The 72089-nt window shown below is 36.7% G+C and overlaps 3 protein-coding genes across 5 annotated transcripts; all 3 read left to right on the plus strand.

The window, feature by feature from the left end:
* The first annotated feature begins 12966 nt into the window (after positions 1-12966).
* Positions 12967-13743, plus strand: LOC132616670 (secreted RxLR effector protein 161-like). Its single transcript, XM_060331242.1, has one exon. The coding sequence runs from the start codon at positions 12967-12969 to the stop codon at positions 13741-13743; it is 777 nt and encodes a 258-aa protein (XP_060187225.1).
* A 3782-nt stretch (positions 13744-17525) lies between these two features.
* LOC132645399 (polyadenylate-binding protein-interacting protein 4-like) lies at positions 17526-35490 on the plus strand. Of its 2 annotated transcripts, none has more exons than XM_060362375.1 (15): positions 17526-17750; positions 21176-21364; positions 21435-21581; positions 21709-21842; positions 22072-22262; positions 24012-24189; positions 24295-24528; positions 24951-25069; positions 25166-25235; positions 25342-25375; positions 32762-33081; positions 33251-33391; positions 34363-34455; positions 34561-34623; positions 35064-35490. In XM_060362375.1, exons 2-15 carry the CDS (start codon positions 21238-21240, stop codon positions 35091-35093), a joined length of 1881 nt encoding a protein of 626 aa, XP_060218358.1. In that variant the 5' UTR covers positions 17526-17750; positions 21176-21237; the 3' UTR covers positions 35094-35490. The 2 variants fall into 2 exon arrangements, with proteins under 2 accessions (XP_060218358.1, XP_060218350.1); XM_060362367.1 differs by having other exon boundaries at positions 17528-17750; positions 21176-21370.
* A 3618-nt stretch (positions 35491-39108) lies between these two features.
* On the plus strand, positions 39109-44827 carry LOC132645414 (PHD finger protein ALFIN-LIKE 3-like). 2 transcript variants are annotated; one of them, XM_060362385.1, is made up of 5 exons: positions 39109-39364; positions 40086-40118; positions 42576-42804; positions 43851-43980; positions 44291-44827. In XM_060362385.1, the coding sequence occupies exons 1-5, from the start codon at positions 39265-39267 to the stop codon at positions 44564-44566; spliced, it is 768 nt and encodes a 255-aa protein (XP_060218368.1). In that variant the 5' UTR covers positions 39109-39264; the 3' UTR covers positions 44567-44827. The 2 variants fall into 2 exon arrangements, with proteins under 2 accessions (XP_060218368.1, XP_060218377.1); XM_060362394.1 differs by having other exon boundaries at positions 39111-39364; positions 44294-44827.
* The last annotated feature ends 27262 nt before the right edge of the window (positions 44828-72089 follow it).

The raw sequence follows: 72089 nt of genomic DNA on the forward strand, positions 1-72089 counted from the left end.
ATCTCGGATGCTCTGTTCAAGAACAATAGAAACCTTGGTCCGTTTCATTATCGGCCCCCGAGGGACGTCAATACCCCCAACTATCATGTTGATTGTATGCTGGGGTTCGACCGGCTCGGCCCTTCGATGAGCTTCCCTTTCCTTGTAATGACTTTTGGCTCGCTCGCTCAGCAGATCTCGGAGATGACCGTTCTTCAATAACAGGGTTACCTCTTCCCTCAACTGGCGACAATCCTCGGTTCTATGGCCATGGGTTCCGTGATATTCACACACCATGCTCGGATCCCGTTGACCCGGATCCAACCTTAGAGGTTTCGGCCATCTTACATCCGGGACGCGACCGATGGCCGAGACGAGGCCCGAATTACTAACGTTGAAGTTGTACTCCGAAATCTTTGGCGGACCCTTATTACCGGCAGAACTTCCGGTATCGCTCCTGAATGAGAGACCCCGGCTGTTTGTCGGGCATTCGCCCAGCTTGCTGCCCCGACCTGAGAAATGGCTTGGGCTCTCCCTTGACTTTTCCGACCTAAAATTTTGCCTCTCCGAATGGGAGTATGGCCGGTACCTTTCCTTCGATGATTCGGCCTTTGTTTCATAACCCTTCCTTGGTTTCTCAAAACTTCTATTTATTTTTACCGGGCCCGGGGGGAGCTCGAATTGATCATCCTCCACCTGAATCTTCGACTCATACCGATTATGGACATCGGCCCATGTCACAGCCTCATATTCCAGCAAACTTTCTTTTAATTTGAACGAAGCCGTTGAATTTAGAACGTTGAGCCCCTTTGTGAAAGCTTGCGCGGCCCATTCCTCTGGAACCGGGGGGAGTTCCATCCGTTCCTTCTGGAACCGGTTGACGAACTCACGTAGTAACTCATCGTCCCTTTGGGTTATTCGGATGATATCGGCCTTGCGGGCCTGTACTTTTTTGGCACCGGCATAAGCCTTTACGAAGGCGTCGGCGAGCATTTCGAAAGAAGTGATCGAATGCTCGGGCAGGTGGTCGTACCACGTCAACGCTCCCTTCGACAGAGTCTCCCCAAATTTTTTCAACAACACTCACTCAATCTCATCTTCCTCCATATCATTGCCTTTTATGGCACAGGTGTATGAGGTCACGTGCTCGTGCGGATCCGTTGTGCCGTCATATTTCTGTATATCGGGCATTTTGAACCTCTTTGGGATCAGTTTTGGGGCTGCGCTCGAAGGAAAAGGCCTTCGGATGTACCTCTTCGAATTCGGCCCCTTCAGCAAAGGCGGAGCCCCCGGGATCTGATCCACCCAATAATTGTATGTCTCGACCCTCTTTTCGGTTGAGTCTACCCGTTTTGCCAAAGTTTCGAGCATCTTTAGAACCTCGGTAGAAGAACCGGCTCCGGTGTCGTTGCTCTCAACCATTCGTGCCTCATTTCTTTCGGTTTCGGCAACACCCTTTGTCTTCTCCGGCTCTGCTTCATCTTTTCCGCTCTGCAACCGGGCAATCGCGATTCCTTGCTCGGCGATTGCCGCTCTTTGTTCCTATAACATTTCGAAAATTAAACGTAAGTTAACATTGTCGTTTGGTGCATCCGGTTCTTTCCGGCCCTGGGTCCGGGACAATGTAACGAAATTGTGAGTATTTAGAGGATCAGTGGCCGGTAGGGCGGCATTCTCCTGGTCCACGGTGTTTTGCCGGTTGAGGCCCTCCCTCGAATCGGCGAGGTTCGGGTCAGCAGGATTTGGCAATCCCCGTAGTCCGTTGCCTTCATTTTCCGCCACAATCTCGGTGTTGTTGACATGACCAGATTGTTCGATGTCAGCCATTTAGTCAGTTTTTGCAGAGACGGGCAGGAGATGTTTTTTATTTTGGTAAATATGATAGAAATCAAGACCAAAGACCACTATTATCCTAGCCCCATGATGGACGCCAAACTGTTTACCCCGAATTTAGATAATCAATTGAATTTATAAGTGGGTATAGGATATGTGTTTGAATCTCAATATGTGTCGTAGCGAATAGGGTGTATGGACGTTGTGTAGCAAAGCAATTGATGAATAGTATTAATGCTTGTTAAATGACATGCAATACTTGTTTGAAGAAATACAATGAAAACGAAAATAATTGTTGTGGACCGAGTCAGCTATTTGAGAGAGATTGCATATATGTTTTTTTATTACAAGTGTTCTTGGAAAAGTGAAGAAGTCAACCCCCTCCAAGGAGGGGGGGTGAGCTCTATTTATAGTGTTGCCTCCATGGGCCTCCTACAATACAAATCATTGAAATAATAATAATAAGGACAACTCTGAACGGATTTGGTGGGATTAGGTTGGTCGTACAGTCTGACACAAGCATGGTTGGTTGTTGACCATGGCAGGACGCTACTGACGCGTGGCTTGTGTGCAACGGCTGTACCGGACCAACGGCACGGATACCCGGGGTAACGACCTCGACCAACTAGGTGATGAAGGAAACAGACCAAATGGTCCCCCCGATTAGCTCTGGACAAGCATTCCTCTGGTTCAGAATGAGAGTCTTCATGTATGTTCTTGTTCCCTTCTCCCTTCGGTTTCTCGTTTCACCGGTTCGACTCACATCCGGTTTTTACCGTATACAGTATTACATTTCAATTTTCCTGTTAACTCATGTAAAAAGATTGAGCCACCAACAAAGGCAATGAGATCTAGGTAAAAAGTAATTAGTTAAACAAACAGAAATTACCAATATTACTATTTCTTGATTCATAAGATATATTTTTTTTCCCCTTCAAATTGCTTTAAAATTAATATTTCCATGGAGGAAAAACAAAGAACGCTTTGTGCCATGATATCCTTTAACTATAAAATCATTTGAAAATATAAAGTGAAAGCAACAAATGTATAATTAATTTAATTTAATTTTCATTGTTGAAGATTCGAAATAATATCAAATTATCTTAAATTTAAATAATAGGTCTACATTCAAGTAAAATATATCATTTTTATGTAAATTTAATATCAGGAAATATACGTGCAACACACGTATATAAAATCTAGCTACATCTATATTATTATAGAAGCATGAATATAAATATTGGTTGACCAAATTGCTATTCAATTATTGAACGGCTTTTATACCTTTTTAAGTTGAAATTTTCTCTAAAAGATAATTTCATATTTGATAAAATTTTATATTAATTTTCCTTTCCTAATATCTAGGACTTCGAATTCAACCGAAAACTAAAATCCTAAACCATCGTAACCAAATATAAACCAACGTGGCCGACGTGCTCCCTTGCTTCAATTTCTTTTTAAATTCCAGTTAGTAAGAGACAAGTATCCCTACTTACTTGGACATTATTAGGTATTTGATTTCAACCAATTTTTTTTTTTTTTTAATTTTATTAAATCAGCAAGTTCGAGCAAAATAAAACTAACACAAAAGTTTTTCCCTGCTATATGATCTATTACTGCGTGTCTTTTTTAGTTCCTCTAAATTTTTGACTTGACAATGTCTTGTTTCAATGAAAACTTAAATATAATAACTGAGATCAAGACCACATTGGAATGAAAATAATTTAAAATTTAATTTCTTGACATTATTCTTCATTATTACTATTACTTTTTCATTTTCATGATCCTATATTCTTGTTGGTTATGGTGGTTTCATACAATTTTTAGCTTACACGAAATAAGTTGAAAGATATAGAAATGTATTAGTGGATAAATTTGAAAAACCGTAACCAAGAAATACCAAGTATTTAGTACCTTTAACTGATAATTTTTTTTAAATTTGTTTTTAATAATAATTTTCAGCATATGATAACAATAAATACAATATATGATCACTAGCTCAGTTCCTAATGTTGTATTATTTTAGTCCTAACATATTTTTCCTTATATTCGAAAACATAAGAGATATATATACCAAAAAATAATATCTTAATGGGAAGTATTAAGTGGATACGATTAAATAATATTTTTGTACTCATAAAATAGATATTATATAATTTTAAATAACATTATCTAACATTTATTATGATTGATAGGGGATAACGTGCAAGTCACATTCGTAGAGACTAGTTATTTTAAAAGCACGAATATAAATGTTGGTTGACCAAAATATCCTTCAAATATTTAATGACTTTCATACCCTTAATAAACTGTAATCCTATTTTTTTTTCAACATATACTTCTTATGCCTAAAAACCTAAAAACAAATATATAAATGTTGATTATTAGGAAGAAGAGTTGATGAAGGATTTCCTATAAAACGTGTATTGGAATTGGATAAGGAATTTAATATGACCAAATTCCTTTAGAGTATACCGTTACAAGTGAATAAAGAACTTAATAATTAATTGGTCATGTAGGAAATTTGGGTCCACCCATAAGGGGTGCTTAAGGCCCATTAGGGTAATTAAACTTAGCCTAATATTTTCTATATAATAACACTTATGATGTAAAATAAAATACACTTCTGCAGTATTTTTCTGCTCTTCTCTTCTCTACAATATATTAGGGTTTAGACTGTGATTTAGGGGGTTGCTCCAATATATCGTGACAACCACCATCGGCCAGTAATTCCAGCCGCGCTTCGACTTCCGCTTCCGCTACACGAAGAACACGTAAGTTCTCCTTTTATGGTTTACGCGCTATCTAATTAATTTAGATTAGTGTGTTATGTGAAACCTACATTGGTATCAGAGCCATAGGGTTGGTTTTCTGGTCCGACAAATAATTATAGATCTGTTCTGATTTACTGTGTGTATCTAGAACTGAGTATTTATTTTTTTGCACTATGCAATTGGAAAGAATAAAACTTTGTAGTATACTGATCTGGATATATTTCGACTCAGAATCTTTATCATTTTTTTTCTACTGATATGAACTAAAGTTTTAAAATTTGTTAAATATTTAGATTTTAACCAATAATAGATTCTGAAATCAGTTTTCAGAAGAAAAAAAAAGTTTTTTTGGGTTGTTTTCTCAATCAGTACCCGCTTTGTCACCGACCGCCTGAGATCGCTGCCTACCACTGTCAAACGGACGGTGGCTGTGCCGGAGATAAGAAGGTAAAAAATGCAATGACTTCTTCCTTCCCTCTTCTCTAATGGCAGAAGCAAAATAAAAAAATAAAAAACGGAGCTTTGTGCTCTAACATGGCGGCATTAAACAAAGAGAAAGAAAAGATCAAGTCTTTTTTCTCTCTTTCTGTCTTAAAAAATAAAAATAGAGGAGTAGAGGCTTCAATTTTTTTCGAGCCACAAGGACTAAGAAGAGAAGAGAGAAGCAAAGGTTTCCCTTCTCTGATAGCTGAACTGATATGAAGCTTGGTGCTCCATCGGCGGCGGGGAAGCATAGAGAAGAAAAGATGAAAATTATGTTTTTTTTGTAAAGTGCCCAGCAGCAACAAATAATGAGAAAGCAAAGAAACTTGTTTCTCTAACCCTAGCTTCATATGTTTTAAAGAAAAGATATTTTTTAATGGGTTTGAGTAGTTTTTTTTTTCTTGGTAGCATTAGAAGACTTGGGCTTAGAGCCCATATCAATTTTTTTTTTTTTTTCGTTTTTGCTACAGAACTAGTGAATGGGCTAAAGGCCCAGTTTATACATTGCTGCATTTATTTGGGCTAATGGCCTGATTTAAAAGGTTTTGATTTTATAATTTAAATTCAGATTAAGAAAATTGACTATATGGACTTAATTTTCAGAATATAAATTTAGTATTTATCTTTTTTAATGAAATTAATTATTATCCCAATTTAAAAAAAAATGTTAATTAGTTTGTCAAATATGTTTAACATGAGATTTATTTGCTAATTTGTTTAGCAAGTTTAAAATGTTAATTAGTTTGACATTAGATTTATTTGATTGTTTTGTTTAGCATGCTTAAAATGTTAATTTGTTTAACATTAGTTTTTTTGTTGATGTGCTCAACATGCTTGAAATACTAATTAGCTTGACAATAAAGTTATTTGTTATTTTTTTTATGCTTGGAAATGTTAATTAGTTTAACGTTAATTTCACGTTAATTTGTTTGATGTGTGCTAAATGATAATTAGTTTAACATCAATGGTAAAGTCTATGTTAACATTTTTAGCATGTATAATCTGTTAATTAGTTTAACACATTTTATGTTAATTTAGCATGAAATATATGTTACTTGGTTTAACATTAATCTTGCTTGTTAATTTGTTTAACATGTGTACTATGTTAATTAGTTTGACATTAAAATTTAATGTGAATTTATTAGCATGCGTATAAAAGTTAATTTGTTTAACTGATAATCCATATGGGATTATAAAATCATGATAGACAATTATGTTGCCTAAATATGATTAAGATGCTAAGCTAGGTAATTGACTAGGCTAATTTTCATGATATTTTAATTTCTGGATGATGATTGGGAACATAGTGAACTCTCGACTCCATGATTAATATATGTGTTTATTACCTTAGTCAATTGATGCTTAGTTTCATAATGTGTATGTGTGTTGAACATAGTGCCTTGCGTTTTATTATTTTAATGGTTCTCATTATTATTTTTGTGTGTTAAAGAATGACTACTGCTTCGAAAAACATTGTTACTGAGCTTAATAAAGGGTTGAAACTCAATGGTGACAACTATGAAACTTGGAGTTTGAAAGTTCAATATGTGCTGGAAGAGCAAGAGGCTCTGGAGGCCATTAACAATGTCATGAATGAGCCTGAGGATGGCAACACGGTTCAACATAGGCGTGACCGTGAAGCGTATTATGCTTGGAGGAAAAAGGACTCCACTGCTCGCATTACGTTGCTAAGCACCTTGGATGATGACATCCTAAGGGAGTTCAAGGATCAACAAAGGGCTATGGAACTTTGGATTGCTTTGAAGAATAGGTTTGGTACCTGTTCTACTGCAAGGCTAAGATCCTTGACGATCAAGTTTGACTCATACAAGAAACGCCCAGAGCATTCAATGAAAACGCATCTAAGGCAAATGACAAACATGATCGGGGAGTTAAAAGATATTGGTCATGTGTTGACCGATGAACAACAAATTCAAGCTGTCATACGCTATTTGCCTAGTTCGTGGGATCATATGAAGATGCACTTGACTCATAATGAAAGAATCACAACTCTGGAAGATGTTCGGAGGCATCTTGAGTTAGAGGAGGAACGACTTGAGGCTGCAAAGCCAATAGCTGAGTTGCACATGGCAACAACCTCCAAAAACAAAGGTGATCCAAAGCGAAAGAACTGGGGAAAGAAGAGAGGGCCACCTCAAACTCAGCTAGCTCAGCCTGCTAAACGAGCAAAGACTGAAAAAGGAAAGAATAGACGTCCCAAACGTGTCAATGTTGCTAAAGTGAAGTGCTATAATTGTGACAAGAAGGGTCACTGTCATACCCCTTTTTAACCCGGGTTAAATTAGAAGTACGACATATTGGGGATTCCTATTTTTTGTTTGTGTTTGTTTTAAGGAGTCGCCACCTAATTATTTATGGTGAATTAGGACACCTAAAGTTTATTAAAGTTATGTTTAAAGTTAACTCTGTTTAAGGTCTGCGAAACTTAAAATTCTGGATAAGGGTTCAATTAGTCTAAAGGGAAGGTATTAGGCATCCTTTAAGACCCATTAACAATGGTTGACCGACCAGACTTATGAATAGTTAGGCTAAGTGTAAATATAGTATTATAGGAAAGGAAATAGCTTTGTAAATATGACTAAAGTTGTAGATAACCATGTGAGAATGCTATTTAAAATAGAACTTGTATAAAAATAATAATTTGTATAAAAAAAAGTATTTCCAATGCTGTTTTGAAAACACGACTTATCAATGTCGTTAAGGTTTTTAAACGGAAGTGTAATAGTGTTGTTTAAAATAATACTTGTAGAAAACATAATAATTTGCGTAAAAGAAGATTCTAAATGTTAAATGAGACTTAAAGATATTGCTAAGGCCTCAAATGAAAAATATAGTAATGTTATTCAAAAAATAAGATTTGTAGAAAATAGGATGATTTGCCTATGAACAATAGTCTTTTAAAATATAATGTGACAAATGTGATCTTTAGTATACGAATATGATGGTATGAAAATGCCTGGACTTATGTTCTTAAATATGATGAAAAGGCCATGAATTTCTTTCTATTTTTTTTTTACTCTTTATTTAACCAATTTCGGCTAAAAATATGTATAATTGACTAAATCTTGATAATGCTTATAAAATACAATTAGATTCATATTTTGTGTGTTAGTGACATTTTGAAATTCCTAAGATGGTAATAATGAGAAAAGATTCCTTTAACCCAAAAGTATGTAGGCATACTTATTTGAAAATTAATTACTCAAATAAATATTATAGATACTACAAATAGTTTAGAAAATAGAAGTGAATGTAATTTGTGGAATTAACTACCCATTACTAAACTAAAACCCTTAATGTCACTAAGGTTTATCTAAATTAACAAGCAAGAAAAAAAAACGTTAGTCATACAATACACATTAAATGCACACAAAAATAAAAAATAGAGGGATAGATATAATGTAAATGGGCTTGGCCCATTTGGATTGTTGTGATCTGTTTGCAGCTGGGCTTCAGCCCAGTAACAGTTTGTTATATGTGTTGCTGCTGTTGTCACGCCTATTGGGCTTCGGCCCAGATTTTTATTTTTTCTGTTTGGCTGCGGATTGGCTGCTACTGTATGGGACTGATTCGAGAGAAGTTGTGTTGGGCCTTTTAGCCCAACGCCAAGTGCGGGAGAAGATGACGAGTCGCTTGGACTCATATGCGAGATATCATGCATAAAAAAATGAAAAGAAAAGGATTAGTATCTACTCAACGAATAAGATTAAACATGTAAAATATAAGTCGAAAAAAAAACAAATCAGTAGATTAAAACTTTCTAATAATGTATTAATTGTGAGTATACTTATGGGAATATACAGTCATGTGCCTAACTGCCTTAACCAATATACAGTCATGTGCAACATGGATCAAGTAAAGTATTATGGGACTGATTAAGCAAGAAAAAGTAGAAGCACAACATACTTTTAACATGAATGACCAATTATATCAACCTAGTGGCACATTATTTAACCAATGATATGGCAAAGATGCTCTGTACTTAGTATCATTAAGCATATCATACTGATGAACGAACCAAGTAAACATCGATATTTTTCCAATTTACAAACATCATGCTTTGTTATGAATAGCGATACCTGCATTACCTTTTTTTCACAAAGTGGAATGTTAATAATTATGCAATTAAACGAATAAGGTTCAGATGATCAGCCTTAGATTCAGATGGCTTATGAAAACTCTTAGGACTCTTAGGTTTCTATATCAGTTAGTTTCAGGCAAGTAAGACTAACACGATGCCTTTCAAAGATTCAGGGTATGCGTAGACTATAACACCTAGGTTACACGCTTAAGCATGGTTGAAATTTAACAGGATCAGTAGTATATCTTTCTGTTTTAAGAAAAGATTTCAGCACACCTAATAAGTTAACAAATTAAGACGAAAACACTGCTTAAACTAAATAAATAAGTATAGTGGAACCTGCTACATTGTCAAGTATTTTAGACTGATAACAGGACCAGTTTCAACAGCACATAAAGATTACTAAGCTGGTCATGCTCAACAGACTGAGATAGCAGTAATTTTCAGCTAACCATGCACTCATAGAACCAACAGGCCATATCATGCCAATAGCAAGTTAAGACTGCATGAAAAATACTTAAACAATCCCATAAATTAAGGCTACAGCATCATTGTCCTAGTTAAACAAACCATGGAGCATATACTATCACATAAACAGCCTACCAAACAACATAGAGAATAAAGGAAACAAAACAACGCAATAAATTAAAGTAACAACATTATTTAACATAACTATATAGACTACTCGTTTTAGAAGGCATACTCACACTCAAACTGGACAGAACCTGTTTGACACACTATTGCATAATTGTGACTGGGCAGGAATAATTTTTGGGCTGGGTAGGGAAATAATGTGGGCTGAATTGTTTTGGGTAGGGAATAATGTGGGTTGGTTGAATTAATTAGAGTATGGGCTGATAATTTGGGCCATTTATTTGGCTGAAATTGTTGACCCTTCATCCTCTATTTTAATTATTCGTGGGCTTCTAATTTAACAACTAGTACAATATATACTATATGAAGACAATTAATAACTAATATGTAAAAAATAAGGATTTAACAAAGTGTTGTTCTGTAATTAATTTAACGAGTCCAAACCTGAAACAAATGAAATGATGACGAATCATTTAAAATTTGTGGTAAAGTAATGCTCGTAATGTTGAAAATAACAGTAGCGAAAATAATAGTAGTGAAAATAAAGTATTTAGCTCGTCAATAAATTTAGACGCCCGAGTGAATAAAATTAAATAAAGGAGGGACAAAATTGGGTGTCAACAGTCACTATGCTAAGGATTGCTCTAAGCCTCCTAGAAAGGTATTTCATAAAATTCGAATTAGTGAACTTTGTGCTTCTAGTTCTGTTTTACTAATTGAATCTAATCCTTTATGGATTGTAGACTCGGGAGCAACGGACCACATAGCTTGGGAGCGCAATGCTTTTGTTGAATTTCGGCGAGTTTCACGTGGAGCAAAGTGGATATATGTGGGAAACAACAATAAAGTTGTTGTTGAAGGGATCGGTACATGCAAGTTAGTCCTGTGTGGCGGTCGAGACCTAATTCTACATGATGTCCTCTATGCACCAACAATTCGTCGGAATGTTATTTCAGTCTCTGTTTTGCTTAGGCTAGGATTTAGCTTGTTTTTTCATGACACTTATCTCAAGTTGACTTATGATTCAACATTAGTTGGTTTTGGTCATGTGACTGGAGGTTTATTTATTATGGATTTGGATTATGGTTCATTCAATAATAATGCTAGTTTTTCTATGTTTGCTTCTACAAATAAATATGATAGTGATGTAAACATATGGCATGCTAGACTTGGTCATATTGGCCAACAAAGAATGCAAAGGCTAGCGAAACAAGGTTTGCTTGCCGGCATTGAACATGTGGAATTGTCCACTTGTGAAAATTGTCTAGCGGGAAAATCTGCACGAAAACCTTTCGGTAAAGCGACTAGAGCTGAATATCCTTTGCAATTAGTCCATTCTGATATCTGTGGGCCTATGAATATTAGAGATAGGCATGGAGCAAGTTATTTCATTACATTTATTGATGATTTTACCCGTTTCAGTTATGTCTATTTAATTTCCCACTAATCTGAAGCAATAAGTTGTTTCAAACGCTATATGAGCTTAGTGGAAAATCAATTAGACAAGAAGATAAAAGCTCTTCGAACTGATCGTGGCCGGGAATACTTATCGACTCTATTTAATGGGTTATGTGATGAAAAGGGAATAGTTCATCAGTTGACTATCCCAAATACTCCACAACAAAATGGTGTTACGGAGAGAAGAAACGGAATGCTCTTAGAAATGGTTAGGTCAATGATGGCACAAGCCAACCTCCCAATTAATTTTTGGGGTGATGCTTTGCTTACTGCCACCTATGTACTTAACCGAGTGCCTCCAAAATCAGTTGCAACCACTCCATATGAGTTATGGACTGGAAGACATCCTGACCTGAGTGTATTAAGACCTCGGGGTTGTGCTGCATATACACATGATTCCTCTCACAAATATGGCAAATTGGGCCCGAGAGGAAAGAAAAGTATCTTTATAAGGTACTCTAAAACCTCAAAGGGTTATATGTTTATAGGTCAGCAAAACAGTGGAAGTGTAACTGAATTTGAACTACGAGATGTCACATTTTTAGAGAATGAGCTTCCTAAGAAGGGAGAGGTAGGTCAAGACCTATCATTGTTTGAGCTAGGGGATCAAGACGTACAAGGATCTCTTCATTTGAGCGGGAGTATTTTAGCAGATGATAAATTAGTCTCTCATCAACAACCTCTTCCATCATCAGGTGCGAATGAAAGTAATCCTTCTACACTTAATGAAAGTGACCAAATGGATCTTGTTCCAAGTGGGAGCGAGATGGTCATCGATCTTGTTTCGAGTGGGAGCAGGTTAAGTGTTCTTGATCCGAGTGGGAGCAACGTTGATCCAAATGGGAATAATGATGAATCACAAACTAGACATGGTTCTCGTAAAAAGACTCCCCGCCGACGATTTGACATTGAAGGCGGTGAATTATTTATGATGCTCCTGCAAGATGAAAATGAGCCTAAAAATGTAAAAGAGGCTCTCTCATGCCCTTCTAAGGACAAATGGACAAATGCAATGAAAGATGAGTTGGAGTCTATGAGAGTCAACAAAGTTTGGGAACTAGTTGACCTCCCTCAGGGACGCAAAACTATGGGAGCAAATGGGTTCTCAAAATAAAGCTCAAGGCTGATGGCACAATTGAAAGATATAAGGCTCGACTAGTGGCAAAAGGGTATACACAACAGAAAGGAATAGACTACGACGAGACTTTCTCGCCTGCTGTTAGGTTTACCTCTGTTCGTCTTGTTCTACCTATAGTTGCAAGCTTGGATCTTGAGTTACATCAAATGGATGTAAAGACTGCCTTTCTCAATGGAGAATTAGATGAAGAAATTTATCTGGAGCAACCTGAATGTTTCATTGAAAAGGGCCACGAACAAAAGGTTTGTAGACTTTTGAAGTCTATTTATGGCCTCAAACAATCTTCAAGGCAGTGGTATATACGTTTTCAGAATGTTGTCGTATCCAATGGTTTTACCATGATGGATGAAGACCATTGCATTTATACCAAAAGATCAAGAAACAAGTTTGTGATTTTAACATTGTATGTAGATGACATACTTATAGCTGGAAATGATAAGGAGTTCATTACTGAGATAAAGTCATGGTTATCATCCCAATTTGAGATGAAAGATATGGGTGAAGCTGCATATATTCTTGGAGTTAAGATTTCAAGAGATCGTCCGAAGAAACTATTATATCTCTCCCAAGAGAATTAAATTAAAAAAGTTCTTGAACGATTCAATATGCAAAATAGTAGCCCTGTTGATACTCCTATCAGTAAAGGCCATGCCTTGGGTAGTCAAATGTGTCCTAAGACTCTTGAAGAGAAAGAAAAAATGAGCCGAGTTCCTTATAGGAGCTCAGTCGGAAGTCTAATGTATGCTATGGTGTGTACCAGACCTGATATCTGTCAAGAAGTTGGCTTGGTAAGTAGATATCAAACCGACCCAGGTTTAGCACATTGGCAAGCAGTAAAGAGAATCATGAGATATCTGAAGGGAACTGCTGATTATGCACTTTGTTACCAAGGCGACAAAGATCTGCGATTAGTTGGATACAGTGATGTTGATCATGGAGGAGATCTAGACGAGAGGAAGTCTACCTCAGGATATGTTTTCTTACTCAGTGATGGTGCCATATCATGGAGTAGTAAGAAACAATCATGTATATCACTATCTACTATGGAAGCTGAATATGTGGCTCTCGCATCAGCAGCACAAGAAGCTGTTTGGTTGAAAAGGTTCTTGGAACACTTATTGGATATCACAGAAGATGCTGAACCAGTGTTAGTCTACTATGACAGTGAGGCTGCAATTTCCTCTACCAAGGACCCTAAGTTTCATTGCAAAACCAAATACATAGATATCAAGTATAACTATGCGAGAGACATGGTTAAACGCAAGGTAGTGAACGTGAAGTATGTGTCTACAAAAGATATGTTAGCAGATCCATTGACCAAGCCTTTGTCTAGAGATGCATTTGTGAGACACACTAGGTCTCAAGGCTTGCGTAGATTCTAAGGTACTTCATTTTGTTTAATTTCCCCATGTTCACAAGACGGATGTTCTTTAATTATCAATAAAGTTGATTTACATACATACATATTTTACATGTTGAATGTCATGTGCATTCGTTACTTATTTGTTTTTTTTTTTAAGTATGTCGGGTAGACAAGAGGTTGACCTTCTCACACAGGTAACCGCCTCCTTATCTTAGTGATGAGTGGAGATGAGACTGGATTTTAAGAAAAAATATCAAATGGATAATTTGAGAGCTTTCAACTTAAAATCATGAACGTCGCATAAATAATGACATAAGGTCGTTAAGGTGAAAAACGTTCACCTAGTCTACTTACTGAGCCAGATGTGAGTTAAAAATGATATAGTAGATAAGAAACTCAAATTTAGATACTTATGGTGTTTAAATATCATCTGTACAACATTCTTTACGAGATAAAAACATACGCTCCCTGGGAAAGGAGAAAATGCTGTAGCATGTGTTTCATACCATGTGTGCTAATGTCGACCAATTGGGTTAACATAAGTCCATTCTCAACTTATTGTTGTGGGAGACCCAGAGCCTTTATGGTGGCTCAAGATTTGTACCCTTTGTGACTCGGATCAGATACTTGAGACTTAGTTTGATGTTAACTATCTTAGTGTGCTTCCAAAAGACCATGCATACAGATTCGGTTTGGCAGAGTATATCTAGAAAAGCAGTTAACCTAATGTTAAGAGGATCGTGAGAAGAGGAAGATCATTGATGGAATCTCATTAATTTGTATCCACTAGTGCACCAATTATAACTTATGAGTTACAATTGTGAATACAAGAAATAATGATGTATGAGATTTTGGAGATTATATCAAATGTGATTCATATGATCTGCATACTTTATGATCTACTTGCAGATTTGCACTCAACGAGAGGCTATATACTCCTAACAGATGTATAGCACTTAGCTCTCACAGTATGCTGGTCGCACGGTCTACTTCCCTGTATGAATGATTGCGGAGATGAGTCGAGAAAATGTTGCTCAAATTATATGAGCACTCCCATTATGTGTGAGTGGGAGATGTAGGAAATTTGGGTCCACCCATAAGGGGTGCTTAAGGCCCATTAGGGTAATTAAACTTAGCCTAATATTTCCTATATAATAACACTTACGGTGTAAAATAAAATACACTTCTGCAGTATTTTTCTGCTCTTCTCTTCTCTACAATATATTAGGGTTTAGACTGTGATTTAGGGGGTTGCTCCAATATATCGTGACAACCACCATCGGCCAGTAATTCCAGCCGCGCTTCGACTTCCGCTCCCGCTACACGAAGAACACGTAAGTTCTCCTTTTATGGTTTATGAGCTATCTAATTAATTTAGATTAATGTGTTATGTGTAAACCTACAGGTCAGGACCACTTAATATTAACAAACAGAATATTGAGATTTAATTCCGTTAATAAATTATATCAAAAGTAAAATATTATAACTAAGTAATAAATTTTTATGATAAATGAGAAGCGAATGCATTAAAGGACGAAATATAAGAATTGAAGTAAGATTTGTCTTTAGTTGATTTGACCAAAGTTGGATAGACTTTTATGTAACAAAAAATTGAAAAGTAATTTTTGTGTTATAAACTTTAAGTTGGATGACTTTTATGTAATAAATAACAGAAAAGTGACTTTTGTGGATAAACTCAAAATTGAATGATCATTGGTTAGGATATTTTTGTGTAATTAATATGGATATACTTAAATAAAATAGGACGATGAGAAAAAACAAGAATAGCTAGCGTAAATTTTATTGATTATCTTTTGCAGGTTGGTAAGTATAAATTTCCTATGTTGAAGGAAAATGAAATAGTTGAAATGGTTTCTTCGTATAACATTCCTTCATGAAAATTACTATGAAGCCAGAAAATTTTACGGCGAGGGGAGGACTTGATTTTTTAAGAAAAGTATTATATTTTACTTTATCAACTGAAATTTATTTAAATAAATAATAAATATTCTTAAAACTGAAAGATATTCTTATAATTAATTTTGTTTATCAATTATTTTTAACATTTTTATATTTATAAATGACAATAAATAAACATAGTCCTTAATATTAGATTATCTTAGTCGTAACATGATTCCCTATATGGAAGAAAGAAGAAAAAATATATGCTGAGAACAAAATTTTCAAAGATTTTAAGTGAATATAATCGTATACTATAGTAACATATGTAATTATAAACAATATTACCTAATAATTCTTGTGATGATTGTGGTTGATAGGAAATAACGTGAAAACACATTTATTAGAAACGCATTTCATAGTATTTGACGCAAGATATCTTCGTGCAAAGCACGAACATAGAGACTAGTGTAAATAAAAAGTATAGAATGCATAATTTATATAAATGTTTACTTTAAAATAATTTTAAAAAGTATATAGTATTTGTTTACTACTATATAAGTGCTAGTTTTTCTCATTTTTAGTTGAATCTTAGTAGTACTTATAAATGTATCCTTAGTGGGCGTTTGCCCATGCGATATGAAATCATAATTTCATAATTTAATTTTAAATCAGCGTTTGTTTATGCAGTTTGCACAAAATTTCAACTTCATATCATAATTGTAAATCTCAAATTCTCCAAAAAGGCATGGTTTGGGATTCCAAATTATTTTAAATATAAAACTTGACCCATAAGTTTATATTTTTTTAAAAGACCCATAATTTGGTAGATATATTTACGAACCATGTTTACAACCATTTATATCAAATATGCTAAGTTGGTAGTATATTTATAATAAATTTACTCTTATCAACCATTTACCAACTGCGTTTACTTATACAACTCACGTTTAATTTTCCCTTCTATTGAACTAAAGTTCGATCACTTGATGTTGTATTTTTTAGAAAGGTCTTCTAGTAGCGTATTCATTTTATTATGAACCATGATTTGCTAATTTTGTAAGATTGTAAAAACTTGGAAAATTTCTGATAGTTTTCACAACTTGTGAGTTTTTATGTCTATGAGAAAAAATACAACTTAAGAAATTTAAATTCCATGTCCAAACAATACCTCAACTTCAAATCATCGTATTTCATATCATATCCAAACGGCTCCTTACTTTCAAGTTTTATTTAGATACTATATAATTTTTTGCATAGCTTACAAGAATATTATTTTAGTTATAGAAGTAAAACAATCAAACAATGTTAATGCATTAACAATGAGATAAGGGTAAAAACACACACCTAAACTATCATTTTTTTTTGTGTTTCATACCTGAACTATCCGAAGTGAGCAAAACACACCTGAACTATCACTATATAGTTAGCAAAACTTCTTCTCTTCATTTTCTTCTTCTGTAAGGGCTAATAAGATTTTCTCCTCCTTTGTGTTTCCCTTCATCTTCTTGGGGGAAATTGGAGCTTAATGGGGGAAAGCCACGACTGAGACGAGACTACTAAGACAATTTTCGGTAAGAATTTTACAAATGGTGAAACCCATTAAATTTTTACAATGACCATATTCTCTAATTTTACCCAAATATATTATCCCTTTAACTTTTAACCTTTATTTATCCATGTGGAATTAACTTCTGCCAAGGTGGAATTATTTATCCACGTGAAGTACCCATGACACTATTTTTTAACAGAAAAAGAGAGTGCAGTACACACACTATTATATATAAGTTCAGGTGTGTTTTACTCACTTCGGATAGTTCAAGTATGAAAAAAAAAAAAAAAAAAAAAGATAGTTTAGGTGTTATTTTTTTGACCCGCATCTCTTGTTCACAATACTTGTAAATTTATTTGAATTAGTAGATACAGACAAGATCTTTAAACGACATCATAATAGACTCTGCGTAAGAAGCCATTTTACAGCATTCGGGGCAATTTCAGTTTCTCGGTGCCGCAGTTTTCTATCCGTTGACATAAAAACGGTGTCGTTTCATATCAAATTCACTTTCTCTTTGCTAGGATCCCAACATCTCTCTCTCTCTCTCTCTCTCTCTCTCTCTCTCTCTCTTTGTAAGTCTCTTCTTACTTATCTACATTTGTATTAATGGATCACCTTGTTTGTATCGCACAAAAATATGGGTCTAGGGTTTTGAATCTAGCTCAGGATTTTTTTTGTTTTAAAGCTTGGATTTCAATGGGTTATTTGTGAAAAGCTATACTTGTTAATCGAGTAGGTGATTTTGGATTAGCTGGAAAGTTAGGTGCTTTACAGAAGATCCTTTTTTATGGAGAATGCAGTTTATTCTTGAATTATATGTGTGCTTGTTGTGCCAAAGTGTTTATTTTTGCTGGCTTCAAGTTGTTGAGTTTGTAATTTTTTTGAAATGGACCTAAATACAGCGAATGGATATAAAGGGGTTGCTGACCCAACTAATTTTGAATCGAGTTGCCTTTTTTCGCTTTAAAGTTGGGATTTCAATCCATTACTTGTGATTTCATAAGGCAGCTATAAAAGTTATGCTTGTCAATCGAGTAGATGATTTTTGATTAGCTCCTACTGTGTAGATTGTCTTGTCTGGAAAGTTGGGTGCTTTAGAAAGATCCTTTATATGAAAATTATTACTTGATCAAAAAAATAAAATAAAAATGAAAGATCCTTTTTATGAATAATGCAGTTTATTCTTGATTATATGTGCCTGTTAAGCCAAAGCTTTGTTTTTTCTGGCTTCTTGCTGCTTCAAGTTGTTGAGTTTTAAAAAATTATGAAATGGACCTAAAATATAGCGGAATGTGGATATAAAGGTTGCTGAACCAACTAACTTAGGATGGGAGTTGTTGGTTGATACAGTTGTTGTATGCTAACTCTGAGAAGATAGTTAAATTGGGAGAAAATGTGTAGAGAGAGAAAGAAGAGATTTGTATCATCTTGAATGAATGAATGAATTACAATTACAGAATTGGCTATATAGCCTAGGTGGAAATTGCTGAAAGAATTACATGAATTGATGCTACAGTGCTAACTGAACACTGACAGCCATTACTGTTTTTTTGATAATGGGTGGCGGTGAGATTCGATCCTAAGACCTTTGCCTGCCATTACTGTCTAACTAACTTTAACTAACTCCACCAATTCAGCCACGTCAGCTCAATCGAACTAGATCCCATCTACTTGTACCAAACTCACAATGGTGAATGTACCTGTAATCTCCATTTATCACTTGGTATGATTACATATAGTATAGACAAAGAAAGAAAGAGAAAAATAATATCAATTGCATGTTGGACAGAAGACTTTGAACTTAAGTTTCCAATGAAGGGAAAATAGATTCATTGCATGTTGTTTCTTGGTTACAGTTAGTTAGTTTGTCAAGATTCTGGTAGTCAGGCTTCCCTTTTTGGGGAAGGTGTTCTAAGGATTGCATCTTCATCTTCGTTCCTTTATACACATTATAGCTTTATATATTTCAGTATGTGATCATTTAAAAGGTTAAAAGCAGCCGAGGGGTTTTAGCTAGTTCATATTTGTTCCTTCATCAAATCTCTGATCTTGGGCTTATCAATCGAAACCTTACATGATTAAAGGAAAATAACACTCTGATCTTGATCTTAAAATCATTTTGCCTTTCTTTTCCCAGACCCCCGCCAATAAAACGATTTTTAAAAGCTCACTTCATGGGACACAAATTTTAAAAAGCAGTTACTTAAGTATTTAACTCTAGACTTTTGCCGGTATACCGGGGTCTGGGGGTTCCTATGACAAATGGTACAATTGGGTAGAGAGAAAAAGAAACTCCGTAAGGCGGTTGACAATCAGCAGACGCATGCCAAAAGATGATTGGTGCATCGGAAGGATCTGGGAACATATTCAGGATATTGGATCAGTCAGTCCAACTCTATGAGTATTCAGTAGCTCAGAATTTTAATTTTCATGAAAGATTTGTGGCTATCAAAACAGAAGCAACATTATCATCCTGGAACTTTCCTACGACACACGCTGGGTCAATGTAACTCAAAAAATACAAAAACTTATAGAGAGCCAGATTACAAAAAGGGAAGCAACCACAGAACTATGCAGAGGCTGTGAAAACTCAAGAGATGGTCTGAAAGTGACATGGGGCTGAAAGATAGGAACTAGCTGTAGCCTAAAATCTCTGTTGGATAACAAAATCATTGAACAAAAGAAGGAGTCCCTTCAAACCTGCATGTTGGGGAGATTCGAGGGTGTTCACCAAGATTTCCTGACAGGCTCAGAAATGAGAAGATGGGTTCACAACATTTGGAAGGTTTTCGGGGGGTGGGGGCACAGGTCCTCGAAATGAAAGGCTTTAATTTCATCTTCGAACTACCATCGAATGAGGAATCTCGGTGAATCAAAAGAATATGGAGATGGAAAAACGCGGAACTTAGGCTGGACTGGTGGTCACCAGCGATGGGATTCGTCTCAGACAACAATATACCAAGATGGTGTTGGATTAGATTGTTGGGCATGCTTCTACACCTATGGAATCAGGATACTTTCAGAGAAATTGGTGAATAATGTGTGGTTGATGGAAATAGAGGAATAATGTGCGGCTGATGGAAATAACTTTTTTGAAGAGGTTACCTACAATGGGCTTGGATTTACGTCAAAAGCCTCGTAATTGTATTCCAACGACCATCTCAGTGGATTCTGGAGAGTTCGAGTACAATAGACCCATTTGGTTTTAAAGCACTACAACTTGTTGTCTCAAAGCCTCACTGTCTGGGATGGAAATTGTCGCCGGAATTCTTGGTGGAAAAATGGACCTATGTTCTCTATTTATAGTCAAGAACCATTGGGTAATAGGGGTTTGGGTTACTTAGGTCCCGGGGATATTGAACATCAGGTGGAAAAAAAAAAGGTGAAAGGGTTGAATGATTTGCTGGCAAAGTTGATATGTATGCCTGTAGTTTTCCATTCACCCCCATGTTTCTACGTAAAATTATATGTGAAAAGTTAAGACTATAACAAGTCACATTGCAGTAACACACTTTCATGTAGTTCTTTCTCGATTGGACAAATTATAGTTGGTGCTAGCTAGCCATACTTCATGACTCGTGATACTTCTGCCATTTGGGGTTGTTTTCTTGGATTTTAGCCTAAATTAGGCAGTTTGACTTTTGATTAATATGGATATTAAGGATTCATGACTTCGCAGTTTGCACGGTACACCTATCAATTTGGCATCATCTCAATATGAAGTCTACCCAAGACAAATTACTTTGTATCTTGTTAATCGCAGTCCAGTAAAGTGGATTAATGCCTAGTTAATGTTCAAAAGATGCATTATTATTCGTATTATATAGTTCTTCTTCCTGGTTTCTTTATAACAGCTAGTGGAAGATCCAGGTCTTAGTTGTCGCCTTGGTGTACTGTGCAGTTTGGTACTTTGCCATGCTTGAAAAAAGATGCTTCATTCAAATTTCAATCTTTAGCAGTTAGGGTTATTTGTTTATTGGAGTGTTGTCTTCTGCAGTGTATAGACTGAACCCGAGCTGAACTGCATCTCGCCTATAAATTAACACATCTTTGAGGACGATGCAGCAACCAGTGCAGCCAAGGCTTTCTGCCAATGGATATGGCCGTCGTAAAGTTGATAGAGAAATGGGTACTAGGTTGGAGAATAAAGTGCAATCTGGAAAAAATACTTCCCATCAATTTACAGGTGCAGGTGAGAGCCACTGTCTTAGGATTATCTATGAATTCTTCACTAATTCTAACTCCTAGTGTTCCAGGTAAAGGGGGAGCATATCAAAGCCTGTCACGTGATCGACTAGTTTATTTAAGTAATAGTCTTGTTGGACATCAAGTGGAAGTACAAGTGATTGACGGATCAGTGTTTTCAGGGATACTTCATGCGACAAATGCTGACAAAGATTTTGGTATGTTAGAAAAGTTAACTTAGACTGCAGGTTTTTTGGGTATTAATTGAAGGCTCTAAACATTGTTTTGGCGTATGTTCAATTATTTTATATTTAACATTAGCTATCTTCCCTTCACTTGGCACAGGTATTATTCTGAAAATGGCTCACTTGATAAAAGATAGTTCTGAGGGGATGAAGAATACTTCTGAAACTTCTAGCAAGCCTCCGTCAAAGACTTTGATAATATCGGGTAACGAGTTTGTGCAAGTTACAGCAAAGGTTTGTGTGCGACTACTATAATTCTTTCTAGCAATTACTTTATGCACCGTCTGATTTCAACAATGACAATACTTTGAATTACCTACCAAACAAATCAGATCACAGTATATTATGGTGATGGTCTTCATGGAAGACCCTTATATATCATTTCTGATTAATTTTGACTCAGAATGTTGTGACTTTCAAATAGTTCTAGTTATAATAATGATGCTCTATTGCTTTGGAGTAGGGTGTGCCTACAACTTTAGATGGCTTCAGAACAGAATTCATGCTGGAACAGCAGCAGGAACTTTTGACAGATTCATATATTTCACAATCTCGGCATTTTGAGGTAGAGCGGCAATTGGAGCGCTGGGTACCTGATGATGATGCTCCTGAATGTCCTGAACTAGACAATATATTTGATGGCCATTGGAATAGGTTGCTATCTCACATCGTTTCCTTTGATTGTTAGAGGATGTTTTAGCTATCTGTAACCTATATTGCTCGGATCCTTCAAAATCCTTGCTGTGCCGCTGTCGATCCAACATGATTTGGGTGTGGGTGATTGATCATCTCTAGGTTTGATCAACCTAACTTGGCTGCTTTGACTACACCTATGGTCAAGTAGTGTAGGTTGATTAGATATTTGGTTTGGTTTTTGGTTTATACCATATAAATATATTCACTTAAAGTACTAGAACACTTTGGTATTATACGAGATAACTTATGTATAAAATATAATTGCAAAGAATTTAATTATACTAAGCTTTAATGTAATAACTTCAATCAATTGACGAAATATATATACTTGTATATGTCGTAATATACATTTCTTGAATGTATCTTAACACCCGTACTCATTGTCCTATCATTATCCCCCGAGTCCTAAGATTAAAAAATACTAATACTGTACTTATATCAATTCATAATTACGTAACAGTAATTTTTATTTAACTTAATTAGCAGACATGGATTTAAGTAGTTACTGCCACTTATGGGCCATGGTGAAATTAACAGCAAAAAAATTCTGAACTTACATTATCAACTTCTTATAGAATTATTATCCCGTGTTCTTGTGGAAACAGAGTATTACTGTGGTTAAAGCAAAGAACTCTCGTGAAACTTCTAGTGGGATGGTAATGTTGGTTGTTCTTGAGCATCACATTCATAAAAGCCTATGTTCTCTAGTAATCCATGCTGATCTAGCAGAAAAATCTGGAAGAATGGGACAAAAAGTTCCTCATAGACAACACAAGGAAATGGGATTAAGGCTTAGTCTTGACGTTATGCTTACATTAGGTCCAATGTTTTTAGGAGTCTTTTCTGTCCGCTTAGAGATTTGCGTTAGTAGAAATGTAAGATCTAGTATAGAGAACCCCAAGTTTTTTACTATTTGAATGAAATGGGTCTAAATAGAGTGAAATGGATAGTGAAAACTTGTATGCCAACTCTTCCCATCTTGGGATTGAGGCGGTAAGGTATTTTCTTGATCCCATCCCTCTCATGCATACTTCCTACATCATTTGTCTCACTGTTTTCTTTCTATCTGTCTCAGTGTCTTTTTCCTATCCGAAACATATTCCTCCTTTGTCGTGGAAGTGTTGTTTGTGAAGTTCTTCCTTTTATAGGCATCTCCTTTTCTCTAAAGCTAAGTAAATATGAATTAAATTTATTCTGAAGACAGACATTGAGTTGGATTGCTCCAGATAGTAGCACTGGCAAAAGTTCATGTGGTTTAATTATTATGTTGTTTCTGAATTGTATTTCAAGTCATCTCAACTGTCTTTGAAGTACAATATTTCTTGGTGAGAACGGTTAATTCCTTCAGTAGCTCTTTCTTTTTCTTTTTTCTTTTGATGCGGGTAATCACCAAAAGGAGGAAAAAAGTGTTATTCCCTGGTCTAAAGATCACATCTACTTGTTATAGCACATTATTCCATATTAATTCATGACGAGTGTCCCTTTCTTGTATGATACAAAATGGATTTCACTCATTTACATTACCAGAGTGTCCCTTTCTACTCTATCAATGCAAGATGAATGCATAGAGTGATGTGCTTCATTATTGTATCGCCCATTTATTTGTAACACATGGTCTACTAATTGTAAATGTCTAAACTAGTCATCTATTGACGTTTTCTTTATAGTTGCTTACTTGCTTCAACCTTTACTCTGTGTGTTTGTCAGGGGCTGGGATCAGTTTGAAGCCAATGAAACACTGTTTGGAGTAAAAAGCACATTTGATGAGGACCTTTATACGACAAAGCTTGAGAGAGGTCCTCAGATGAGTGAATTGGAAAAAGAAGCTCTAAGAATAGCTAGAGAAATTGAGGGTGAGGATACGCGTGATCTTCATCTAGCAGAGGTGGGGTAATTGCTTCCTTTTAATAGAACCTTGGTTTCTTTCTGATTTTTCTCTGCTTATTTTGTTCTAAATTTAGTTGCATTGGTTGAAATTTACTTTTCATAGGAGAGAGGGATTCAACTTCATGAGAACCTAGAAGTTGATGAGGAAACCAGATTTTCCGCAGTTGTTAGAGAGGTTGATGATAGCGGCTATGATGACTGCGAGGACATATTATTGGATTCACGTAATGATGAAACATTTCAAGGTGTATCTAGTGCTATGGGCAAGTCATCTACTGACATTAGCAGCAGGAAAATGAATGAAGGTGCACAAGTGTCATCAAGATCTTCCTCCATGGTATAAGTTTGTTCACCTACACTCGTTATTCTGCCTGACAATTGTTTTTTTGTGGTGCTGGGGCTCGTTCCTTATATGAATGATCGTGGGTTCTGTTTCTCGGTTTGTATAATTTGTTACCTATTTCTTATTATATATTTCAAGGCATTAACTTAAGATATGGATGATAGAGGAAGTCTATTTTCATATTAGTCAAATATCTCAAGCTAGTTAGAAAGTGTTTTAATTGGTTATTTAAGGTCTATTAGTGCTGGCGAGTTTGAGAGTTATCCACGTCTTAGACCAAGCACTTTTAGAGTGACTCATGCATGTGGTTCAAGGGCCTATAAATAATACCTTAGTTTCTGTGTACTCGACTATAGTTGAATCATAAGCTAATTATATGACGTGTCTTAGTATTTCTATGCCTATCATGTTTGTAGGATGAAGTGCAATCTTCCCGGTTAAGTACCAGCAGGGATGTCTATCAGACTTGTCATGATGATCATGTGAAACAGTCATCAGCTGAAGTTATCCCTAAAGGTGCCTCTATCTTAAACAGGTTTGCTATAGTCATTCCTTTCTACAACTAGTAGTTTTTAAAAGATAACGTTAGCCTTGCTTGTTATCGTCTCTCTAACTGAAATTATCTTTTTAGGGGACTCAAAGCCCTATTTAGTGAGCATGCTGGAGCAAGTTGCAATAAGGAGGATACGAGAAATCAAATGGTTAGCTAATTTGTGACTTCCATATTGTTTTCATTTTAACTTATTATTAATGTTTATCTTTTTCTTGGAAAACTTTCTTATGGTTGGTGTTTCTCGTTTCATGTAGATAGCTGAAGAGGCTCAAACGTCAGTATTGGAAGGTGAGTATGTCTTGTGAGCTGGAGTAGACAAATATTTCATGCCAACTCCTGCAAATGGAGTTTTTAAATTATTTCCCTTGCATTGAAAATAGCGGACGCTTTTTTTTTTTTTTTTTAAAATTTTAAATTGGATACTTCTATTCCTCAGCATTATGGATATGCTGGCCACCTCCAACAAATAGCTTACAAGGAGAATATTAATTACAAAACTCCTAGGAAGTCCACTATCTGTACTTCATCTTCTATACATTGCTCTTTACACCAAAAACATTAAGTTGTGATACCATTCCATTTGATCTTTTGTATGGAGCCTTCAAAAATTCTTTCATTTTTCTCCTTCCATATGTTCCACCAAATACAGGCTGGTGCTGTTCTCCACCACTTTTTTTGACTCTCACTCCTACCTCTTCTTAACCAGCAGCTTAGTAAATCTGCAGTGTGCTCTGGCATTATCCATTCCTCCCTGGCCAAACAGATAAAGAGTGCCCAAACTTCTGCAGTCATCTTACAATGAAGGAACAAGTGACTATTTGTTTCTGCTGCCTCCATGCATTAAGGGCATCTAGATACTATCTGAATTTTCCTCTCCTGAAGTGGTTCAGGGTCAGGCATGCTTTCTTCACCACTAGCCATGTAAAACATTTCACCTTATTCGGCTTGGCCAACAGTATTTGCATTTGTCATTTATTCGGCTAATTCATCTCTGTAAATTAACAGCAAAAACAACCACACCTCAGTCCCAAACAGTTGAGGTCGGCTATATCTGTGAATGAGCCGAGTAAATATATCTTTGTAATATGTAGAGCTTTTCCCTTGTTTCATGTATTATTTGCATTATCAGTACCATAGGGAAACAAAAATTATCACAAAGAACAGTTTTTTTGGGGTGGGGTGGGGGAAGGGGGAGGGGTATAAAGGATGCTATTTCCTGAAATTCGATGTTTCGATTCATCTTTGTGTACTTCCAATTCATGGCCAGATTGTATTCTTCAGTAGCCTCTTTAACACTCTCGAACTAGAAATTTCTAAATTTTTAATGTGTCAGCAGGTGATGGCACAATTAGTTCCTTGTCAATTGACCTCATTGAACTTTTAGATATTAGCATGAAATTTTATGTTAAGGTACCAAGAGGATAATTGGCATATATGACCCTAACTAAAATCTTGAGAGAATTTGGTGAGATGGTTGTTCAAGATACTAAGGTATACACTCAAGCATGAAACCAAGCAGCTACATTATTACAAATAAAGGAAATAGAACTGTTAGCTTTTACAAGAAATGGAGTAGAATATTATACGATTAAACTTTCTTAATATGGTAATCATAGGCCAAGAAAAAATAGTTTGTCTTCTTTTTTAAGTAGGGAAAAGATGGAGGCTTTTTTTTCCAATTAAATAACAAGTTTTGCAACAGAAGTAGTGAAAATACCTCTAAACATGATACCTTAAGATTTAAAGGTACATTTAAGCATAGAAGAAAGTAACCTCTTGTAAATATAGTAAAAGAGAGCATTTAGTTTTTAAAAGGAAAAGAAGAATTTCCTTTCTTGTTGAATCGGTATTATTTCCGTCATTTTCTTACAACAACAACAACAACCCAGTGAAATCCCACATCGTGGGGTCTGGGGAGGGTAGAGTGTACACAGACCTTACTCCTACCAAGGTAGGACGGCTGTTTCCGAAAGACCCTCGGCTCAATAAAAGCATAAAAAGAAGTCAGATAAGGTTAAGAGAATCAAAGCCATATGAAATTAAATAATGCAAGCGACACAGATAACACAGGATAATCAAAGCACAGGAAATAACAGATAATAGCAGAAATCTGAGCAGAAGAAATTATATTGCGATAATGCGACTACTAATAAGAACGGAAAACGAGACTATCTACTAGCCTTTTACCCTAATTTGGGTCCTCCAAACCCTCCTATCTAAGGTCATGTCCTCGGTAAGCTGTAGTTGCGCCATGTCGTGTCTAATTACCTCTCTCCAATACTTCTTCGGTCTACCCCTACCTCGTCTGAAACCATCCATGGCCAACCTCTCACACCTCCGCACTGGGGCATCTGTGTCTCTCCTCTTCACATGCCCAAACCATCTCAATCTCGCTTCTCGCATCTTATCTTCCACCGAGGCCACCCCCACCTTATCCCGAATATGCTCATTCCTAATCCTGTCACTCCTAGTGTGGCCACACATCCATCTTAACATTCTCATCTCGGCAACTTTCATCTTTTGAACGTGAGAGATCTTAACCGGCCAACACTCCGCCCCATACAACATAGTCGGTCTAACCACCACTTTGTAGAACTTGCCCTTAAGTTTTGGTGGCACCTTCTTGTCACATAGCACTCCGGAAGCAAGCCTCCATTTCATCCACCCTGCCCCAATACGATGTGTGACATCATCGTCAATCTCCCCGTAGCTTTGCAGAATAGACCCAAGGTACTTGAAACTACTTTTCTTCTGGATGGCCTGGGTACCAAGTCTCACTTCCAAGCCAGCCTCCTGAGGTGCTTCACTGAACTTACACTCCAAGTACTTTGTCTTGGTCCTACTCAGTTTAAACCCTTTAGACTCCAGAGCATGTCTTCAACTCTCCAGCTTAGCGTTAACTCCGCTACGAGTCTCGTCGATCAGGACTATGTCGTCCGCGAACAACATACACCATGGCACCTCACCTTGAATTTGCCATGTCAATTCATCCATCACCAAGGCAAATAAAAACGGACTAAGAGCTGATCCTTGATGCAACCCCATCACAACTGGAAAGTGGTATGAGTCTCTTCCTACTGTCCTTTCCCTGGTCTTGGCTCCCTCATACATGTCCTTGATCACCCTAATGTACGCCACAGGTACACTTTTAGCCTCCAAGCATTCCCATAGGATCTGTCTTGAAACTTTGTCATAAGCCTTTTCTAGGTCGATGAATACCATGTGTAAGTCCTTCTTCCTCTCCTTATACTGCTCCACCAACCTTCTCACAAGATGGATGGCTTCTGTAGTTGAGCGTCCCGGCATGAATCCGAACTGGTTCTCTGAAATAGACACACCTCTCCTTACCCCTATCTCCACCACCCTTTCCTACACTTTCATAGTATGGCTTAGCAGCTTGATACCTCTATAGTTGTTGCAACTCTGGATATCTCCCTTATTCTTGTATAGAGGGATCATTACACTCGCCCTCCATTCTTCGGGCATCAATGTCGTCTTAAAGATGACATTAAACAACCTAGTCAGCCACTCCAAACCTGCCGGGCCCACGCTCTTCCAGAATTCTCCAGGAATCTCGTCAGGAATCTCGTTAGGTCCGATCGCTCTTCCCCTGCGCATCCTACGAACAACACCCTTAACCTCGTCAACCTTAATACTCCTGCAATACCCAAAATCGTGACGCCTTCCTGTATGTTCTAATTCTCCCAACACAATGTCTCTGTCCCCTTCTTCATTCAAGAGTTTGCAGAAGTATGACTGCCATCTCCGTCTAATGGGAGTCTCCTTTACCAATACTTTGCCATGCTCGTCCTTGATGCACTTTACTTGATCCACATCACGTGCCTTCCTCTCCCTCGCCTTGGCTAGCCTGAACAATTTCTGGTCCCCTCCTTTCTCTTCTAGTTCAGCATACATGCGTTCAAAAGATGTCGTTTTTGCCGTCGAAACCGCCAACTTCGCCTTCTTCCTCGCCATCTTATAAAGTTCTGTATTCGTTCACTTCTCCACCTCATCCTTGCTTTCTATCAACTTCGCATACGCCACCTTCTTTGCTTCCACCTTCCCTTGAACTTCTCCATTCCACCACCAGTCCCCTCGATGCTGACCACGACTACCTGTCGAGACCCCCAACACTTCCCTTGCTACCACCCTAATGTAACTAGCCGTCTTATCCCACATACTGGTCGCATCCCCACTACTATCCCAGGCCCCCATATCCTTCAATTTCTCTCCCATCTCCAGGGCACTAATCGTGGTCAAACTCCCCCATCTGATCCTAGGTCGGTCCTCCACGACCCTCTTCTTCCTCGTTATGTTGATCGCTAAATCCATCACCAAGAGCTTATGTCGGGTTGTAAGATATTCGCTCGGAATGACCTTACAATCTTTGCACAGACCTTTATCATCCTTCCTAAGGAGTAAAAAGTCTATCTGAGTCTTAGCCACCGAACTACGGAAGGTTACCAAGTGTTCTTCCTTCTTTGAGAAACTCGAATTGGCTATCACCAACCCAGAAGCTCTTGCAAAATCCAAAAGTGAGACTCCTCCTCCATTCCTGTCCCCGAAGCCAAAGCCTCCATGCAGATCATCATAACCTCCCGAAATAGGCCCGATGTGCCCGTTGAAATCACCTCCCACAAATAGCTTCTCAGTAGGCGGTATGCCTCCCACTAATTCGTCCAAATCCTCCCAAAAGCGCCTCTTCTCCTCATCGCCTAAACCCGCTTGCGGCGCATATGCACTAATAATGTTCACAGTGAGTCCTTCAACGACCACCTTAATCGACATCATCCTATCAGTAGCTCTCCTAACCTCTATCACCTGATCCCTTAATTCACCATCTACTAAAATGCCCACCCCATTTCTATACTTCGACCTACCAGAGAACCACAGCTTATACCCGTCTACCTCCTTAGCTTTAGGACCTACCCATTTGGTCTCTTGGATACAAGCTATATTAATCTTCCTCTTCTTAAGAATCTTAACTAGCTCTATGGACTTCCCCGTTAACGTCCCAATGTTCCAAGATCCTACTCTCAACCTAGACGCTCCTCTAACCCACTTACCCCTCCTAACCCTCGCCCTCGTCCCCGAACGAGAACATGACCCTAGTCTACCATCACTAAGCAAAGCCACGAAAATGAGTATGAACTAATAAATTATTCAAAAGTCTAAAGTTAGCAAAATGTAACTACAAGTGTATGGAAAAATAATGGATGTGGCAACCGGAGGTACCAACTCCAGTTGAACTGAACCTGGACGCCGCCGGAAAACACTGTTCAACGTCCGAGTTACTGTTCACACTATTCACTGTTGAGTTACTGTTCACCGCCGGAATTCTGCGAAACGGGAGAAGAGAGGGGGGGGGGGTGTGGAAAGAACAAGAAAAGAAAAGGAAAAAAGGAGAGAGAGGGCTGGCCGGAAAATGGTGCCGGAAAAAGTCTCCGGCGATGACGCAGCTGTGTTCTGGCAGCGGCAGAAGCAGCTAAAAAAAGGAGAAGAGAAGAAGAAGAGGAGAAGAAGAAAAGGAAAGAGAGAAAAAAAGTAGATCTGGTCGGAAAAGTGGCCGGCGTTACCTGGTCGCCGGAGTTACCTGAACAGTGATGCGGTCTGGTCGCCTGACGGGGTGGCGAGTGGGGTGGAGAGTTGGAGGGCAGAGGAGAGAGAAAGCAGAGGAGCCTGACGGGGTGGCGGCCGTCATTTTCTTATATATATATATATTTTTGAACAGTTAACATTTCTATTTTCTATTATGAACAGAGAAATACACCAATAGTGTACTTCAGTAGTAATTACAAGTAGTAGTCACAAAAGCAAAACCTACCACCTATTCCTTCATAAGCCATCTAAAATCTTAGCTTTGTCCTCTGCCTCCTGAGGGAGTTCATGAATACACCAAAAATAGAAAAACACTATACAGTTCATTTTTAACTTCTGGAAAGTGATACTTTTATTTTCAAAACATCTCTGATTCCTCTCCTTCCATATTGTCCACCAGATGCAGGCCGGGACAATCTTCCATCTCTCCCTGTGTCCTGACAGATTCCCATCTCTGTTCCAGCAAGCTAGAACTTCAACTGAATTCCTTGGCATTGTCCATTTTAGACCCTTCAAATTAAGAAAAATGTGCCAAAGTTGTTCTGCCACTTTACAGTGTAAGAAAAGATGATTAATCGTCTCTGCTTCAGTTTCACAAAAAAAACAGACGTTGGAATTGCCTCATTGAACTTGATTTATGCCCTCTCTAGGCAGTTGACCAAGAATAATTAGGCTAAGTAATGTACATTGCAATGGAAATTTTTTAATGTAATGGTGACAGCAATTAGCTTTCTGTAGTTCTGTATTGAGCTAAGCACACTTCATTGTCAGATCTCATTTTGTGCTAAGTTCTGTTTATAATTTGTAGTCATTTTTGTAGCTTGCTAATTTTATCTCTTTCAGTTGCTTGCTCTAAATAGAAGAAATTATTTTTTCAATGTTTAGTAGGATAATAGTTATTATCTTGAAGAACAAACGGTCCGCTTCAAGACTGTTGAGGATATGCCTTGATGCTTTGCTTAGAACCAGATAGATGTGTCTTTGTTTAGTCCGTTTCTAATGAAGCTTGGTTCTAGATAGCGTTTTCAAAGATCTGATCTTTCATTGAGATGAAGTGCTAGAGCATCAAGTACACTCAAGATACACTTTTTTCAAAACAAAACAAAAAGCAACAATTACGCCTCAATCCCAAACAAGTTGGGTTCAATTATATGAATTCTCACTGACCATGTCACTCCATTTAAACTCATTTCATGCCAATTTTATACAAATACAAATAAAAGTTTTAGAAGTTCTGTATATTTTCTAAACGTATGAATCTCTGAAAGGCTAAAACCACTCCTAAAGAGCATATAGGACTACAGTAAAAATGCTAATGTCTAAAACATATTCTCAGCTAATATGTATCGCCTATATATCTTTTTCTTCCGTGGTGCTTTATCTTTTTGCTAAGTCTATATGAATCCCCAGAAATTGTAGGTTCTTCGAGACAACGTCCCTTCATGTGATTTTAGGTCTACATTGTCCTTTTTAACACCTTTGCCCCTATGGTTCCACACTTACATACTGGTGCATCTGGAGGTCGACACAGGACATGCATAAACCATCTCAAGCGACCTCTCATTTTATCTTCAATATGCGTTACTTGAACCTTCTCATGAATGTGGTCATGTCTAATCTTGTATGGCCACACATCCATCTTAGCATTTGCATCTCTGCAAAATTCATCTTGAGGATGTATTGAATGTTAGTGGCACAACATTCACTCCAATTTGGGAGTACTTTATCTAAAAATGAAAAAAAGATACAATTTGGGATTAACTTTGGTAACACCAACATCTTTGTTAGTGCAATTAAATGATATTGTGTCTCCCTCATCCCCCCCCTCCTCTTCTCCCCCCCTAAAATTATAGGGTAATTACATTTTGCCTCCATTAAACTCTCATCCTGAATATTGAGATTGAATTTATCAAGGAACAAGATCTCTCATGCTTGTGGAGTAACAGTTACTTCATGTCGGTAATTGCTGTCTGCTGGTCTGTTATACACTTGTGCTTTTGACAGTTCAAATTCAACTCCCTCAATGTCTTGTCTTCCAACTTCTATTTCTTTTAACCTTAGGTTTAACACATGCAGATTTAAAGTCTTCTTCAAGAATGAAAATGGAGACCTTTGATGGGGGTAGATTGTCTTCAGACATCTCTGCATTGCGTATTCATCCAGGGGACCAGGATAAGATCACAAGTTCTTCTAGAGAGAAGTTGGAGGGTGCAGTGTCTTCCAACATTCAAGGGGCTTCACAATCTGCTAATTCTCGTGTGCGACCTAGTAGTTCTGCTCTATCCGCTTCTGATGGAACAGGTGCTGCCTCAACGTCAGCTGACAATGGATTATCACGAACCTCTTCTGTAAATTCATTTTCGTCAGAAAAATCCACGTTGAATCCACATGCTAAGGCAAGAACTATTTCCTAATCTTTCTTTTTTCAACAAAATGACAAGAACTGTCTTCATGTAATAATTTCCATAGTTTCTATTAGAGATGTGCTATTTTTTTTTTTCGCCCCTCCCTCTGGCTTATCATCTACATGTTTATCTATTCTGCTTCTGTCGAATATTTTGTCAGGAATTTAAATTCAATCCTAATGCAAAGAGTTTCATCCCATCTCAATCACCTTTGAGACCTGCTTCTCCAGTGTCTGATAATTCCTTCTACTATCCAGCTGGTGTGGCTGCTGTCACAAACATGCATGGCATGCCTGTTGGGGTAAGTGATGCTTGTATATTTTATAGTCAATATATGAGGAATTTGCTTTGAGAGAAAAAAAAAGATCTGTGTGAATCTTACTTGCTTTCCTTTGGAAGTCAAAGCATGGTCGACCCTGTAGGTTTTGAGAGAAAAAAAAATAAAATCTGTGTGAATCTTACCTGGTCTGCCTTTGGAATTCAAAGCATGGTCGACCCTGTAGTGTCTGTATCACCTAAGATTTAGATATGTACTTGTGTAGTGTCTCAACTGTCTATCAGCTTTATTTTGAGTCAAATATTTGGCTATGCTGATGGAAATGTTTATAGATTTGGTTAGTCGGTAACCCATTTTTGGGTGATACTATGTAAAATCTGCAAGTGGGTTTTCCTAAGAATGGTAATTTACATGAGTGGAGTACATAAGGATTCTGTCTTTGTAATCTTCTGCTGTTAGTTGTTTACTCTTTGTTCTCATTTTCATGGTGGAACTGAAACTCTATGTGCTGTTGCAGTCAATTGTGGTAAAATATCGTTACTTCTCTTATCGGGTATAATTAATGCTGTGTTGAGAAAATTTGTGCTTTTTATCTGCCTATAGTTTCAAAGAAACAAAATAAGCTGGGAAAATGTTCTGTACGTGTCCTTCATTCTTTTCCATTTTCCTCCGAAGTACTCCTTATGCACCTGTGACAAAAGCCATGCAATGCTGTAGATGTTTGCTCTTATTGCTTTTGTGCTCCTCTTTGAACTACAAATAATGGAGTAAGTTGAGAAGCTGAAATTGCTTGTAACTGCCATACTGTTTTCATGTTGTTAGATGATAGCCGGTGAAGTTCACCAATCTTTTGAAGCTACTGTCGGCATCTTTGTGAAATGTTTTTTGTTGTACTTGTCTGTGTTTCAACTAAATGCATGCTCTTGCTTGTTTCTTTTTCCTTTTTCACATTTTAATGCATTATTGAAGGTTTGCTAATCATGTACCTGATGCAGGTTGGTCCATCATTTTCTGCACATCAGCCTGTTATATATAATCCACAGCCTACACCTGTACCGCCATCATTTTTTCATCCAAATGGACCACAGGTTTGTCAGTTTTTTGGGTTATCAGCATATACGTTAACTGATTCTTCTGTCATTTTTTTTGAAGTGGGTTTCAGAATGTTCAAAATTCTTTTCTTTTTGATGCAGTATGGACAGCAGATGATGATTGGTCACCCTCGTCAAGTTGTCTATATGCCGAGTTACCCAACTGTAAGAAATCTTTTGACATTTTACGTTTATTTTTGCTCGTCTTTACCATTTTCATTATTCTTGCTATTATCATAGTTCATCATTGATAAAATGTCAAGATGTGGGGAAGCTTGCTGGATAAAAACCATAGTGGTCCGGTAACACCAAAATAATAATTAATTTACATAAGAGCAGCCCAAACGCTTAAGCTGTGTTCCAGTCTGTTAGTCGGTTCATGCATCAATCACAATTCATTTATGCTTATAAAATTGATTGTTTTATTTGGCCGACCCTCTTGTGCATAATTAGACCGAGTAAATTGAGAATTGAGTCTTCTAATATGGGAGAAAATCTCCTCTTGTTTTTAGTGAGAGCAACAGCTGAGATGTTCATTTATCCCAGCATGCATGATCTCTTTATTAGTGGCTCGAACTGACTGTTACTTTGTTGAGACATGATAGGAAATGCCGTTCAAAGGAAGAGAGTACTAACCAGTTGGCAAACCATATTGTGTGGTGGGTTGAACGATTGCTGATATAGGAAATAATTTCTGACACACTAGATTTCGTGGATCATTTATTGGTGCGACGTTCAGGTGGTTGATGAGGGGCTTCAGTGGTTTGATTAGATTCATTATAGTGGAATATCAGTGATGCGAATTTGTAGTGATCATAGATTTGTAAGCTTTCAAATTTATGGTCTTTCGTGGAGTTTACTGTGGTGGTTCTGTGATATACTGCAGTTCATGTTTCTTCTCTTTGATCTGTAATCCTGATAATGTATGTTTTTCTTCCTTTTCAATACTATTTAGTGGATTTTTAGGTACTTATTGGTGGAAATTAAAACCAAAAAATATGTGAAGGCGGGTCGAGTGACACATTTTTTGAAGTTTATTTGTTAGCGTGGAAAATATTCCCGAAAAAGTTAAATGCAAACTGTATGAGGTTAAAGTAAGATAGTTACACTGAAAATGATCAAAGCATGAATGCCAAATCAATACTGTGAATCAATTCTAAATGCTAAAACTGGACTTATCTTACTAAAAGTTGATTTATTTTCTCTGAGTAGAAATAAAAGATGTGCAAGTCGTCTTTATTTTATTTTTGAAGTTACCATTATGGTGACTTGTTGAGAGATTAGTCATTAACCTCAACTAATATTATTACCCGCCAAAAAGTATTAGTCATTGAGGCGCAATTCGATTGACAGAATACATTTACAATATTGGAGTACCCTATGTTCCCTGTCACCAAGCACTTGCCATTCGTTGATTATAAGCGACATTTCGAAAATGTCCGGGTCAAAATGGTTTTCAAATAAGTTCTGAATTAGTGGATGTTGTCAAAGGGAGTAGTGATGCCATAAGCAAAAAAGAAGAGACTCATAGAATGGCGGAGAAAAATAGAGCTTTTGCGCATTTTCGTTAATCCATGAACAAGATCTATACATCTCGATTGGAAAAGAATCGATAGAAAAAGAAAGAGTCGGAATCAGGGGCGGATTTATGTAGGACTGTGGGGCTGCCACGCCACCCCCACGCGTCGGTTGAAACTTTGCTTATATATGTATCAGAATTCTTATTAATATAACCCGTGCCACCCGGAGGACAAATTGAGTTTGTGGTGCCAGTGGTTAAAAGCCATGTTTTCCTCTCCAAGGACGCAGGATCGATTCCCTGCTACCTCAATTTTTAGAACATTTTTAGGTAAACAATATTGTTACTTTTTATTGAGTTCCTTTTTTATTTTAAGCATAAATTTCAGTAAATAATTTTCTTCTTGCAACAAACCCTTTCTCTTCTCCCAAATTCTCTCTCTCTTCTTCAAAATTTTAATAATATTTCCCTGTTGCCCCGGCTTCTCTTCCATTGTTGTTTCTTATATTTAATTTTACATGTTATTTTATTTTTATTTAAATGATTTAATAAATACAAGAGAAAAGGGTATGTTTAGTCTTGGTTCACGTTAATTTAGAAAAGAAATCTTCTTTATGTTATAGGAGTAATAATTATGCTCGTAAACTTGAGTTGTTCTATATAATACTTGGAATAATAGTTGGCTATGCAAATCGAAAAGATAAATAACTCGAACCGCAACTCACATTTGATCCAACTGATCAGCTGTTTACTCTATTTGGACCATGTAAATTGCAATACGTCTACTTTACAGCAGAGTGGCACCCAGAGCCTCTGAATCCTGGATCCGCCTCTGGTCGGAATTGCTCGATAGATTTCTCGAAACAAACAAAATGGAAACGAAAGATGAAACATAAATTATGGATCAACTAAGTCCTCTAGGTGACTTTCTTTAAAGAGAAACCTCATGTAAATACTATGATATAACTATTCAGGGAGATTTTGAAACTGTTCCATAAATAAATTGTATAATAGAACAAACACTAATACCTTAATTGAATCTGTCAAAATCAAATTTGTTTATCAAAGTGCTTCTTCGATTGCCCAGGACATCTCTTTTCAACCGAGGAGAAAAACAAGATCATTTCGTTCCACTTTTAATAAAATAGTGAAGGATATTCCATTAGTAATTAAAAAGGGGTGAAGAGAATCTCTATAAGTTGTTCAGGTCGATTTTATCAAGAATTTACCTTCTAGTTTTAAGGACCGGTTTGGCCATAAGAATTTTCCACTTTTTTCCAGAATTTTTTTCCACTTTTTTCCAGAATTAGCGTTTGGCCATGAAAATTCCAAATACAACTTGTATTTGGAATTTGAAAAACAAGAAAAACTTGTTTTTCACCTTTTTCACAACTAAAACAAGTATATTACAACAAAAAAAATACAATTTTAAAAACTGTGGCAAAACACAACTCAACTCCAACTCCAACTCCAAAATTCCAAAAAAAAGTGAAAAAGTTTTTGGTTTGTATGGCCAAATCGCTACTAACTCTGAAGGTGATTAATTGGTCTATCTATATATATATACACACATTGAGGCTTTCACTTTTCCCTGATGAAGTATTAACGTTCATGCAGAAAGCGCTGTAATTCTCAGTTAGATAGCAAATTTGCAGTTCCATTTGCTTCTTTTCTTTATCTCCACGATCTGGTTAACAATTGGATTCGTATGATTTCCTGAACTTCGAATTTCCAGATTTGTTTATCTTAGTTCATGCACCAAATCGATCAATAAATGCATAATGGTTGTTATAACATTTGGGGCAAAGGGTCAAATTTGGCCTGAACTATGCGAAATGAAGTAGATTTGTCCTTCGCTAATAGTTGGGCCAAATATGCCCTCACTATTACTAGTTGGGTCAAATTTGCCGCTGAATTATGCCAAATGGAATAGGCTTGTCTTCCGCTAATAGTTGGGTTAGATATGCTTGTTACTAGTTGGGGTTAAATTTCCTAGACTATGCGAAATGGAACAAATTTACCTTATTTTTAAGCAGTAAAAGTTTAGCATCCGGTGATGGCACGTGTCACACAATAAGTGATTAATTTTATAAGACGAAGGGTATTTCGTTTGAGCGAGGTCAATCGAAAACAACCTCTCTAAAAGTCTGCGTACATTCTACCCTCCCTAGCCCCACTTGTAGATTACACTGAATAGTGAATATGTTGTTGTTGGAGGGTAAATTTGAGCATAAAGCATAGTTCGGGGGCACCCTTTACCCTAATTTTGAGTTTCTAATTTCTATTCCTTTTCCCTCTCTGCGCTACTAGCTGTATCGCTAATCACATTTTCTTCCTTCTTTGACCCATATGCAGTTATATGCATGCATTAAATTAGTATTTCATATTGAATGTTTAAGTCGTTTAGCACATTTTCCCTAGTAGTGTAGGTGATGGTGGGGCGACGAGGAGAGAGAAAGAAAGGAAAAGGAAAGAGAAGCTGATGGTGGAGGTGATGATGATAATGGTGGTGGGGAGAGACAAGGAGGAAGAGCAAGAAAGAGTGATTAGTGGTAGAGGTAGTGGCGGGAAGAGAGAAAGGAGGAACAAAAAAAAAAAAAATTCAAAACTCAAAATTAGGAAGAAGGATCAAATTTGCCTCGAAATTATGAGCAAGGTTTAAATTTACCCTCCGTTTTAAACAAATTAACCGTTAATTGCGTGACACGCCCGCCGTCCTAAATAATAAATACTTATTTGTACCAAATATTAACACTAAATTAAGTACTTCCTCCGTTCACTTTTACTTGTTCACAATGCCAAAAATAAAATTTCACTTTTACTTGTCTACTTTCATATATTAAGAGAAACCTAATTTGTTTTTCCTGTTTTGCCCGTAGCATTAATTACTCATTTCAAATCATTTTCCAAATCAACTACAATTATACAACAATTAATTTTAGTATCATGGTAAAATATGTATTTCATTTATTATTTTTTAAGGAGTGTGCACAGTAGTAAAAGTAAACCAAAGGAGTAATTTAACATAGCTTTTATAATTTAATACATATAAATATTAGTGCGGGTAAACTTTTAGTAGACCAAAAATTAACAAAAACATTTTAATTACTACTAGGTTTTATTTCATAATTTAAGGTTATCCACTAGGTTTCCACCTCGGACTCGTCATCTCGCCTTCAATTCTACTACTCAAAAACCCTCCCTTCCATTCCCTCTCTTTTTCCCCCTCACTGTGCAGCCCTACAAACTCTCCTTTTTTCTCAAATTTCCTTTGGTATAAATAATTAATGGACGGTGAAGAAGAACAGTATAATCCTCGTACTGTTGAGGATGTTTTTAGGGATTTCAAAGGTCGTCGTGCTGCCTTAATTAAGGCTCTTACCACAGGTCTAATTCGTTTTTTTTTACCTCAAAGTTTAATAAATGTTCAATTTAAACCCTATAGCTTCTTTTTTTGTTGTTGTTATTGTCGTTGTGTCTGTGTGTGTGAAATTAGGAGGAGATTTAAATATTTAGAAATTATATTTACAAAATTGAAGGGGAGCCTTTTAGCAACGGTAAAATTGTGACCTATAGGTCATGAGTTGGAGCTGTGGAAGCAGTTATTAATGCTTACATTAGGGTAAACTGTCTGCGTCACACCCCTTCTCGGGACCTTGCTTAGAAAAGTTACAATTTTAAAGATTTTGAGAAAAATCATTGACTTTCCAAATAGTTGCAATGGTATTTTCTTGTAGCTTATGTGAAATTCGGATGAGATTTGTTTATTTGGAAACTATATTAAAAAAGTTTACAATTTTAAGGATTTTGAGATAATAATTGACTTTTCAAATAGTAGTTACAGTTTTTTTTTTTTTTTTTTTTCTCGAGTATATGGTATTCGGATGGAGGTTTGCTTATGTAGAAACTATATTAGAAAAGTTACAATTTTAAAAGCGTTTGAGAAAATTATTGACCCCACTCTTTTTTGTCGAATTCCAAACAGTAGGAACGGTGTTTTCTTTGGTTCAAGTGTTTATTTTTCCCTTTTCATTTTTTTAAATCTTTTTGTCTTTATAAAAATATATATCTTTATCTAATGGGGTTTTTTGTTTTTGTAAAATTCCAGATGTGGAAGAATTTTATCAGCAGTGTGATCCTGGTAAGGGTTTTATTCCAGTTTGACCTTCAGTAATAAGTTTGGTAAATTTTACTTGCATAACCTGTCAGCAACTGTCATTGCATTTTTTTGTTTCATTTTAGTTTTGGGTATGAGCCGAGGGTCTTTCGGAAACAACCGCCCTACCTTTCAAGGTGGGGGTTAGGTCTGCGTACACTCTACCCTCCCCAGATCCCACATGGTGGGATTATACTGGGCTTGTTGTTGTTGTTGTTGTATTTTAGTTTTGGGTACTAAAGAATATGATGTTGGACTAGACAAAGATGATGTTATTGTGTATTGTCCGGGAACGTTATCTGCCTTTTTTGCAGAGTTTATTTGTTCTTTGGCAACTATTGTGTCCACGTCATTATTGTGTTGTGCATTTCTTTTTTCTTTGAAGATTATTAAGGAAACAGAATCAGTTCATTATAAATTGTTAAACTGTTTTGTGCCAGTTGTCATTTGCTGATAACTAGGTCTAAAAACTTTTACAACTGACCATCAGACTGTTCCATCTGATGCCCAGCTGTTTACTTGACTTAGAACTCAATGTGATGTCTGATACATAGGTTCATTTGTTGCATAAATAAAGCTACAACAAGCTGCTGTAATTATTCATTAAAGATGCGGTCACATGCGAGAAAGAAACCTTGTTGAAGTAACTGTATATTATGCCTGGCTAATCCCAGTGTATTTTTTGATTAAATTAGATACTAGCTGCACATTTGCTGCATTGTTGTTTTCCCCGACTATTTTCTTTCCCCTTGAACTGGCTCCCTTTCATTCTTATGTTTGATAAGGTGGTGCTGACATGTGCAAAGGCGTATCCAAAATTTTGAGTTTATAGGTTCTTGATTATACAAAAGAAACTTATTGAGTTCTGAATAAATTATTTATACATATTAAGTGGATTTCTTAACACAAATATAACTTTTGGCCAAAGCTATTGAGTTCTGCCGGACCCGTATCCTTAACACTAGTTGCGCCCCTAAATATGTGATCCTGCTGATATAATTGCTCAGGGTAGGAAGAAAGGATTAGGGTGTATTTTGGTCCTAGGAATATATGTAGGAGCAGTCAATTGATTAGCTCTTTTTTGTTATGACCAATTTGGCTTTTTTCCTTTCTAATTGCTCAATCTTCCTGTCTTTAATTTGTACGACTCAACACACACAGTAAGATTCCTTTGGAGAAAACTAGGTTGTGATTCTCCTCTTACTATAAATTTCATTGTTGCCGGTATTGACATGTAGAACGGGACTCTATCTCTATTCTCGTCCTGGGTTTTTGAATCAGCGATAATATTAAAACTTTTGTATAAAAGGAAGCTGTCTCGAAAGACCTACAATTTCCTAGAATCTATGCAGACTTAGCTAAAGATACCGTACAATGGAATGAAAGATCTATATAGGTGATGTCAACTAGATGGGAATTTGTTGTCATGTTAGTACATTTATTTAGGGCTCATGTGTTTCTAAGAGTATTTTAGCCTTATCATCGATTTATATGTTTCTCAAGAGATAGAGAAATTTTAATATTGTACTATTTGTATATATTTACCTTTTTCTATTTACTTTTACTTTTGTTTGGTAATAGCATGGCATGAGACAAGTTTAAATGGAGAAACATGATTAGGAGAATTCATATAGCCGACCCCAACTTGTTTTTGGCACTGGGGCCAATTGTTGTTGGTTCTTTTAACAGCTCAGTGGTACTTGTCTGCAGCTTTATAAATCTGGCATTGCCAAGTTTTAGTGCCCAGCCTGTGTAAAAAGAAATGTTATGTACATGTCACCTTCTGCAGCTTACTAAGTTTGGCATGTCAAGTTCTTTGCAGCCCTCTATTTTGTTCCATTGGCCAAGTACAGAAGCAAAAAGATGATTGGAGACGTAAACTCTCTTGCATATCGATCAAGTTCTGTATTGCCATATCTGTAATAAGTTAGAAGTAGTGTTCTAAAATTACAGGGCATTGAGCTTAAACATATAGTTTATCCTGTGTCTTTGCTCCTGATTTGCTTTTACTCTTGCTTCTGTAGCTCTGCTAAATGAATTTACCTAACTATTGTTGTATTTGGATGCGTTTAATGGTAATTTATGGATGAAAATGTTTGTTTAAAGTTTTCAAAATTGAACTTGCTTTGCTATTGGAACTTGGAAGTACCATATATATGTCTCTGACTGATAGTCCTGCAATCGGATGTGTCATATATAGGGTGACTAACTCAGGGTACTCGAGTTCCCTATTGATACTCCTCTCTTCTCTTTTTATTGAGGCTCAGTTTGTGGTAAAATTTACTATGCTCCTTTTTTATACTATGGTCTACTTCTTCACGGAACAAAGAGCTTTTGGTTAACATTAATGTGGTATACTCCTAATTTGGTAATTTAATCCATCTTTAAGATTTATATATTTCTAGTTCAAGCAGTTAAACATGTCCATTGTGTATTATCCAGAGAAGGAAAACTTGTGCTTATACGGACTCCCAAATGAACAATGGGAGGTCAATCTGCCTGCTGAAGAAGTACCACCAGAGCTCCCTGAGCCTGCTCTTGGTATTAACTTTGCTAGAGATGGGATGCAAGAAAAGGACTGGCTAGCCTTAGTTGCTGTCCATAGTGACTCTTGGTTGCTTTCTGTTGCCTTCTATTTTGGTGCTAGATTTGGATTTGATAAACCCAGCAGGTACTTCTTCTCATCCGAATTTTTATTTGTTGTAAGCCCACATATTTCCATGCTTAATGGTTGTTATGCAGTTAAGACCATCACTTGATTAAAAAAATATATGTAGGCTGTTGGTGATGTGATAACCTTTGTAGATATTTGCTTCCAGTAGTTCATTTGATATAATGTTCATATTTGATTCTCAGTACTTCAATTTGTTGATCTATTTTTCTGGTTTGTTTTTTCAATCAATTCCATGCCTCTATTTGAATTGGGATTGTTGCATTGAAGTAATAGTATTTTTTATGGTCGGTAATATAGTTTAGACACTCTTTGGTATCAAGCTGCTACTTACAGCTGTGCTAGTTTGTTACTGTTCCAGAGAAGGTATAAATGTTGAGCCTGCTTATTTAAATTGTATGCGTAGACTATTATTGGGCATGGGTAAAAATGAGCTTATTCAATTAGAAAAGTAGGTGTTCTAGTTACTGGCTAAAAAGATTCTTCCTCAAGCTTGCATTATTTTGTTATATACGGACAGATCTCAAATGGAATGTTTATCAAAGCAATAGAAAGTTGACCTCTTGTTGCTTGGATATCTGTATGATTAACATACCTTAAGGCTTGTCAAGCCTAATTTTGGCTAAGCCCAATCGATCAACCAAAATCATAGTATTCATGCCCAAGTATGTTCTTTGAAATTGTGAAAGAGCTATTATTGAGCAAGGTTCAATTTGAAATCATTTATGCATTGTGTTTGCTACATGAAGGATCCTTTGTCAGAGGGTTTGATAAATTGATAATGCTCTAACCTTTCACTTAGAAAAGTAAATCTCATGTTAATGGAAGTCATGTTCTGGTTATTTTCTCCTTAGCCCTCCTGCATATTGGACAGAATAGTCCATTAGGTTCGCATTGCAATTAACCCTACCCAGATTGTGCCTCCTGTTTGAGACACATATCATATATTCCTCAGTGGTGACAGAAGTCATCACAGATCCGCACCTCATGAAGTTTACTGCAGTTTTCATCTCCCCGTTGCTCATAGTTTCCTATTTCTTGTTCAGGAAGAGGCTTTTCAACATGATAAATGATCTGCCTACAATATATGAAGTAGTTACTGGTGCTGTAAAGAAACAACAGAAAGAAAAATCTTCCACCCACAGTGGCAAAAAATCCAAGTCAAATTCCAAGGCGGTAAGTCTATCACTGCACAATATGTTGGTTTGCAAGTTAGAAGTAGCATGATGTTTAAATTTTTCTGAGAGAAATTTGCATTAGATGCATTTCTTGCATGATTTGGGAGATTCTAATTTTGAGATTTTATCAAGTATCTTGATTGAACACCTATAACATCATTCTACTGTATATTTGTTTTTCTGTTTTCCATATTAGAGGTTGCAAGGAGAGTTTGTTTTGGCCTAGCTACTGCGATGATACCTCTCATTTGGCCTCATGATCTTAAATTCTTTTGGTTTATCATTATTTTACTTTTTGGTGGCAAAAGCAGAGGGCACCAAATCATCAGGAGAAGTTTACAAAGTTGCAGCCTAAAGATGAAGAGGAGGGCTTGGATGAGCAGCAGGACGAAGATGAGCATGGCGAGACACTCTGTGGTGCCTGTGGAGAGAATTATGCAGCAGATGAATTTTGGATATGCTGCGACATATGTGAGAAGTGGTTCCACGGAAATTGTGTGAAGATTACCCCTGCCAGGGCTGAGCATATTAAGCAATACAAGTGTCCATCTTGTAGCAACAAGAGAGCTCGAGTTGACATATAAAATTGGATGTTGGTCAGGATATTTAAGTTGTTTGGCTCTAACTTGAGGATGTGTGATGGTTGTGATTCATCTTTGTATTTGGCTCTAACATGCAGATGAATAGGGTTCTAATTGTTGGTTTAGTTATAAATAGTCGTAATTTAGCCAAAACACAGGTCAACTGTGATTTTAAGTATTTTCTGTTTCAGTAGGAGTAAGTCTCATTATTGTGAATTTGTCAACTGTTTCTATTCGTAATGATTACTTCATTGGTCGCTACAATGACAATCATAGTTATCCCTCAGTCCCAAATAAATTCAGATTATGCGGGTTTAGAAGTGCCATTCGCAGAAATTGAAGATTTCACTCCTGTGTATACATATTTGTCAGCTTACATGTATACTTGGTGGAATGGCAGATCAGATAAACAATGTGTATTCAAGAGGCTGGATAGATGTCTTGCCGATCAGGGGTTGCAGGACTTATTTCCTGGTTTTGAAGTTGAACATTTAATCAAGCAAGGATCTGGCGACTCTCCTCTTTTAATTACATGTAACTCCTAAGGAGGATAGTAGGGTTATCAAGAAATCTTTTAGATTCCTAAACTTTTGGGTTGAAGATCCTACTGGACAGACCCTTTGTTTCACAGCAAATTAAAGAAGTCGAGTCAAGTATTGTCTAAATGGAGTAGAGATACCTATGGGGATATATTCAAACAGATTGCTACATTGGAAGAAGTGGTTAAAGTACATGAACAAGAATTTGAAGGACATCCTACTGATGCTAACAAGGAAAGACTTCAGAAAGTTCAAACAGAGCTAATTAAATTTTATGCTATTGAGGAGCAGTTCTGGAAAAAGAAGTCTGGTATGCAATGGTTTATGGATGGAGAAAAGAATACAATCAGAATCAATAGGGAGTATGGCTGGACAAGGAGGAGGATATTGGAGAGGAAGCTATAAATTTCTTTCAAAACCAGTTCACTGCTGAAACCGAGGCTACAGACTTTGATCTACTGAAGCATATTCCTAAGCTGATCTCAGATGAACAGAACAGAGAGATCAAAGAGTTTCCTGAAGAGAGTGAAATCAAGAATGCAGTATTTGGTTTGAATGCTAATAGTGCAAGGGGTCCAGATGGGTATACTGAAAAGTTCTTTTAGGCTACATGAGATATCATTACTAAAGCTGTGATTACTATGATAAATTCTTTCTTTTGTACTCATGAACTTCCAAGGTACGTGAAATGCACTAATCTTTTATTACTGTCTAAGAAAAAGGAAGTAGTAGAAGTGACTACTTAATCTGATCCTAGACCTATCAGTCTAAGTAATTTCATCAGTAAAGTTTTATCTAGAATCATACATGAGAGACTAGTGAAATTACTTCCTCAAATAGTCTCTACACAACAGATAGGTTTTGTGAAAGGCAGAAGCATTGTGGAGAATATTCTACTAATTCAAGAAATTATTCATGAGATAAGAATAAAGGGCAAACTAGCCAATACAGTTATTAAGCAGGATATGGCAAAGACATATGATAGAGTATCTTGGCGTTTCTTAGCCAAAATGCTAACGAAAATGGGGGTTTAGTGAGATGTTGATTGATATGGTATACATGATCATTTCAAATAGTAGTACGCTATCTTAATCAATGGACATGCACATGGGTTCTTTAAATCATCAAGAGAAACATAAGAGGATCCTTTATCACCTATTTTATTCATCATCGCAGCAGAGTGCATGATAAGGGCTTTGAATGATTTACACAAGGAGGAGTATGTGAGTATGGTATGTCAAAATAGAGTCCATACATTAATCATTCGGCATATGCAGATGATACAATAATCTTCACTTCTGCATAGCCACAATCATTAAAGCTTGTGATGGACACTTTGGCAAAATATGAGGAAATCAGTGGCCAAAAAATTAATAAGGAGAAGAGTCTAGTGTATTTACATCAGTGTTGTTGATTGTATCAATATCCCGAGAAGATAATTTCCATTTGTATATTTGGGAGTGCCAATATACCATGGAAGGAGGAAAATAGCACATTTCAAGGAGATCACTGACAAGATTCAGAATAGGTTAAGCTCATGAACAGATAAGCTATTAGCAATTGGTGGAAGAACAACTCTTATCAATCATGTGTAATAGAGTATGCCTATCCAACTTTTATCTGCTTGTGATTCGCCTTTTGGGGTGCTTGCACAAATTCATAAAATATTTGCTAAGTTTTTCTGGAGTAATTCTGTTGGAAATTCAAGTAAGCATTGGGTGTCTTGGACAACATTATGTCACCCAAGGAAGAGGGTGGAATAATATTTAGATGTCTACAAGATATGTCTAAAGCTCTTTTTGCCAAACTATGGTGGAATTTTAGAACAAAACAATCTTTGTGGAGGACTTATATGAGTAACAAATATTTGAAGAAAACCAATACAATTCTGGCACAATGAAAAGGGGGAGCATATGTGTGGAAAAAGATGTTACAGTGTAGAGATTCCATAGATCAGGACATTTGGTGGCAATAAGACAAGGAAATTCCTACTTATGGTTAGATAACTGGACTGGAAAAGGGGTTTTGGTTCATATATGCCACTAAATTATTCTTGTGACTTCACTATAGTACTGGTAAATGAAGTTCACGAGGAAGAAAGATGGAAGGAGGAGCAAATAAGGGAGCTAGTACCTAAGGAGATAGCTAATCACATATTGCAAAAGGTTAAACCTCCAACTGGAGAGGAATCCGCAGACAAAGCATTTTGGAAATTGGATAATAGAGGCAGCTTTTCAATAAACATATACTAATTTATGGGGAAAAGAAGAGAACCTAGTAAGATTTATGATTACATGTGGATTAAGGGGTTACTTAAGATTTATGATTACATGTGTATTAAGGGGTTACCAATCACGACTCAAATCGATGGGTCATGACTAGTGCCCGAGCTGGACACTCGTATACGAACCTGCTAGATATAATCAGACTGAAACTAAGGACAATATGGAAATTTGTAAAAGCGTGTTGTAGACTCATAATGTCATATATCAGAATGAACCTGTCTCCTGAGGAGTCACAGCTAACCAGCACATAACAAAATATGCAAGCCGACAAGGCTGCCACTATATACGGGAATATCCAAAACGAACTACGTCGATATAGCTTACCAAAACATATATACAACCCACACATGTCTACAGACCTCTAAGAGTATAACAGTGAAATATGACGGGACAGGGCCCCGCCGTACCCCCGGATATGCATAAGTCTATATCAAAGGATCTGTACCAAAATGACTCAAGCTCCGAAACAATGGAGCTCTCCAAGCAACTGAGCAGAAGTCCTAGGCTGGAGGATCACCAAACTGAGTGTCTGTACCTGCGGGCATGAAACGCAGCCCCCGAAGAAAGGGGGTCAGTACGGAAAATGTACTGAATATATAAAGCATGAAGTACAATAATGAAGATCATGACTGAGTGAAAAGATGACAGGAGATAAGTATGATAATCAAGGGATACCAATGCATTGGTACCTTATGTTGTGAGTCATGCATATATATATACTCTGTATATCGTACCCGACCCATTATGGGACTCGGTGAGTGAAGTCATATACATACATATATACCGTACCCGACCCTTTAGTAAGGGACTCGGTGAGAAAAGCCAGTTGATCCGTGGTTATGTAAATATATATCGTACCGGCCCTTTAGTAAGGGACTTGGTGAAATCTATGTATATACCGTACCCGACCCTTTAGTAAGGGACTAGGTGAAATGATGCAATGAAAATGTATACGAATGCCAAGCCTTTAATTAGTAACTCATAATCCTGTATGAAGACTCTTTTGTGAATGCACAATCATGTTATCTCAGAATATCTTTTGAAAGAGTTATTATCGATGTGAGAACAATTAGTATTAGGGGAAATCGTGTACAAAATGAATCATCATTTGCGATTCGAGAGAATAGATAGGATGAACTAACACTTGGGGTATCAAAGACAACTATCATGTCAAGTACTACTAAGAACTAGAGTTCATTGGAATCACATGTGTTCATCGTTTGTTCATTTTATGTAATTCATGCCAAAGAAGGAAGAAGGGATAGCTTTACATACCTTTGTGCTTATCAACGACTCACTACATATATATATATATATATATGTATATATGTATACTGCCCGTAGTACTTCAACCTACATCAAGACATTAAAATTATGGTTAAGCTATGAAAGGGCTTAAAACAGATTTCTAAGCTAGTAGCTCATTTCTAGAAAATTGGGCAGCACCTCCCCTACATTTCTTTACTTCCAAAATCCAAAACAGGAACCAACAACAATATTAACAACATCAGCAATCAACACTATCAATCCATCTCCTTAACACCATAAGAACAATCCCAAAAATTCATAATTATAGCATAGCGAGCGGCAAGCTCGGTTTCCGATCCTACAACAATAGTTTGAACTCCTCTTCTTTCTAGAATTTATTCACACATTAACAACATCAACAACAATGAAAATAACAATCAACAACACGTCCAGCCCTCCAACAATACAAGAATAACCTCCACAATCCATTAGGTCAACACAACAATAGATTAGGACTTCTAGTCGATGTTTCACAAGTTCTTGACAAGCGAATATAAGTAAAGCTTCAGCTAGCTCATATACATAAAGAATAATTGAAACCTTACCTTGATTAGAAGTCCTCAATTAACTCACAATAAAAGCAGTTCCTACATGTGTTCACTTCCGCAGAAAACGATTATCATACTAGTGTTAATCGACCTGAAACGTAACGACGAACTATGAGCCTACTACTCTTCAATTATATGGGTCTCTCCAAGTCCTTTTACCTTCCAAAACTTATAGGAACAGTAGCAAAAGAGATAGCTAACCAACAACACAAAACAGTCCACAAAACAGCCCAATAAACCTAGCAACTTAATGTTGATTTTTATGCGGTTTCTTTTCAATTTCTTACCTTTAAAGTGCTCCAATCAATTCAGTTCGTGGGGGAAGAAAATAGAAGGTTAACCCTTACCTTTTTTGTAGAAATATTGCTCTTGGTTCAGATTTGACGAGGCCAAAGTGCATAGAAAATTTCGCTCGTACTCTGTCAAATTATAATATAGTTTAAGATATCGTCCCACAGAGATTGGAAAATCTATGCTACAGACTTGTAGTATTTTTGCTGCTATTTGAGAGAATCAGATTGATGAAAGGAGAGTAGTGACTTAAATTTTAAATTACTTTAACAAAAGAAACAACTTTCAAAAGATTATCTTAAAAGAAAGAGTTGGGAGTCGTTGAATCCACTTAGTGTATATATGACAATAAAACCTTTTTTTAGTAAATTCCACAAAACAGTAGAAATAGTTCCTAGACTTGATTTGTGTTATGAGGAATAAAGACCTCTTGCGATTAGTCCTTAAATCAATAAACTTATTTGAAACAATCCCTCCGCGAGAATTAGAATTGAAAGAAATAAGATAGAGATCCCTCAAATCAATAAACTTATTTGAGACTGTCCCTCCGTGAGAATTAGGACGGAAAGAAATAAGATAAAGATTTAAATCTAAGAACTAACTTGAAATAACCCCTCCGTGAGAATTAGGATTAAAAGAAGCAAGTTCAAAGATTTGGAATAATAGATGACTAAAATTTATTATTACATATATATTTTTTGCGATTATTATAGTATATTAATTTTCCTCCTTGTTAGAAGTACAAATTAATATAACTATAATCATAACACAAAATATACTAAGTAACAATAATGATTAGTAGAACATATCATTCCAACACAAAGCATGACACTTAAATAATATCAAGACAAGGAATAACTAAAATAAGATAATATATCATTACACCATGTTCTTCAACTATCCCAACAAAAAGAGATTACTCCATTATGGAGTTAGAAAAGAGAAAATATGAATTTAAGAAGCTAGAAATATTGAAAGACTTGGAGAAATATTTTTACTACAAGAGAAAGAAAAGAGAATAGATCAAGATTAACACTTTGTCTTGTAAATTATTGGATGATTTGTAAGCAAAGTGATGCTTCTATTTATAGGAGAATGTAGTGTCTCCCCCTACGAATGCATTCTTTGAAGTTGGTGTTCACATCCATGACCTTACTTGACAGGTGAGAGTATGACAACGGTAGTCGCACCCGTGAATTTTGCAACTCTTTTCTTGATGCCCACAGTTGACGGGTGTGAGTATGAAGCGGCGACACCCGTGAATTTCAACACTTGACGGCTGTGAGTGTTACACGCAATTTTGTCCCCCTTTTTTCTTTCAATTAATCTATCTGCGTTTCTTGATCAATAATAATTTGGACGAGTTATTTCAAATTTACTTAACAAAGCACTATATGAATACTTTCAAATATTTATTGCACGATTATTTATTTCAATAAGAAGTTATTATATATTTGAAAGTGGTTAATTCCGGTCCAAATTATTAAGATGAAGATGCCCAAAACGAATTAATTAGAAGGAGAAATACTCAACAAAATCAGTCCAAAATTCGGTACCAGCCCAAATCATCCTTTAAACAACTTACCCAACCAACCAACCCAACAATTTAAATAATCCAGCCCACCAGGCGAGACCAGCCCATACCCGCGTTATACCCGACCTGGTCCATCTATTCTAACCAGTTGAAACCTAAGGAAACCTAATCCTTTCTCTCACAGCCGCACCATCGTCTTCTCCCTCTACCCTACTCTCTCTCTCTCCCTCCCTTCCGTTTTAGCAAAAAATCAGTCTCTCTTTTGCCATACACAGTCCATGTCCACCCCATTTCCACACCAAATTGTCGCGATGCCTGAGCCGCCTGTCGTTGACAGAAAGTCATTCCCTTTTCTCGCTTCAAAACATAAACGATTCATAAAGACCAGAAAATTCGGTCAACTTGGGAAAAAGGTTGAAGCAATCACATGAAATGGACTCCAACGTTCAGATTAGCAGAAGCTTTGACTCGATTTCAAAGTTTAGTTAAAAAAAAATCTCAACCCGTGACCCTTTTGGATTTTTGCGAATTTGAAATTCAAAGTCGTTAACCCTAACACTTTCTTCCGCCTATAAAATACATCCTTGAGTCATATCCGAGAGGGGGGGATTTTTGGTGATAGATGGGTATTTTCTAAAGTCTTGAGTTTCTTTCGTTTTCAAAAAATCTGATCTTAAACATTTTCAAATCAGAAAATACTTTCTGTTATGAGATTTGTATTGAAAAGTTAAGTTTTCATAATTCGATCAACTTTCGTCGCTGTTCGGCAAAAGAACTTTAATTACGACAGAAGTACTTTAATTTTGACTCGAGTGTCAAATCTGTCAATACGAGAGTAGATTCGAGGCTTTGACGTCCCACTTCACTGCACCACGAACAGGTACAATCTGATGCTATTTGAGTTTCTCGTCTTGTTGAAATTCCTTTAGTTGAAATTCTGTTAGCATATAGAAACCATGTCTTAATGCCTCACTGTACCATGTATGATTCAAGAAATATGTTTGCCTTTTCTCATTGCCTATGGCTGCTATCGTCGAAGAATGGTGAATAGATATTAAAGTCAATGTCTTAGTTCCTAGCATTTGTTGACATCCGAATATGCTTTACGAGTCCTATAAACTGAGTCATACTAATTATGCGTCTGAAGTTTCTAAATATAAAGTTCTTTGCTCCTGCTAAAAGATCAGTATTTGTGTGCGTTTTATGTGTATATTAATTTAGATTTTGTTAGTCGATGTTATATGCTAAGTATGGACCTAGGGGGTTAATTAGTTACTTAAGTTTGGTTAGGATTCCCATTTAAAATACAACACCTTAGATATGATTGGTATTTGATTCTTATCTTGTGATTGGTCCCGAAACAGTTTAAGGAAGAGTTAATCTTGAATTACAGATATGTCTATGTTTTAACCTCAGGAATAGTTATTTGCGCATGGCTTTAGCGGGTCTGCTGTTAAGAGTTGGTTCCTCTTCTTATATTGATTGTATGCAAGTATTCTTTCTGTGTCATTAGATGTTGCTTTAGGCTTTCTGAGGTTAAATGTTCTGTAAAAAAACATCTGGATATCTTGCCATCCTAATATGCATATGTGTGATCTTTAAGTTCACATAGTGAAATTCTGCTTTGCTGTTTTGAGAGATGGTTGTTCTGAAGAGATATACGTTGACTGTGTTTGACACGCTATTGTTGGATTGCTGGTTTTTCAGTAGCTAATTTTGGTTCTACCCATGACCAAACTGAAACTGCCCTCCATTTATTTTGAGTCTACTTTGTTCGTTCATTTTACTGCTCTCCCTTGAGCCGTGACATGTTACATTTCAGCCATCTTCTGCCCTGTTTATGGTCACGAACTGTTGTGATTTCGGCCACTCCGTTTTGTACTTTTGGGCCGTGAACTGCTGCCCTTTTTTAACTGAGTTTCTGCTGCGATTTGAGTTAAAATTTCAGTTTTTATTCTCAGCTGGTTTATTATCGTATTTTGAGGCTGAAAACACTGTTTTTTTTTTTGATCAATTTGGCTGCGGCAAATTTCCAATGAATGTTTATTATACTCGACTGAACCAACTCTTTGTTTTGTTGCTTATTTTGAGAAAAGATTGATGTTTGGTGTTTGCTGTTCCGTTTACTGTTACCTTGTGCTACTTCTCATGTTACTTTTCTTTTCTTTCGCATATACTCCGGAGCCTAAGAGTCTCGTTTTTGAGACTCGGCTACACCGCCACTGAATGACAACCTTGTTGTCACCTTCACGAGATGATATCGCTTATCGCCGCTGTTTCTCTGTGAAAATTGCCGCGTCTCTCAGGCTGCTGTGCGCCACTGTTTTCCATAAGCAACTGCCTGCCATAAGCTCCTAAGCCACTGCTTGCCGTCAGCTGCTGTGTGCCACTTTCTTTTTCCACGTTCGGGCTGTACCAAAGGCCATGGAATTTGGCTAATTGTCCATTAGTCGTCCCATTTTGTTGTTTACTTGTTTGCTCTTCTATATGTTCTTGCATGTGCATTTAATTTGTATTGCATGACTAACACTTTTATTTCTTAATTTAGATGAACCTTTGCGAAATTAGTGGGGTTTAGTTTTGATAATGAATAGCTAATTTAAGGAAAACTGAAATTTAATTCCATAGTTTCATTTTCTTCTTTCGTATTAAATTATTTATAGTACCTATAATATTTATCTATATTAAAGCAATTGATTTTCAAAGGCGTGAAGCCACGGACACATATTTTTGAATTATGTTTTCATTCTTACTATATTGGAAATCTTAAGGTATTACTAATATACAAATATGAACTCAAATATATTTTATAAACAACTCTTCAAGTTTGAATCAATCACGTACACCTTTTAGCTAGGCGTAGTTAATAAACATAATAAAAAGGAGAAAGAAAATTCCTATCTTGTCCGTACTCTCAAAACAAAATTAGTTAAGACCTCCCCTTTTGAGTTATTTTTAACTATGTTTAAAACGTTACATATCCCGCGCTCTTTCAGTTTATAACTAAGCTCTTTTATACAAATTATTATTTCTACAAGCCCTATTTTAATAGCATTCTTACATATCTATCTATAACTTTAGCAATACTTACAAAACTATTTTCTTTTCTATAATACTACATTTACACTTAGCCTAATTAAATTTGAGTCCGGTCGGATTAACCATTATTAATGGAATTTAGGGTGTTATATCCCGTATTTTTATACATTGGGATAGTTTAAGATAAACGCGACAAGTTAAAGACAAGATTATTTTAGGATACGAGGTGGAGACTTTTAACTCCCGATTTTTGTTCAAGGCACAAGTTGCCTATAAATTTTATTTGGTATAATAATATTATTGGAGATTGGGAATTAATTTACCATTATTAGATTATTAAGTGGGATTAAAATTTAATTACTTCATTAATTAAACCTAAGAGGCCGTGTGGGCCCCACTCGAATAAAAAAAAATCAAAATAAGAAAAATAACAAAACAAGTGCAATGGTGAGTCAACAAGGAGGGTGTACGTGTAACAACCTTGGTAAACATATATATAGAATAGGGCATAGTGCAAATGACATCTTTCAAGTCATTTGTTGTAAATTAACTTTCAAGAACAAGAAAACATATTCATGGCTGTTCGGCCAGCTTGATTTTTGAAGGAGGAAACTGATTTTGTTACTTAATAAAAGTTCTAAGGAGAAGACAAGGAGATGGAGGTGGAGAAGCAAGAATAAGTATAAGAATCTAAGACACAAATTGGAGACAAATACTCAAGGAAAGAATTGATCATTTTCTTTATGTTTGGAATAAGTTTGAATGTGTAAAGAAGTTTCACATGTTGATGTTGGAGCCGTGAACTATTTTTAGATTTGAATGTGTAAAGAAGTTTCATATGTTGATGTTGGGACCGTGGACTGTTTTTGGAAAAATGGTGGATTAATTTCACTTTGAATGTTGATTGTTATTGTCATATTTTCTATAATAAGAATAAGGATATTGATGGTTAAAAAGAATTGGAGTTGAAGTCGTTATGGGCTGTTGTAGAAGTTAGTATGTCGTTAATATAGTTTCATGCGATTATATAAACAATGTTGCTAAACGTGTTGAATTGTTGTTGTGGAAGTTTATATTGAGCCGTGTGGTAAGCCTATATGAAGTAATGTTTAATCTTCTTGTACATGTATTGAGGGTGGTTAAACGTATTGTAATGTATAGGGACGAATGAAGTTCAAAAAGAGTATGTGTGATTATGTTGAGATCATGTAGGGGCTGATTTAGGAAAATTTGGTAAATTGATTTAATTGATGTTTAGTTGTTATGGTTATGGACGTTATGGTAAAGATGAGGTTTAATAGTTCAAGTTGGAATTGTGATTGTTGCGGGCTGTTGTATAAACTAATAGAAGGTAAAAATAGCTCCTTATAATTGTGTAAGTGACGTTGTTAACATGTGATTGTTGATAGGATTTGTGAATTGAAAGAAAGTATGTGTTGTTGTTCTTGTCAAGTGTGAAGATTGCGGGTTGTTTGGTATATGGAGTGGGTTGTTTTGAATATTGTACGGGCTGTCCGAGATTCCCTCGAGTCATGTTAAATAGTCTCAGGTTGATACTTGAATGCATGACTAGCAATATTAGCTTGTGGTAGTAGTTGGTTTGAATGCAAACGAAACGTCGTCTAAATGTTTAGAAAGGGGTTATTAGCGTTAGAATACGTATTGAATTCCCTCGTAGCCTAATTGTAGCTCTTGATATCTTAATATAGGATAAGGTACTATTGGGCAGCGTGTGCGAGTTGTATTACGACTAAACGCTAAAGGTATGTAAATCCTATCCCTTCTTTCTTTTGGCATGTCCTAGATGTAAGTAAGATATAATATGAGACTTGGGGGTAATTCTACTCTCTAGTTCCAAGCATGACTCATGATTGTTATTCATTTCTTGATGTTAGAACTTTCAGGATAGTCGAGCTATTGCCTCGAGTCTATTATATGATTGACTGACATATGATGTATAAAAATTTCTATTCTTAAATAATTCCGTAATTAGAAGTGTCCTCGACTTTCATAAGCTATTTCATGTTAATTTGATACATGTATATGATCCCTGAAACGTTCCTTGTTATAGTTCGTAATGACATTTAGAAAGAACTTAATATGATTGTTATCCTGACACTTGAGAGCTGATTAGTTTACTTATCTATTGAGTCTCAAAAGATGATTTGTATGTATATGGTTGCTTATCACTCTGCTCGTGCTTACCGTTACATCCTTCACTAAGTCCCGGGCCAGGACATGTTTTCGTGCGCAGATCCACTGCACTATTCACCGAGTCCCTCACTAGAGGGCCGGGACACGTTATATATATATACATATATATATATATATATATATGATATGATGATATGGGGATGGCGGCCAGGATGGCATATGATCATTTATTCACCGAGTCCCTCACTAGAGGGCCGGGACACGTTATATGTACATGTGTATGATGATTTTATTTACCGAGCCCCTCACTAGAGGGCCGGGACACGTTATATATGCTTATATACAGTATGATTATCTAGTTATGATTATTAAATCCTATAATGATTTGGGTGTGATGTTAACACATATGATTTATGTTTAAAGGTAAGTCTTATGGTTTCTGATTGTTACATTGGGTCCTACACTCTTCATTTCAGATATGATCCTATTTACTATATTTCATGCTTTACATGCTCAGTACATATTCCGTACTGACCCCCTTTCTTCGGGGGGCTGCGTTTCATGCCCGCAGGTACAGACGCTCGTTTCGGAGATCCGCCAGCATAGGATATCTATTCAGCTATTTTGGAGTGCTCCTTTGTTCCGGAGACTAGCCTTGTGGTATAGATCCTCCTTGTTGTATGTATATGTGGTTGTTCAGGGTACGGTGGGGCCCTGTCCCGTCATATGATACTGTCGTTACTCTTAGAGGTCTGTAGACATATGTGTGGGTCTGTAGACATATGTGTGGGTCTGTATATAGTTACTGTTTCATTGTGTGGACATGACTTATGTTTGGGGCGTACCCATTCGTAGTGGCAGCCTTGTCGGCTTGCGTATATATATATATATATATATATATATATATATATATATATATGTTTGGGATGCTGTGTAAAATGGTAGCCTTGTCGGCTTATGTATTACTGGGACGTTCCCCCATATATGACAGCCTTGCCGGCTTATGTGCGATATAAACTGTTGAAAGTTGTAACTCCTCAGGAGACAAGTGGCTTTGATATGCATATATACGACAGCTTTAAAATAACGTCCTGCCTTTATATATAAATAAGTTCTTGCTATGCTAGCTGTAGATGATTATAGTTAACAGGTATGTATGAGTGTCCAACTCGGGCACTAGTCACGGCCTACGGGGTTGGGTCGTGACATAGGGGATGTCTAATACCTTCCCTCTCGGTTAGTTGAACCCGTACCTAGAATCGTTTGGCTTCGTAGACTTTACAATAAAATCAACATTAGATAACTACTTTAATAAACTTTAGGTGCCCTAATTCACCGTAAATAATTAGGTGGCGACTCCCTTACTTTAATTAACCCCGGAATTACCGGGATGTTGTAAACTATTTTGACTCCGGTTAAAATAGGGTATAACAGCTTGGCGACTTTGCTGGGGACTACTTAGGTTCTAACCATAACAGACTTAGTTTAATTAGGATTTGTGTGCTTGTCTGAATTACTTTATTTGTTGTTAACTGTTTTACATGCTATTAGTTCTTTGTTTCATATAAACTGCTTATGTGTTACTGTTTTGATATAAACTGTCATTCCGTATCACTTTTCTCCACATTTGGAAATTCACACTATCACACGTACACGCGAGGTGTGTTTTGCGCACCCGCAAATTTCTTTCAAAATCTCAAATTTTAAGAGAGTTGGCGTATGCGTGGGATGTCCGAATACCGGTGACCGCGTAGTCTTCTCACTCGAGTTGTCCGCTCGGGAACCTTGCGTCTAGTAAACCCGCTCTTAGTCAACCTAGGATAGAGCTAAACCAACACCCTTTATTTAGAGCATACATTTCATGACCTAGGCGGTTTAATACCCTTGGTGTATTAAACCCATTAGTTGACTTTACCCAAACATCCAAGTGGGTTCACGACCCCAAGTGACATTAATCATACTTTATGTGCATGTTTGAAGGATAATTGTGCCTACTTGAATTAATTAAACTTTAAGAGGGAGGGAATAACTAACGTTTTCATGACAGGTGTGGATTTACATTGGAGTACGTCTGTGATCAACAATTGACGAAGACCAAGGACGTCACAAAATGGAGCTGGAAGTTAGACATAGGAAATTGTATTTACTTTACCTAGATTAGGAGACACTTTATGTTGTATTCATTTGATATGTAATAAATATCACATTTTGTATTTTATTTCGGGAATAGAATTTGTTTAATTAAACAAAATCAATGGGATGACGTATTATGGCACACTTTACCCTTCAAACAAACGTTAGGCCTACCTCTGACACAAAGAGGTCACATGCATATTAGGACGCGTTATTGTTTGATATACTCGTTTGTTTGACAACTTGTTTGACTTTATGTGATGAATTATTTGCTACATGACTTACTTGACTCTACGTGATCATGACATTACCTAGACATGTTAATTCTTATGTTTGTTTTTTCTTATTATGTTTCTTTATTAATCCCAAAAAGTTGATTCGTGTTGACACTCGAGCTGGCCGACCATCCTTCCCTCACAAGGTCAAAAACGTCATCGTTACCTTGATGTAGTTGGATTGTTCAAGGAAAGGAAGTTACTATGTCTGATCCTATTTTAACTGGTTTGGAAAACATCGTGATCTCTACTGATCCCCCTGAGACTTCTGAACACAGAACTACTATTCAGCATGACGAACATATTGCCCGTCTGACTCAAGAGATTGAGGACCTACGTGGAGAACTAAATCGGGTCAGGGACCTGACCAACTTATCCGTTACACTCCAAAGTCCACCTCCTAAACCCAGAACTGTCGCGCCAAACCCACCGCGATTTCCATCACTTGAATCTCCAGTCCCTGAACATTTTCCTCCACGAAATACTGCACCTACCAACAACAACTTTCCTCCAATCACCCTAACAAATCTAACAAATCCATCATCCGTCTATACTCCTCCACAAAATCAACCACCCACCTACACTACCTATGCTACTCCAAATCCACCACCCGTCAATCCACCAAATCAACCGTTAGCTCACACTCCTTATATTCCTTTGCCCACCAACACTAATCCACTGCCTACAACTACTCCTCTAAACCCATCGAACCAACCTCCTACGAACACTACTTATAACACGCCACCTCCAGTCCAAAACACTCCCACTGTCCAAACTTGTCCAACCCAGCATATACAAGGGGCACATTTTGTCACTCCTAACACACAATATGTTCCTCCGGTATATGTGGCGGAAACACAAGCCTTTACCAACCCAGTAACGGTCAGGTTCCAGCCCGAGGTAGATCAATACGAAGAGATGGAAAAAGAAGCAAAAGCGAGGGCGGATGATATGCTGTTAAAAGATATCTACAGTCTCAAAGAGGCAATGAGAAACTTTCAAGTTGCTAGAGGAAGCAAAAATGTGGAATATGAAGATCTGTGTGTTCAGCCTGACGTCGATTTGCCCGTAGGCTACAAACCGCCAAAATTTGATACTTTCAATGGAACCGGCGATCCCCATACACACTTAAGGGCTTACTGTGACAAATTGGTTGGAGTAGGTAGAGACCAGAACATAAGGACGAAGCTCTTCATAAGAAGCTTATCTGGCGAGGCTCTCACTTGGTATACCCAACAAGACGTCCGTAAATGGCGTGGCTAGAGTGACATGGCACAAGACTTTATGGACAGATTCAGTTTTAACACCGATATTACACCAGATAGAGTCTACATGACTAAGCTAACTAAGAAGTCAACTGAGTCGTTCCGCGAATATGCGCTGCGTTGGAGGTCAGAAGCAGCTAGGGTTCAACCCCCGACGAATGACAGAGAAATGACTGCTACCTTCATTGAATGCCAAGTTGGCATATTTTATGAGAAAATGATAGGCATGATGGGACAAAAATTCACAGAAGTTGTCCGAATGGGAGAAGCCTTAGAAGAAGGCATCAAATCAGGGAAAATTCAGGATCTTACTGCTTTGCAAGCAGTAAACAAGGCTATTCAATCTGGTTATATCAGTGGGACCAAAAAGAAGAAAGAAGATGTCGCTGCGGTCATGAATGTCCAAGGACACAAGCCAAGCCAAGCTGTTACATACTTTAACCATCCACAACAACCCTTCTACCCTTACCACTACACTGAACCCTACCAAACTCCACTATCTCCTTACCCTGTCTACAACGCTCAAGCAAACTACTACCAACCCCGAGCACCTTCACATCAAAACCCACGTCCATATCAATCCGTTCAAGCTCTAATTTACCAAAATCGACCACATGCTACACCCAAAACCCGTCCAAACCCTGACATCAAAAACACCCGTAATTACACTCGGTTCGCTGAACCCTTGGCTCAATTGTTTGAAAGATTGAAAGCAGCAGGCGTGATACAACCGATTGAAGGGAAAATTCACGATCCTATCCCAAGATGGTTTAATGGTTCCAAACGTTGTGCATACCATTCTGGAGTTGCTGGGCATGACACTTAGGATTGTTACGGGCTCAAAAAGAAAATCGAAGCCCTGATTAAAGAAGGAGCGATCCAGCTCACCAGAGCTCGGCCCAATGTGGACAACAACCCTCTACCTACTCACAAAAATGCCAACGTGAACATGGTAACTGTTGAAGAGGATAGGGATTCGAAAAGAGCCATTATGCCAATTGAAAAGGGCATGTCATCAACTTTTATTGCTCCCGTGGGAACAATACTAAAACAAGCACCAATGAAGATTGCTGCTACAACTACTCACAACACCGAGACACCGACCATCCAGGGTGCCGAACCAGGAGAAACTATGAAGAATTAGACTTGTACTCCGTCCCTGGTTCGCTGGGAGTCTTGGTAGATTTGACATGTAGTGAACTTTTTGAGATAGCACGATTTTAAAATTGAGGCTTAAATCGTGCCCCAAAACTTTTGTTGCTTTGCCTCATCTTTTGGAAGCTTAAATTGCAAAAACTATAAACGCATTTCTGATTTTCGTTAATCATCTATTATTGTTATTTTCCACATTATTTATCAAATCTGTCAACTCTACGATTGTGACATAAAATGAACGAATGAATAACATACATCTCGAGAGAATAACAAAGGAATTAGAGGATAAGACAAGATTCCATTTGAAAGAAAACAAAATAGCCGATAGGTGATGACATAAACCTGAAAGCTAGCAATTCAAGAAGAAATCAAAGTACGACGTTAGGTTAGACAACCTAGTTTGCAACCTTTCCTTTAATACACGTACGAACTACGCTGACCTGATTCCCGTGGTGGGATACGTAGGCAGCCCACATAGGGTTCGGTTGCATTACAACAGAAAATCCTTACATAAGGAGAACTACACATAGCCTGATTCCCTCGGCGGGATTCGTAGACTATCAACATACGGGTCAGTCACATTTTAGGCGAAATCCAACAAACCTTTAACCATTTACATAACAGAACTACGCTGAACTGATTCCCTTGGTGGGATACGTAGGCAATCCATATCGGGTTCGGTCCCTTTATTAACAAAATTTCAAACCACTTTATGTACCTTACGAACTACGTTCTGACCTGATTCCCTTGGCGGGATACGTAGGCAACCTATATAAGGTTCGGTCACACCGCAACGTAAGTTTAGTATACTCTCACGAGGTCAAAACTGGGGCATATTTTGAAAGATTAGAGTTAGACATCGACAATAGTAAGGCTACTAGACAGGAAGTATTATAGACAAATGACGTTCAATTGTTTCAGAAGTGTCACAATCTGAAGTTGGCAGAAATATTTTACAACTTACATACATATATTTACATATATATCATTCCTTACATACATACATTTACATATATATATTTCACAACTTATATACATATAGTTACATTTCCTTATACATATACTTACATACCTACCTTTCAAATGAAATACTTTCTTTCAATTGTTTCACTACTGTTCATCTACCGAGGCTTGAACGGAGATCACAAGATCCAAACAAACAAGACGAATGGAGCGTCAACAACATCAAGCTTCGAGTCAACACGAATCAACTTCCCCCTCCCAAACTAAGAATTTTTTCTTTGAGTGCAGGAACCTAAAACCGCGAGATCAACAGTCAAGTCTATCAATCATGGCCGAAAAGCATCATTTGGCTCATTATGGCCTCGCCTCAAAAGCCAAACGGCTTTATTTCCAACTTTATCTTTAATTTTATTTTTATCACAATAACTTTATGACTTTATTAACAAATATACCCGTTTTGCAGTTTGTCAAGATTGAAGACTAATTAAATCAGGATTACGTGTCATTAGTTTGGCCTGTCACGACACCGTCAACATCATCAGCCAAACGACTATGCTATCACTTTACGCCATACTTTATCAATTATTTTATAATTCACTTTACATACTTTAACCACTTTACCCTGAAATTTACAGGAATCAACATTAAGTCTCCGAAGACAACCGGAGGCATCATTTGGTTATTCAGTCTCTTCCGCATTAGCCAAACGGCTACACCATTACTTTAATTTACCAATTAATTTATCATTTACTTTACCAACTTTAACGACTTTATCCTGAACTTTACAGGGATTATCAATAATTCTCCGAAGACAACCGGGGGCATCATTCGACTATACAACCTCATATGCATAAGCCAGACGGCTACACTATGACTTTACTCTCTACTTTATCATTCACTTTACCAACTTCAATGACTTTACCCTGAACTTTACAGGAATTATCATTAAGCCTCCGAAGACAACCGGAGACATCATCCACTTTACGACTTTACCCCGAACTTTACGGGAATTTGCATCAAGCCTCCAAAGACAACCGGAGACATCATCCACTTAACTACTTTACCCCGGACTTTACGGGAATCTGCATCAAAGCCTCCGAAGACAACCGGAGACATTACTCTTTACCTACTTTAATGACTTTACCCCGGACTTTACGGGAATCTGCATCAAAGCCTCCGAAGACAACCGGAGACATCACTCTTTACCTACTTTAACGATTTTACCCCGGACTTTACGAGAATCTTCATCAAATCTCCGAAGACAACCGGAGATATCATATGGCTATACATCCTCATTTTTATGAGCCGGACGGCTGCACTCTTACTTCACTTTCTACTTCATCAATTACCTTATCATTCACCTTAATAACTTTACCTTAATTTCGCAGATATCATCGAGTCCCCGAAGCAACCGGAGATATCGTTTGGCTGTACGGACTCATCAGTATATCATTTACCATCAAGTCCCCGAGGACTACCAAAAACATCACATGGATACACGACCTCATCTGTACAAGACAAACGGCTACACTTTTACTTTACTCTCTATTTTATTACTTTACTTTATCATCCACTTCACTTACTTTAACGACTTTAATTCAAATTCCACAGACATCATTTATCATCGAGTCCCGGAAGATAGCCGAAGGCCTTATTATTATCATTAAATACAACTGGAGATATTATTACATCCTCAGCATACACATCACATATTCACTCAAGTACCCGAAGACAACCAGAGACAACATTTGACCACGCTGCCTCATTATAAGCCACGCGGCTTCATCTTCATTCTCACACTCGTATTTACTTTACATTTTCAACTTTACCCTGGATTTTATTACTCATTTTGACATGAATTTCAGTTTTGGCAGAAAGTACAATCTACAGAGACACAACGCAACGTGGAACTTTATCTTACGCAGTGAGCTGGGGCAAATTTGCTGAAGAGGAATATCAAACTCACAAGCAAGGATCACGAATCTACTCTCGAACTCAACTCCGCCTACGTCCACAAACACGTGATACGTAGGTTAATTTTTCTTTCATATCCACCGTGAAAACTCTACTCAATCAACTCCTTTCACAATCTTGTAAGCCGTTCTATATCCCAGTCTCACCATAATTCAATACTGGGGCAAAAAGCGTAGCGTCAGTATCGACCCGCTTCTTTCGAACTACATACAGTTTGATTCTCACGAAACCCGAGATACGTAGGCAATTCGAAACGGGTTCGGCCATAATTCCTTCCACCCTATAATATTTTCCACCAATTCTCCTAACCCATATTTTCTCAAGTTCTTCCAAATCATACTTGTTGGTCGGAACAAAATTGGCTACTACGTCAACTTCTTCGCCCGAAAACTCTTACATCGTCCCCGGTCGAAGAGGGGCATCTGTTGACACACAATTTTGTCCCCCTTTTTTCTTTCAATTAATCTATCTGCGTTTCTTGATCAATAATAATTTGGACGAGTTATTTCAAATTTACTTAACAAAGCACTATATTAATACTTTCAAATTTGTCAGAAAATATGTGGGAATATGATGTACTTATTCATGTTTTATTTAAAAACTTATTTTTTATATATACAAAATATCATGAATAATTTATATCCATCAAGATTCTAACAAGCTTTAATCTTCCCTTCAACATCAACTTGAAAAGCGATGTAAATCACCTAGAGTTTATAGGGTTTTAAGGGTTGTTTTGTAACAAATGTTAGAAGAACACTTATAAACCCTAAGATAAAGAGGGCTGCTGCCTTGAGAATGTGGAGAGAGATGTTTATGTTGTTTCTAAGTGTAAATGAGGTGATATATGTATATATATAGCCTCCTAAAAGGGCTTGGGCAGATGGGTATCAGGCTGCCCCCAGATCAGCCCATCTCTATCCTTTTCCTTTCTATTTTTAACTAGGTCCATACACTTTAAGTAGGTGCATCACCTACTTGTCGTTAACTTGTCACCTACTCAAGCAAGTAGGACGGAAAGTAAGTAGGTTAAGCAAGCATCTCGTTTATATTTTCCCAAATTTCTTTTCTCTCAACTTAGTCATGTATATGTTGAATGAAAATACAAGATGTGACAATAAGCATGTCTAATATCGTATAACCTCGAAGATAATGTCGATGTGAAAGATTAGGACAACTAATCATACGATGAATCTCAAGGTACAAAACTACGAGGTGTAACATTACCAACTAAGATACGCTTCTTCACATGGAAGATTTAGAAATCCAAATTGCCTTTAGATAACACTCTAAAGAAGTGGGGTATTCAATTTGCTTCTAGATGTAATTGTTGTCAAATGCCTCAGGAGGAGAATATATCACATGTTTTTCTAAATTCAACTGTGGCACTAGCAATCTGGAAATATTTTGTGGCCCTGTTGGTTTCAATATTACAGGAATGCAACTGTCTCAGGTGATAACAATATTATGGGAGGCAGTAGGGGCTTAACATATCAGAAAGACCTACCAGGTTATCCCAACAATTATAGTATGAGAGTTGTGGAAGAGGATGACCAAGTTGTTACATGAAGGGAAGATGTCTATCACTAAATTGAAGTATCAGATCATGCATACCTTACTATTTTTCATGAGAGTTAGAAGGAAAAACTTTAAGTATGCACTATACAATTGGTTGGATCTGATAAAGTCCCTACAGGCTTACTCTCCAGTCTCCTAAACTAAAGATTATACAAGTAAAGCAAGTACCTCCAGATATAGGTTTGATGAAATGCAATACTAATAGGGCCTCTAGGGGTAATCCAGGGAGAAGCTCTTGGAGTTACTGCATTAAGATTTGATATGGTAATATGATATATGCCCAAGCACATAAAATGAAAGATGAAAACTATTCCTGTCATGACTCAACCCACGGGTCGTGCGGGCACCTACCATATGACAAGCTAGTAGGCTAACCCTTACAAATAAAACCCAACACTTAAAATCATGTGACAATCATCCTTAAAATAATAAAGTTTAAAGTAGACATTGATTACAGACTCGTTTCAATATAATTAAATCCGCAATAAAACCCCGAGATCTAGTCTAGACGGGTACAAGAGCTCCTAAAATACAAGAAGACATATTAGATGACACAGTCTCCGTCGGGAGTGAGATAGGCGGAGCTGTAGGAGAATATCCGATAGACCCCATGCGGCGACACTTCAGCTAAAACCTGCAACACATCTACACCCAAAAAGGGCGTAGCAAGAGTAGCATCAGCACACCACACGTACTGGTAAGCATTATAGGTCGACTAAGATAAGTTCACGCAATACAATATAAAGTTAATAAGGTAAGCAGATAAGTCAAGAACCTCAAGAATGCTAGATAAAGACCACTACCATACTACCTCCTTACTTCTTTACTCCCGATGCTCGCTTCTTTTATTCCCCGACCATAAGGTATTCTACTAAATTCCAACTGAGTAGCTCTCGTGTTCACATTGTCGTATACTGTACTTTTACCCTTATTGTTTAAAGAGTTCACCTCCTCACTTTACTACTGTGATACGATATATCTAGGGAAGGAAATCACTATCTGTCGACCAACACTACAACCACCTCGTGTAAAACCCCTCCCCCACTAGGCTCTCAGCAATACACACGGTTTAATGAAATGTTAATGACAATAACGCACATGTATGACAATAAATCATGAGAATGCAGTGCAATGCAAATGTGATGCAAGACCCGACACACTGTACATACACGCCATCTGATGTCTTTGCTCAGTAGCCATGACCTACAGGGGACCCATGGTGTCCGTGTACCACTCGTTCCGAAATACTCCTCGGACCCGAGCACAAACCTCCGCTCTGGAAAGAACCTCGAATGCGGGCCACATTAATCTGTATACATTTATGTAATCCAAGTACTCGATCTCATGGCCACAAGGCCGGACAACACAATGCGATACTCAGCCTTGCCTGTTACCTGTATTTCCACATGAACACGGCAGTTGCAATGCACGAAACTACATGACAAATCAATCATAATCCCAGCCCTTGATGGGCGTAACACAAAAACCAACTCCATATAATTCAATAAAAACAACCTCCTAATTTCAAGTAATTAACCATATGGATGAACAACAATAAGATATACACACGGAATTCACTCCCCCCTCCTAGGGTAGCATTAAGTAATTACGAGGTATCTCCATAGCGACCACATCACTTCCTATTAAGCTAAATCATTATTATCATAGCCCTGATTATACCCTATTTTAATCATATTACAAGTACGTCCCTCCAAACTCCGGTGCCCGAAGACCTAAGCATGCATTCTCCCATCAACTCTAAACGTATATACGATTAGCTAATCAAAGTCTAACTAAAGTAAACCGTAACCTACCTCTTTGGCGAACATATATTTGATTCTCCATGAATTGCTCGTCTTCTTAACCTCCATCCGAATCCATGAGCGGATATCCTTCGTAGGGAAAGGTGGAAAAAGGGGTTAGAATGTTTTTCTTTTTCTTGGGAGCTATGGTTTTTCTTTCATGAGGAACCCTAGGGAGAGTCCTTGAAAGTCTTATGTTGAAAAAGGAGAGAAAAATAGACTGAGTATCAAATTTCGGACACTGTTTCCGCGTGGATGGCTGCGGCGATCCTCAGGCCGTTATAGCAGTACTGCTACGGTGGTCCACTGACCGCTATAGCGGTCTGCCTTTAAATTTTGGCCCGACATTTTCCACGCCGTTCCGAAATTGATTTTTCCCACTCCTAACTCTTAAAACATCTTATGAAGCTTACTAACTACAACCCTAGACTTAAATTGGGCAAGGTTTCGCAAAATGTTAAATAACGACCGAATGGGTAGTTACAATTCCATCACACAAGCTGAGGCTGAAGTTATTCTTCAAGCTTTGAGGTATATGGACAGAATAAATATTCTTCAGATGATTGTTGAAAGTGATTCATTATTAATGAAGAATGTAATGGAGAAGAGATGGAACTACCCTTGGCAACTCATTAATAGTTTGGAGGAAATCTGGAGAATTATGCAAAAAGAACAGTGGTGATTGCTCATGTTTTCAGGGAATGAAATAAAATTGCTGATTTCCGTGCTAATTTGGCATTGGATAATGGGGATTACATTGCCAATAATATCCTTAAAATGGAGACATAGGGGAGGAAATTAATCAATAATGACAAGAGCAGCATTCCATACCTAAGGATTAGGAGTTGCAAAAGTGGATGCTTAGGTTGGAGAATAATGGCTGTCAGGAGGAAGGAGTAAGTACTAGGAGAAGGAGGAACTTCAACGGTCAAAGTTCTCAAATTCTTTAGAATAAGAGAATGCAGACACTGTTTTATACTAACATATATAGTTTTTTTGTTTTGCAGGTTTTGTTTCCATGGTGTTTTTTTTATACTGTTCAAAGTGTGGTATTAGCATCCTTGGATGCTCATTCCATTGGACAGAAAAATAAAAGAAAATACCACATGCGAAGGATAGCAACAATGAAGGTGGACACATAACCCAAAATCACAAGAATGAGGCAATCAAAAAAATCAAGGCAGAATACAAAGGCAAACCATCAATGGTGCAGATATAGAACCCAAACTAAAGCAAAATGGTGAAGTACACCAAAAGAACTTGGGGCGCAATCATTCAAATCACACATGACCGAATAACAGATAAAGATGGTCAACATATCATCATCATACTAAATCCAGGAACATTTGGAACAGTAGGTTTCAGAGTGCAAAATAAATTTAATATGTAATATTAGTATGAGAAGTTCGCTAACAAGTCTAAAAGCAATAAATGTTAAAAATAGTTAAATTTATATATAAAGCAATAATATTGGACGTTTCCAAAAAAGTCCAAAATCTATTCTCAATTATAGATATCACCGATATAATCTTTTTCTTCCATTATATGCTCTCTGCAGCTATTTTTATTGTTCTCTACTTAAAATAGTTTTGTTTATTTTTCAAATTTTTCTTTCGTTAATTTTTAAAAATCAATAATCTCAAGCGAAAATTTTCACGTTTGTTTGTTTGTGAAAAAGTAATTTCTAATGATGTACAACGTCCCCCAAATATTAGGCAATTGAAATACTAATATTCAAGTTTGATTCATGTACAACTTTTCAAGCAACAAAATATTTATAAAATAATCAACATGTAAATAAAATGATCGAAACATCACCTATCGTTGGAAAGAAACTAAATGTTTGTTGGTCATTAGAAATACTTCCAAGTAAAATAGCAACTAGTAGCATGTAGGATCATTTGATTGCTGGTGGAATTATGGAAATAATAATAATAATAATAATAATAATAATAATAATAATAATGCATCAATTAGTTACGTAGTATTTAGTTATTCATAGTATTAACTTACGCATTAATTATTTTATCTCCTGAATAAAATAATATATACATTAACTTGTATCTAATACTTATTTTTATTTATATAAAATTGTAAAATAATAACCAAATATTCTATAAAAGGCCGGATTCATTAACATAAATAGGCTTAAATACCTAAATAGACCCTTAAACTTGATAGGTTTTGTAAGATTGACATTCAAACTTAACAAGTGACTAAATAGACACTTGAACTTAGCGGAAGTGTGTCTCTTAAACATTTTATGCTAACATGGCAAATGGTATCTTTTGCACGCACATATGAGCAATTGAGCAACTTAAGTTGTGATTTTTCTTCTTCTTCTTCTTCTTTTTTGCCACATAATTTCTTACGTGTATTAATGTAGTTGATCTTTTAAATTTCAATATATTACTTCACGTGGATCCTACAGTTTTAGGTTACTCCTTCTTTACTACTCCCTCCGTCTCAATTTATGTTATATAGTTTGATTAGGCACGGAGTTTAAGAAATAAATAAAGACTTTTGAATCTTGTGATCGTAAATAAGCCAAAGATATTTGTGTGGTTATAAATCATCTCGATAAGCGTAAAAGGTAAAATTTAAAAGTTAAATTGTTGTCAAATAAAAAAATACATTCTTTTTGGAAATTACTAAAAAGGAAAGTGTATCACATAAATTGGGACATGGAGTGTTATATTATCATGCTTCTCCTTCGATCATTAGCTTCATGTTTTTCATTTTTACAAAGATCAACTTCTTTTTCATCATTAGGTTATTACTATATCACCCAAAAAAACATAAAATTTCAAGTAAACTATCGAATGTTAGGGAAGAAAACTCACTAAAACATAATTAATACAGATAAATCTTTGAATTTATTCAAGTTGCATATTGTAAAAATCAAACATCCTTCAAGAAATGGGTATTTCTAAAAATTAAATCTTGTGCTTAATAAATATCTTGGACGGATTTTCTTGGGAAAGAAGATGGAAAAGGGGGTGGGAGGGTGGCGAAAAGGAAGGGAAAGGGGAGCAGCCAGGGCAGTGGGTAGTGGGAGGAGGGTTTACTTCTTTTTGCCTTTATCGCATTTTCTTTACATTTTTTTTATTTTTTTTCTAATATTTTTAGTTACATTTGTCTTTTTTTTTTTAAATTACATGTGTCATTTAACAATTGATCCACTTAACACAATTGAAGCAAGTGTATTTCACACACTTGGCCATATGTACACAGATGTCCAAAAGACACACTTTTGCCAAGTTCAAGTGTCTATCTGGTCACTGGCTAAGTTTGAGTGTTCATCTTACAAAACTTTCCAAGTTTAAGGGGCTATCTAGGTATTTAGCCACATAAATATGCTACCAAAGGGCACAATGACGAGGCCAAAGTGCATAGTAAAATTCGCTCGTACTCTGTCAAATTTTAGTATAGTTTAAGATATCGTCCCACAGAGATAGGAACCACCTAGGCTACAAATGCGTATTGTCTTGGATACTATTTGAGAGAATCAAATTGATGAAAGGAGGGGTTTTGAAATTATGAATTACTTAAAATAAAACAAACAACTTATTAGAAAATTTAAAAAGAAAAGAGTTGGGAGTCATTGAATCCACTTGGTACAATTATAATAAAATCTTATTCTAGTAAATTCCACAAAAGAATAGGAAAACTTATTTGACTTGATGTGTGTTATGAGGAATAAAGACCTCTTGCTATTAGCCCTTGAAATCAATAAACTTATCTGAGTCAATCCCTCCACAAGAATTAGAACCGAAAGAAATAAAATAGAGACCCATCAAATCATTAAACTTTATTTGAGTCAATCCCTCCGTGAGAATTAGGACCGAAAGAAATAAGATAAGAATTTTAAACCAACAAAATTATTTGAACTAATCCCTCCGTGAGAATTAGGACTAAAAGAAATAATATTAAGATTTTTGAATCGATAAACTAGCTTGAATTAATCCCTCTGTGAGAATTACGACTAAAAGAAGCAAGATCAAAGATTTGAATATCAAGACATGAAAACATTAAAGTAAAGATAATTATTATAACATCATACCCAGCTTCTTCAACTATCCCAACAAAAAGAAACTACTCCATTAAGGAGTATGTAAGAAAGAAATTAAAAATAAAATACTATTCCTACAAATATAAAATAAAAAGAAGAGAAAATAGAGCAAAGACTATTTCTTATGTCTTTCTCAAGGATTGGATTAGATAATCTCTAAGCAAAGTGATGCCTCTATTTATAGAAAAATATAGTATCTCCCTGTAAATGTATTTCTTGAAGTGGTGGTCACAACCGTGATTTTTTGTTGATGCCAACACTTGACGGGTGTGAGTATGAAAGTGGTGATCACATCCATGAGCTTTATATTTTCTCTCTTGAAGCCAACACTTGATGGTTTGAGTATGAAAGTGGTGATCACATCCATGAGCTTTATAATTTTTCTCTTGAAGCCAACACTTGACAGGTGTGAGTATGAAAAGCGGTCGTATCCATGAATTTTGCAACTTCTTTCAATATAGTCTTTATGTAATTTCCACATGTGAAAGTTCACGGTTGTGACCATGGACTTGTGTTTAAGCCTGGCAACTGGTCCGGTTTTACCGGTTCAAACTGGTAACTGGACCGGTAAAATCGGAACCGGAACTGGAACCGGTTCACCGGTTATGATT

The sequence above is a fragment of the Lycium barbarum genome, chromosome 1, assembly GCF_019175385.1.
Source record: "Lycium barbarum isolate Lr01 chromosome 1, ASM1917538v2, whole genome shotgun sequence".
In the NCBI taxonomy this organism is placed as follows: domain Eukaryota; kingdom Viridiplantae; phylum Streptophyta; class Magnoliopsida; order Solanales; family Solanaceae; genus Lycium; species Lycium barbarum.

Bases quoted from the DNA above. Each gene is read 5' to 3' on its own strand.
- LOC132616670 (XM_060331242.1), top strand. From the start codon at position 12,967: ATGCAAAATAGTAGCCCTGTTGATACTCCTATCAGTAAAGGCCATGCC.
- LOC132645399 (XM_060362367.1), top strand. From the start codon at position 21,238: ATGCAGCAACCAGTGCAGCCAAGGCTTTCTGCCAATGGATATGGCCGT. The intron at 21,582-21,708 runs GTATGTTAGAAA...CACTTGGCACAG, and splicing joins AAATGCTGACAAAGATTTTG to GTATTATTCTGAAAATGGCT. The intron at 25,376-32,761 runs GTGAGTATGTCT...TAACACATGCAG, and splicing joins TCAAACGTCAGTATTGGAAG to ATTTAAAGTCTTCTTCAAGA.
- LOC132645414 (XM_060362385.1), top strand. From the start codon at position 39,265: ATGGACGGTGAAGAAGAACAGTATAATCCTCGTACTGTTGAGGATGTT. The intron at 42,805-43,850 runs GTACTTCTTCTC...TTTCTTGTTCAG, and splicing joins GGATTTGATAAACCCAGCAG to GAAGAGGCTTTTCAACATGA. The intron at 43,981-44,290 runs GTAAGTCTATCA...TGGTGGCAAAAG, and splicing joins CCAAGTCAAATTCCAAGGCG to CAGAGGGCACCAAATCATCA.